The sequence below is a fragment of the Magnolia sinica genome, chromosome 4, assembly GCF_029962835.1.
Source record: "Magnolia sinica isolate HGM2019 chromosome 4, MsV1, whole genome shotgun sequence".
Taxonomy (NCBI): Eukaryota; Viridiplantae; Streptophyta; class Magnoliopsida; order Magnoliales; family Magnoliaceae; genus Magnolia; species Magnolia sinica.
In genome coordinates this window covers 61,891,796-61,963,884 of record NC_080576.1, presented here as the reverse complement: position 1 = coordinate 61,963,884, position 72,089 = coordinate 61,891,796, and the positions used below count along the sequence as shown (strand labels likewise).

The window sequence follows — 72,089 nt, the reverse complement described above, 5'->3', positions numbered from 1 at the left end:
CACTTTGTCGTGGTCGGTTGTGAAGGGGTGATGGCCTTACCTGCCCGAGGGTAGTGGGCATAGATAGGCTGAGTTTGACTAGCTCGTGATTGGGTCCGCTATCGATGTGCCAGGTAGATATTGGCTGACTACTGGCCAGGGGGATAGTAAGGTCTCTTCCACTTATAGGGTTGCGCGCCCAGTGGGCAGCAATTGCATATAAAGTATACTAGACCCCGGTGATGATCCTAGAGATATACGGTACTGATATGAGGACTTATTGAGTAGGAGTTGCATACTCATTCATTCATTCATTCACTATCCACTCGGGCTTGTGGTGTGCAACTATTTGTTACCTGTACCTTCTCAATGGCCAGGATTTCGATTGGGGTGCGCGACTAACCTGAGATCAGGAGTTTACCACATTGAGTCTGACTATCCAAATAGGTATGGAACTAGTTTGGATAGAAGTCCCTTGTGATGAACCCCATAGCTTGCGTATTACGTACTATCATCCCGACTTCACACTCTAACATGGTCATTCCATTCGCACTGCATATTGCATTACATCCACAGCATATGACATTTTAGGTTACTATGTTTCTACATTTATATGGCCTAGATACGGCTGACGGTATTCGTGAACTCATCAGGAATTGTATATTACATTGCATCCTCGGCATTTGATATTGTATGACTCATGGACTTGTCAGTATTTCCGCTTACTCTGATATCGTATAATTCATGATCTTGCCAATATTTTCAATATTGTATGTTATGGCATTGTATTGAATACATGGCACTTATCTTGTGCACACACTTACACCACCCTCTAAACTTTCTATAAGCTTATGCACGATAGATGCGTGCAGGTGATGTTAGGTTGCAGCAGCATTGAGCTTGAAGCGTACAATAGTCTTCTGGAGCTTTGATTTTTGATATATGTATTCCCTTTCAGCAATGTATTCAACTATTTATATTAGTGGATATGTGATTATGATGTTGCCTTTGTGATTTGGGTATACTTGTGGTTATGCTTCTTATAAGACAAATATACGTTGGAAAATCCTCCTTGTAGGATCTCAGGATCGGAATTTGGCGTATGGGCGCTCGGAGCTGAGAATGGGGTACTACAGAGGCTGTCAGCACTGGATTCGATGATTAAAAATTTTGTGAGCCCAGTTTCCGAGTTTAAAGCGTGACACTCAATATCGTTATATATATAACTGACTAAGGATACGGAAACATATATCAATGTTGTCGATATTATTGTTAATACTTGAAAATGTATCCTTGACTAAGGAAAACCTTAGAGAAACACTTAGAAATTGCGAAGTTTCTTACTGAAATTTTAAGAGATATTAAAATACATATATTTATATATTTAATAAATAAATAATTATAGAAAATATACATAATAGGTTTCTCTTTAATGGGAGTTTAAAATCATGTAACACTTACTCAAAGAAGCATTAGAGAAATATAAGAAAATTGATGTAATTTTTTAATAATACTTCGGGAGATGCTAAAATACACATATTTTCATAAGAATAAAATAATAGCAAAAAATATGTATATTTACATTTTTAGGAATAAAATAATAAGTTTCCCTTTAATGGGGCCTAAAAAAATGTATCATTTGACTTAAGAAACATTAAGAAAACATGGAAAAAATAGTGGATTCATTCATCCATATAACCATCCATCCATGCATGGACATACACACATAAAATACACATGCATGATTCATCCATCCAAACATTCATAGATGCATATATTGAGGTTATAACAGATGACAACTCCCAGTGGGAGATGTCTCCCGTTTCCTTGTCTCTCTCTAGCTCCCCTCTCTCACTCTCTTATGCGTACGCCCATAAGTATGGCTACCTATGGTGGAGCCTAGTTTCCATTTAGATTTCTTTATATGTTCTCTCTTGTAGCTTTGCCTATATAAGGAGATGCACATGTAGAGAGGGGTATTCTAATAATTCATCTTATATGGTATTTTTTAGCGTGTGATTTCTTATACGGGTGGGAGAGACATAAACTTTGTATTTCTATTTCTCTTGTTTCTAGTAAAGAAAAAAAAACTTTATATTGTTGCCCCATAGAGTAGGCATATTGCCGAACCATGTAAATCATTGTATTTCTTGTCTCTTGTTTTAGTTTGGCATTTGGCTTTTGTTTGGACCTTTTCTTTTGTGTTTTGGTCTCGCTTACATTGATCATGTGCGGACGTTTTTTTACAACAATTACTATCAGAATCAAACGTTGAGAAACCTTTTTACCACAATATTGATGTTGGCATTTGTTTTTTAATTGTGTTTTAGATGGCTGGATCGAGTTCTATCAGATTTAAGGTATCGAACTTTGACGGATCTAATTACGCATTATGAAAACTAAAAATGAACGCATTGTTAGTGAAGGAAGGATGTGCAATATAATTCAAGGAAAATAAAAGAAGCATGTAGAGATAAAAGACGAGGTATTTGAGGAGAAAAATCAACTAGTCATAACGGACATTCTTCTTGTGCTGGATGATTCGATTTTTTTCAACGTGTCTGATCAAAATATTGAAAAGATTTATAGGACAAATTGGGAAGCCTATATGAAGGGAAATTGATGTCAAACAAGATATTTATCCGATGACAACCATACAACTTAAATATGAAGGAAGGGTTCTCTTTGTGAGAACACTTTAATGGGTTTAATACCCTGATTAGTAGATTGGTGACGATCGATGTGAAAATTAACAATGAAGAAAATGTCGCACTTCTGCTTTGTTCAATGCCAAATTCGTGAGATGGTTTTATCGTTAATCTCAGCAACAGTCCAAATCTTACTATGGAGTCAGTTGTGTCCACATTACTTACTAAAGAGTTTTATAGAAAAATGTATGAAGAATCTACTAGTGATGCAATGATGGTTAGAGGAAGATCTACTGAGAATGATATCGGTGGGTGAGATCCAACAAGATCCAAATCGAAAGAGAACAAATAGATAAGTGTTGGAATTGTGAAAATAAGGTCCACTTGCATTTTAAAAAAAAAAATCGTAGACTCAAGAAAAAAAAAAATAAGGAAAATTATAAACCTTCGCATGATCAATCATCATATTTAAAGGATTTTCAAGAAAATCTTGTCGAGAAAAAGAATTCATCTAAGGACGGTAAAGTGTTGTTTGTGATAATTCCACGAGAGAATCTGAAGCATCAATGATCTTAAAATCAGGTGTTTCATTCTATATAACTCCACGCAGAAATTGTTTCTAAACATATTAGTCATGTGATGGTGTTACAGTTTACATGAGTGATGATAGTACATGTAAAATTATAGGGATTGAAGATGTCAAAATTATTATGTTTGATGGCATCATACGTACAATTTATAGTGTGCGGCATATATCGAACTTGTATAAAAGTCTTATGTTATTGAAAAAGTTCAATGAAGATGGCTATAATTTTTTTAGTGAAAATAGTCGATTGAAAATTATAGTGAGGGCGATGGTCATGGTGAAAGGAGAGATAATGGGCAGTTTATATAATTTGATTAGAGATACCATGGTTGACAATGTTATTGTTGTTAATATCGTGACAAACTCTGCTAAAATTTGGAACAGGCGATTGGGCTATATAAGCAAGTAAGGACAAAATGTACTTTTTATCAAAATTTACTTCTTGGTTTAAATTTTATTAACTTAGATTTTTTGAGGATTGTCTGTTTGAAAAGTTCTATATAGCTTGTTTTCCTTTATCCACTATCAAAAGTAAGGATGTTTTAAATTTAATTCATTCTGATACTTTGAAAGCTTCAATCAAATCCTTTGGAGGTTTGAAGTACTTTGTTTCCTTTATTGATGATTTCTCTTGAAAGGTATAAGTTTACATGTAAAAAAATAATGCTTTTAGTTGTTTTATCAAATTTAAAGTATTAGTTGAAAATCAAAAGGGAAAGAAAATTAAATGTCTAAAAACTAATAATGGAGAAGAATATACTTCGAAAGAATTTAAGAATTTTTATAGTAAGCATGGCATTGAGAGGACTATATGATCCCTGATACTCAATATTAGAATGGAGTTATAGAATGTATGAACCGTACACTAATGTATCATGCTAGGAGCATGCTAAGTTCAGTTAGGCTCGAATAGTCTTTTTGGGTGGAAGTTATTAATACGACTTGTTACTTAGTAAATCATTTTCCTACAACTGTACTATATTGCAAGATCCTTAAAAATGAGTGGTCTGAAAAATCTATTAGTTATTCATTTTTTCATAGTTTTTGGTTGTAATGCTTATGAATTCTCAAAAAGCACATGACTAAGTTGGATGCGAAGTCTAGGAAGTGTATTTTTCTTATCTATGCAGATGAAACAAAGGGATACAAATTATGGGACCCTACTACTCATAAGTTAGTGACTAATCGAGATGTTGTTTTTAATGAAGATTCGTTGCAGAAAGACAGAACTTCTGAGCTCAGAGTCACAAGAGATAATTGAACTGAAATCTTTAAATGATGTTGAAAATCAACTTGATGATTTAGAAGATCAACAAATTGATGATATCGCTAAAGATGAAGCTAATGAAGAGCATGCAGATGAGATATTAGGTAATGAAACTCAAAGTGATCAAGGTCGGCCAAAGAGAGCTACAAAGCCTTCTGTTTGGCTCAAAGATTATGTTATAATTTACACTTGCATGACAGAAGAGCACGAGCCTTGTTTATACTGAGAGGTATGTGAATCTGTGGATGTTAACCAATAGAGAGTGTCTATGGATAAGGAGATGGAAGCTCTGTATAAGAAGAAGACCTGAGAATTGGTTGAATTACCCAAAGCTTAGAAGGCAATTGGTTGCAGATGAGTTTACAAACTAAAAAAAGATACTAATGGAAATGTTAAAAAATACAAAACTTGATTAGTAGTAAAATGCTATGCTCATAAATCAAATATTAACTTTAATAAAAGTTTTTCTCCAGTTATCCGTTTGAGTATTATTCATACTATATTGAGTATGGAAGTGATGCCTGACTTGGAGCTAGAGCAGCTAGATGTAAAAATTGCTTTTCTGCATGAGAATCTTAATGAAAAAGCTTATATGATTCAACATGAATGTTTTATAGTGTTGACTTTATTATATTCTTATTATATGTGAATGACATGCTAGCTGCAAGTACTAGTAAAGATACTATTGCAACATTAAAAGCTTGTTTGATTATAAAACTTGATATGAAGAATTTATATGCCGTTAATTAGATTTCTTGAGATGATTGTACTTAGAGACAATGAATAGTAAAGCCTAGATAACCCAAAAATGTTATGTTGAAAGAGTTTTATGCCACTTTAATATGTAGAATTCTAATTCAACCAGTACTCTATTTTCTGTTAGTTGCAAATTGTCTTCAAATCAATGTCCTAGCATATAAGTGAAAAATATAGATATGTCTCGAGTACCATATTCATCGACGGTAGGGAGCCTTTGTTTTCCATGGTATGCATCAGACCAGACATTGCACAAATAGTGAGAGTAACTAATAAATACATGGCAAACCCAGGGATAGATCATAAAACTACTATGAAGCGGATCCTTCATTACTTAAAGGGTATTTCTAAGGCAGTTATTTGTCATAGCGGCCAAAATTTAGAATTAGTTGGGTTTGTATATACAGATTATGAAGGATATCATGATAAAAAGAAATCTACTATAGGTTATATTTTCTCTTTGGCTAGCGGTGTAGTTAATTGGATGTTGAGACTGTAGTTAGTGGTGGCCTTGTTTACTATAAAGATAAGGTAGATGTCAGCTACATAAGCATACAAGAAAGCTATTTGGTTGAAGATGTGGGTAGAAGAATTAAAATTCAAGCAAAAAGTTATGGTAATTCATTGTGACAGTCAAAACACATTTTACTTTGTTAAAAATATAGTACTTCATGCCTAAACCAAGCACATCGATGTTCAATATCACTTTGTTCATGAAGTAGTGAAAGACGGATATGTCTTATTACAAAAAATTCACATCGACAACAATATAGTAGGCATATTGACAAAACCTATTGCAAGGGAGAAGTTTGTTTGGTATAGGACTTCTCTTGGGCTTGTTGTAACGTAACGAATTGTGACGTTTGGGCAGGTGTTATCAAGAGTGTTTTTCACATTATTAAAAAAATCAGTCTTCAAGTGGGAGAATATTGAGGTTATAACAAATGATGTCTCTCGTTTTCCTCATGTCTTTTCAACTCCCATCTCTCTCTCTCTCTCTCTCTCTCTCTCTCTCTCTCTCTCTCTCGGGTGTACGTTTATATATACGGCTGCCTACGATGAAGTCTAGTTTTCCATTAGGTTTCTTTATATGTTCTCTCTTGTGGCTTTGTTTATGTAAGGAAGTGCATATGTAGAGAATGGTATTTTATTGGTATGAGATTCCTTATATGGGTGGGAGAGAGATAGACCTTATATTTCTTTTTCTCTTGTTTCTAGTGAAGAAAAAAGTTGTGTTGCTACCCAATAAAATATACATATTACCAAACCACGTAAATCCTTGTACCTCTTGTTTTTTTTTTTGTTTGACCTTTTTAACTTTTATTTAACCATTTTCTTTTGTGTTTTGACCTTACTTACATTGATCACATATGGACTTTTTTCTGTGACAGTATACAAAAAATAAATACAATGACATACACATACATACATGATACATCCATCCATGCATGCATTCATACACACATCAACTTGAGCATATAAATACATATATACGGATAAACACCAATCCATCCTACCAACCATCCATGCATGCATCCGTCCATTCATCCATGCACGTACACACACATGCGCGCGCGCATGCACGCACGCACGCACACATGCAAACATGCATTTCTTTGTACAACCATGCGCCTATAAAAAATTGAAATGATATTTTTTTAAATAAACATTTTTTTTTTTGTAATATAATACGTTGACAATATTAGTGAAATGTTACTAATAATTTAGCAATACAAACGACACTCAAAATTTACACGGTTGAAAATATCGGTGATACATCAACAATATAGACACAAGTAGCATATGAAAATTTCATAGTAAAAGTTATTGATGATACATTAGCAACGTCCATACATTGGCGATACTCAGTGATATATTGTTGGTACTTGGATTTTTTTTATACCACAGTGTTTTCCGTATCATCAAGCTGGAGATATTGAAATGGAAATAGCAATTTTCTTAATTTTTAGGCCAGCTGGCCCGGTTGGGTCAGGCCAAGACTCAGTCAAAGTATTTTAATATCCGGCTTGGGCACTGGACCTCAAGTATCGAACTGGCCAGGGCCGTTACTAGCCCTTGATTAAATTAGCGCACGTGCCTATATTGAACGTACCCAAGTGTGTCCCACTTGAAGAAACCGGCATGTCTTTTGGGACAGTACTTGTGTGCGTAGAATCCCACACCGGGATGTTTAACACGTGCGCCAAGTTGGCATGTGTTGCCCAGTTGATCAGCAATTAAGAAAGAAGCATGAATTCCACAGGCATGGGCCGCACTGAGAGCTGGCGCGCACTCCATTTTCAATCAATGGGGAGCAGATTAGCCGTTATTCAGATAACACGTGAGTAGATGTTACCCTGACCGTATGAGACCCAACTTGATGAATGTGTCGTACATCCACACCGTCCATCCGTTTTTCCAAATAATTTTAGGATGTAGTTCAAAAACTTAAGCATATCCAAATCTCAAGTGGACACACCACAGGAAACAGTGGTAATTGAATGTCCACCGTTAAAAATACCTACGGCCCACCGTAATGTTTATTTTCTATCCAACCTGATGATAAAGGTCAAATAGATCTCGATGAAGGAAAAATATAAAAACTATTATGGCCCCCAATAAGTTTTTAACGGTCAATTACGACAGTTTCCAGTGGTGTGGTCCACGTGATATTTGGATCTGCTTAAGTTTTGAGATCAAGCCCTAAAATGGGATAGAAAAACGGGTGGACAACGTGGATACACAACCAATTCATCGAGGTGGGCCCCATTCAGTCAGGGTAACACCTAATCCGCCCCTCAATCATTCAAAGGCAGCTGCCGCAATTCTCGGTTAAGCATTCCAGAATTATGAAATTTAAAATGCAACTTTGAAATGGGCTTGAGATGCTGCCCACCAGTACTGGACGGTGGGAGATGCGTGTCCACCCACTCCTGGATCAGACCCTGCGGACAATCTCTTCCCGAAAAAGACAGCCACTGCGAGGGCTTCCGGATTAGTAGATCTGGTCAGACATGTGGGTCCCAACTTCATGTGATCTAGGCCCAAAATCAGGTCGATCTAATTATATCGCTGTAACATTCATCGTACAAGTGGGTCCATCAAATAAGTGGGCGAGCTAGGTCATAGATTACGGCATCCTTGAAACCGTAAATGCCCTGATTCAATGAAATTGATATATATAGTTCAATGACCCTTCATAAGCTTTTTGAGTAATGCACAATAACAAGCATTTTCAAGGGTAGATACAAAATTTACAGAGTAGAAAAGAGAATTAGAGAAATATAATAATAGGTAAAAAGAGTAGTAGATATTAATTGCATAATATAACTCTGGGACCCATAATATATAGAATATAGATGAGTAGTAAGCCAAGGGCACTCTAGTGTGACCCTACAATACAGCCCATTCACCATTCATCTTTGTCTCTGAGTAGTAGATTTTTTATTTTTTTATTTTTATTTTTTCAGTGCTCCTATTTGCATTGGGGACATTAAGACGAACCAATACATTTATCTAGATTGTTCATCATGTCCAACACACAAAAACATGACGCTGCTTTAACTAATGTTTTCAACACCAGGTCAAAGGTTGAGTACCCATCAGTGGCGAAATTCCACTATGATGTGGGTGTGGGTGTGTGGACAAAAAAATTTAAAAAAAAAAAAAAATCATCAAATCTATTTGGTAGGAGGGAGTACCATGAACTGCTTATCATTTTAAAGAACCACTTTTATTAGCCAATTAAAACAATCTCATACATGGCTTTGGAAAATGATGGCTACAGAAAATAAGGCAATATCAAAGATAAATTAAATCACATTCTACTGGTGTAATTTTTCTAGCCCATAAAATGTGTTTGAACATAATAAACAGTTGAGATCGATCAATTGAACTGTCCAGGCGAACCAATGCAAGCATTGTGAAACTAGTTTATTTGTCTTTTGACCAAAAAGTGAATTTTCAAACTACAAAAGATAGTTTTTGGACTAAGTATGAGAGGGAAATCTAACTTTTCATTCAAAGCAATAATCTTTAACATATTTAAAAAGCCAACCCCTAACTTTGAAAAAATACCACCAATTTATTTTCCATTTTGAATATTTTTGCACCATAGGGCCTACTCACTAAAATGGCATTTTGGTAATTTTAACGCTTAGAAGAGGACACAAAAGGGAGGACGCGGATTGCGTCCTACCCCCGCCCGGACGGTAATCCGTCAACCGTCCGGGCAGGGCTCTGTGGGGCCCACCGTGATGTAAGTATTTTATCCACGCCGTCCAACGATTTTCTCGGATAATTTTGAACTATGAGCCAAAAAATGAGGCAGCTACAAGGATTAAGTGTACCACACCAAAGGAAGCTGCACTGATAATGACACCCACCGTTGAAACCTTTCTAAGGGCCAACGTGATGTTTTTTTACCATACAACCTATTATAATGTCACGTAGACGTGGATGAAGTGAAAACAGAAATATCAGCTTGATCCGAAACTTCTCCAGTGAGTTTTTAATGGTGGACATTCAATCCCTACTTTGTGGTCCACCTAAGCCTTGGACCTGCTTCATTTTTTGGTTCACATATTAAAATTATCGGAAAAAAGCGTTGAACGGCGTGGATAAAACACTTACAACATAGCAGACCCCACAGAGCCCTGTCCGTCCGGGCGGGGTTGGACGCAATCCGCGTCCCAAAAAGGGGAAAAAGTCGTGACGGTGGAAAAGGTTACAGAATCTAAAAAGTCGCGACTGCATGTGCACGGTTTTCTTTTCGTGCCCACGCTCTGGATGCATGAGCTTCCCTCCTACTGGTAACTATTGCTCGGCGCGCATCCGTCTTATCCATGTTCCGCATCCGATTTTGAATTCTGAAACTGAGGCATATGGTCAGCTAATCCAGACCATTGGTCGTGTGCTGACTACCGTTTCCAGATAGACAGTAAAGAAGAGATACAACAATTATCCAATTCAACTGTGTTTTTTTTTTTTTAATCTAATATTGATCAATAGAAACATCTAATCTGAGATATTTTCTTCCGCAGTTCTCCATCCTATGTATGTGGTACACAGATGATAAACGATCTAGATTATCAAACCATAGGTCCTACTTATGACAGTTGAAGACACGCAGATATTCATATATTCGAACGGATGCAGCCCACTAATCTTATAGTTACTTGTTGTATTTTAAATTATTTTAAAATAATTTAGTGTTTCAAAATATCCGTTGGGACGGCCATGGTCGTGGCCATAAGTGTGCACGTGCCCTACGGATGTGTCTTTTCACTTAAGTTTGAAAGGTTGCATCCTTTCAATTTTTGTTTTGAAAAGTTGTGTCTTTTGAAGCCTAAGGGTCGTACCAATTGGGTTTAAACCCAATAGTCACAACTCTTTGTGAAAGGGTGTCTCTACACATTTAAGGGTGTCTTCACAAAATGTATAAATAGACTTCTGATTTTAAATTTTGGAATGAATTAGAAAATCAGGTTTCCTCTTTAAAATGTGTTCAAGTATTTTCTAGTTTGGGTTAAGACTATAAGTGGTTTGAGCCTGTTTACAATGAGTGCACCGCTGGGACCGAGTCATAGTCGTTGTATCCTGGAGGTCGATTGCTCTGGAAACCTGTTATACTTGGGACACTGACCAATGGGAGCATATTCAATTTCAAGCCGAGTGACTCAAGTCACACCTCGACTTCTATAAACTGATAAGTTTTCTATTTTCTTATTTTAATTTTAATTTTAATTTATTTAAATAGTTTTTCAAATTTTATATCCTAACAATCTTGAAATCGAATATGTATGAAAAATTATTTAAGAATTATAGTTGCATGTATTTGGTTGGAATAGCCCAAAATGAAACCACACTAACCCGATTTGTGAGTCATGGCCCATATAATCTAGAGTTATCATATCCCACCTAATGGTTAAGATCTTATAGATACTTGTTATGTAAGCTCTTTGGACCACATGTACAAAAGTAAACGTATGCACCGACTGGGAATGATTAGAGTACTTTAGATCTTGATATCTATAAATGAGAATGGTTGGACTATGATCAAACATATGAGAGGTCTGGATTCCTGAATAATTAGTCGGGTTCGTTGTAACCCCCGTTAGCACAGAGTATGATCCTAAAGTTATCAGATGTGTCGGGCTAAGGCTCTCTTGGGTACTAGAGCTATAACCTACATATGGTCTTTATGTCCTAAACACATGTCATTCTATCACACACATGTAAAATTCAAGAAATCTATAGTGCACCTCTTGGATAATGTCAGGCCCTGTTCACTCATAAAAAAGCCTATATTTAGTAGATTTTCTCAAAATCATGATATGACATTAAGGAGCATTTTTTTTTAGATCTCAAAATTTGCAATTTATTTTCTCATAGCTTAAGCCAAACGTAACCTTCATATGAAAATAAATCAAACTGTTGAACCATACTGAGTAGGATATACACTAATCTCAACGTCCATGTACAATAAAGATCAACCCAAAATGCATTTCAAAATGGAATTTTGTATTGGGATTCTCATCATATTAGGAATTCTTTTTTGTAGACCACCATACATGGTTAAAAAGAAAACTTTAGAAAGAAAAATATGAAAGAAACTTAGAAATGCAACTTCTAAAGTATCTTCTAAAATGGGCTTGATATGTCAATGGTGTGGTCACTATCTCATAAGTCTATTAGTTGCTCACATGTGGATGGGTAATATCCATTATACAATCAATTGGATGAAGGATCTAAATCTATCATGTATGTGCTAGAAATAGAATTCTTGGTATTGGGAAATATAGTTGCTAATTATGTGCATTCTCATCATTTTCAAGTTGGTGCAACCCTTAAGAAGGGTTTTGACAAGGAGTATCTGGTGGTTATAACCATTCTATCTGAACTTGACATGTTACATGAGAGCAAACAACATTCCAATTACCCTTGATCTAATCCACTGATCTGACGGACCTCACATGAGAACAAAATCATCAAATATATAAGAACTCGAATGTCCTAATAATGAGATTTCTTGGGCAATTTATTAAATAAATAAATAAAAATGTGAAGATGACTCAAATCCAAAGGGGTGTAAATGAAAAAAGAAAAAAAGAAGGCAATAATAAAGCGATAATCTAACCACTTGTTCAATGGGAATGAAGTGGACAGTTAGAATCATTTCTCCTAGGCAACTTTTTAATACTTTAACAGAGCATCATGGTTCATACACATACAATCTATAATTTTATATGTTATACGTCTTTGGATAGTCTAATCCAGATCCAATTTTGATGATCAAGACTATTCAGTTAATGTGCCAGACCATGTATAATGTGTCACCAAAATATTCTTCCATTGGACAATCTTACATGTCCAACTTATCTACTTTATGATAGGAGATTTTAGGAAGACATTTGATGACGACTAATGGTGGGTGGTATAAGAGTGCATGGTTTGAATCGTGAAAAAATGGGGTCTACTATATTGTTGGTGCTAGAACAAATATAACATGTCATTTTGATCAAGTGCATGTTAAGGAGTTGATTTTTGTGTGAATGATGTAAATAGAATGAATAGTTATATTGATGTTAATATTTAGAAATGCAGTAGAATGTACGGTTATACATTAAAGCGTTACTGCACACATGTTTGTAACATAAGTAATTTATTAGTGGGTCCTTTGTATTTATAGTGACCTAAAAATTAAATTATAACGTGGATCAACCATTGGTGTGAAAACCTTTATGATAATGAGTGCACACAAGGAATAAATGAGTATACTATATTGAACTTGATCAAATCAATGACCAAATCTATCAAACCATGGGCCCACTTATTACTATATATCTATAGACAACGCACATTATTCATTTTGTATCATTACATGTATCTTGTGACCTTTGATCTATTATATGTGGGTTGATGATTGATATATTCAAGTCTTGTATTCATGTGTTACATGTACAAAATATATTATTCTCATTATAATATGAAACATTAAACAATATATGACTCTTGATACATAGACACTCAGAAATTGTACATATATGGAAAAGATCTCATTTATAAAGATTTTAAATTATGGGGGTTATGTACTTAGATGTACTATAATGTTATAAAGTTATAAATCCATACAAATATTATATTGGCCCATGTGGGATGATTGCGTTGGTGTATTTTTAAAATATTACCTTTTATGAGTCCAATAGATGAAAGGTCTAGATCTTGCATGTGTGTTACTTTTATAAATATTAAGTACTTGATAACTCATATTATATGAATATTTGTCTCTCTGGAGTTTCACTTACCATAAAGCAAATGGTGACTTAAGTTTCTCAAGTTGACTAGTAGTGAATGTGGCTTAATTCAATATTAATTCTGACTTACATTTTATTATGTAGAAAATAATATAGAATATTGGGTCCAATAACAAATGGACCGTCAACATATATTACTTAACTGTTTGACACACTTATCGCTGCTTTTTTATAAACGGTTCATATTATTGCTCTTAAACATAAAGTTGTTGATAAGGTAACGAGTGCACATGCTTAATTTATGAGACGAATTACATTCACTATTGGCATCGTTTACCATACTTTCTAGACAAAATGTTATTTTCATCTGACACGTGTTAGATCCAGTCAATTCATATGATAGTTCCTACGAAAAATTTTCTTAATTCTTTATTAATAGATTTATCAGGTAGGTCATAGATATATCTATCAAAGCTAAATCTAAAATTATGGGGGTGCACTCGGATGCATAAACCACTTAACGCATGGGATCTAAGTTTAGTCAATATATATTTGATAAATAAGTTGACATATATAAAATTGAAGAATTGCACTAAGAAAATTATATATTAAATGTTATGGATTAATATGTACATGTTTTATGTTGACATGTAGATCTTTGAGATAGTGTCTGGAATTAAACATATTGCATATTTCAATGATCAAATTGGTAGCCATCAAATGAATGATTAGAAAGAATATTGTTAGCAGTCTGAATTCATAAGATGATTGTTGGATTAATGAGATTTTTAGAATATATTTTATTCTCATTAGAGGCTAGATTTGAACATTTGAGATTGGTATTCATATGAGAATATAAGTTCATTTGATGAACTATATTGTTTTACCATCAACAAATGTATCTAATGGGCAAACTTATGCACCTATGGAGCCCATTGTTCAATCTGTAGATCAAGATATTTGATAATGAACTTGGACATTTCTCTTTCATATTTAGTTGCCAAATATCCATTGATTGTATTAAACTCTAATCATTAATTGATAAAATTGGCTAACATTTCATGTATTAGGGAACATGTGATAACATGATAATATTGCAATATGATTACATGAAAGTTATATTCTATTTTAGTTGTCATATGTCTATGCATGACAGATTACTCCAACCTCTTTGTACTGCAGATACAATAAGTTCGATTAACTTTACCACCAGTTAGTTGAATAGTAGGTTAGTGAAGTTGGTTGAATGGTAAAAGTACATTTAGGGATAAGAAAGTTGGTTGTATTCAGAGTCGGTGATACGACTACTATCATAATAAGAGTGATGCTCAGTATCTGTTGCTATATGAAGTCGTAATTATTGACTCTGTGAGGTTAGAAATGAGTTTGGTATGCTTTGGCTGGAAATATGAATAGTCAAAGAGGTTGTAACTGACTGTCAAAGACTTGACTGAGAAGCAAAAGGAGGAATCCACCTAAGTAGAAGCTTGTTTCTAAGTAGCTACTTGGAGAGGCAATAGCTTGCCAATACGATAATCCATGGCTGATTTGAAAGGATTATTAGCCATATTGGGACTAAGACATCACTAAACTCCTATAGGATGTAACAAAGGTGAATTTTTCATAATAGGCGAAAGCTTGATGGAGTAATGACTGGTGGAGGTAAAAGGCCTATAGGTCATAAATCCTCAAACCGAATAACTATTTAGAAGATTAGTTAATGATACATCGAAGGGAATGGGGCTGAGCCTAATATATGAGCTACCAGTGTTGGCAACCCAACCTATACAAGTAGAGATCCTATGCGATAGGTTCAATAAATAAACAACAAGACACGAGGTAGAGATTGCACTGATATAAATGAGCCCCTTCTATGGTGTGTAGTGCGAGCAGTAATGAAGAATGATGAGTTTTTGAACTCTTAATGAATCCATAGCCATATATTTAGTGGTGTACCAAATTGCTGTGTACACTTGATGGAATTCACTTATATGGGTGTGGAGGTAGAGGCCGCTTCCTATGAGAATCTAGGCGAATTCTCTAGAGCACTCATGAAATCCAGGTAATGGTGCATGACCGAAATGCACCGAACCACAGAATCACTTGTAGCAAAAAATTTGTGTGAGTGACATGTACTTGCGATCTACATCAAAAGAAATCAGGTTCAAGACTATGGTGTCACCTAATTCCTATAGACCTGTCATGCTTACTGTAATGTCGGTTCAAGTCTATAGTGACACCGGCACTATTGCAAAACTCTTCCATCTTAACCCGAAATGTCAAAAATCTTAAAACATGCGGGGGATGTATTTTAAATTATTTTAAAATAATTTAGTGTTTCAAAATATCCATTGGGACGGGCCATGGCCGTGGCCATAGGTGCACGTGCCCTACGAATGTGTCTTTTCACTTAAGTCTGAAAGGTTGCATCCTTTCAATTTTTGTTTTGAAAAGTTGTGTCTTTTGAAGCCTAAAGGTCGCACCAATTGAGTTTAAACCCAATAGTCACAACCCTTTGTCAAAGGGTATCTCTACACCCTTAAGGGTGTCTTTACAAAATATATCAATAGACTTCTGATTTTAAATTTTGGAATCAATTAGAAAATCAGGTTTCCTCTTAAAAATGTTTTTAAGTATTTTCTAGTTCGGGTTAAGACTATAAGTGGTTCGAGCCCGTGTACGTGAGTGCACCGTTGGGACCGGGTCATAGTCGTTGTATCCTAGAGGTCGATTGCTCTGGAAACTTGTTGCACTTGGGACGCTGTCCAAGGGGAGCAAATTCGATTTCAAGCCAAGTGACTCAAGTCACACCTCGACTTTTATAAAACTATAAGTATTCTATTTTCTTATTTTAATTTTAATTTTATTTTATTTAAATAGTTTTTCAAACTCCATATCCCAACATTACTCTGTAGTGAATTTTTCAAACTGAGGTATGGCTTTTGAATGACATGTGGGACACCCAATTATTACTGAGAATAGTTCATTCAGAGGAAAATGTCATGGTGCAAGAATCATGCTGATCAGACAATACTTACCTTTGTACGTGAGGCCAAGTTATTACAAATATTAGTTGTTTTCTTCTTTTTCTTTTCTTTTTAAAATTAAGTGATAGATTGCAAGTTAGAATTGAAACAAAGTTCTAATGTAAAAATTGTTGTAGTCTATTGATAAACATTAATACACCATCACATGGCAGTACGATTTTTTAGAGAAATCAGTTGTTTGACATGGTATCAAGAGGAAGGTTAAGTATTCAAATTCGAATGTAGCAAATATGCCACCCTAATATATTCTCCCACACATAAGCAAAACAAAATGATCCGTTGGATAGATGGTTCAAGATGGTTATTGAACTTTTTTTAATTTATTTATTTTTAACTACTTATTTTTCATGTTATTGACATGATTTTTGTATCATAGCTTGTTCATATTGTCTGAAATGATGAACGTTGTTGGTCCTTGCATTTGGCCATGTGGAATACCTACGAAGGTTGTAGGTGTGCCAGAATTGATTGGGTCTGATTCAAATCGTGAGCACCAACCCCTGTCGTCGAGATAGAGCGAAGCTCAGTCGTGGCTTAACTGTTCATCTATTCAGCTAATTGTCATGCGCTCGTTACTCAAACGATTGGTAGATGTTGGGGCTCTTCCTCCAAATGAGCTTTTTTTTAAACCTTGAAAATCCAAAGACTTGTGAAGGTACAATAGTTGTATGGTCAAAATGAACAAGGAGAAAAGATGGACTCAGTTAACGAAAATGCGAATGAATTACTACTATGGGGAATCACCTGCCTTGCTAAGAGCATCAGGGTGCTTCCGAGAGCAACATGCTGATGAGCGAAGTAGAGGCAATATCGGAAATTACAACTACAATCAGCCTAACATATAAGCATAGGTGAACGGGTTCCTAAACTACTGTCTTCCTTCAGATCCAACACAGAGGCGCAGATGGAAACGAATTACAACTATTGACTATGACCTAAGTCGATTCGGCGCGTGCACAAGGATAGACTGAACCTAAATCTACACTAAGGTCCACTACTACTGAGTAAGGAGAGAATGAGCCTATATACACAGCGTTGCGCTGGATTAATGTTTGTATTTGTTATTAGGTTCGGCTAGTTCCTCTTCTCAAATTTGCTTTTAATATTTATAGGCTTCAATATAAGAGATGAGAACATAACTGTTCATCCACGTGGATTTATTGTGTGTAACTAGTTGGGAAGAGCGATTACACTTTACTAACCATGATTTTTGACAATGAGGATGCACTTTCACGCCCTAAATCCGGAAAGATTTTTTTTTTTTTACTGATTTTTTTTTTTTTACCTTAGTATGACGATCCATTGTCACAATACCAAGCAAAATCTTCATTATAAATCTGGACAATTACAAGTACCATGCTTTCGAAAAGATATGCATCCAAAAAGCTAAGTCCTCCAAGCTACTCCTTGTTCACAACCCCAAGTGTAGGGTCGCGATGTAGTAATAACTCAGCGAGACCAACAAGGACTAAACTTGTACGTATTCTGAAAATAAGTAGAAGTAGAACTAGAACAAGATCTAAATCTAAATCTAAATAATTGAGAGTAATGATGAATAATTTTGATTAAAACTTATGAATTTAAAGGTGGGAACTAGGGTGTCAAGGATCCACTTGTAACTATTAAGATGCTACCTTGCTTGATTCAATAAACACAATTGGAATTGGAGTCTTACCCTATCCAATTGGAAGATAAAACAATTTAAATCAAATCTAAACTTTTCATTGACCTAATTCTCAATGGAGGAGAATTGTGAATATTGGAAGGGATTCCATCACCCTACCATGCCTAGGAGATGATGGTGAACAATGGAATTTACCAATCTCACAATATCAAAATATGAAAAGAAGATATCGAAAGCTATCATGAATTTACCAATCTCACAATATCAAAACAGAAAAAGAAGATATCCAAAGCTATCACAACATCTATTGTAATTTAAGTCACAATAAATCATAAAAAATTGAAAATATTCCCTTAATATCAAACTAGAAATTAATAAAGTTCAATAAGAACAAGAATCAAAGTAAAATAAACATCCCAACACGCTACAAGCTTCACCTCTTAGTCGTAGCTAAGAGGTTTAGCCAACCATAGACATGATTGAAACTAAATCTCTTAAAAAAAGCATAAAAAATAAACTAGGGAAGAAGAAAAACTCTTTGATGGTTGCTTTACCCTTGTGATATGCTCCTTGAGACCTTTCCAAACCCTAGAAGATGCTTTGGAGCATCCTATGGAGTCCTATTTATAGTTTTGGAACTCCAACTTTCGCACCGAGTTGGAAAATCTAGAAACCGCCTTAAATATATGCATTATGCGCAGTTTCCTAAAATAGACTTCATTCTACACAGTTTCTCAAAATAGACTTCACTCTGTGCAGTTTCCCAAAAGGACTCGGAGTTTCAGAATATGCTTTTTAAGATAATTTTAGGATTCCTTTTCCTCACTTAAAATCTTTAATTCTCTTCATTCCTCACTTGGTTTTCTTAGATCTTTGGCATATGAATTATTCATTAATGACTTCTAAATCTTCATTTAGTAATCTTTTGATCATAAATCTTCCTTTTGGCATCAATTTTACTTTAAGCTCTCGAAATCACCTCACACATGAAAATATGCATAATTAAATCAATTAAGCACTATCATGTTTATAAAACTAAGGTATAAAAATAGGAGAAATATGTAATATTTCACACTCAACACACCCCCCAACTAGCATTTTGCTAGTCCCAAGCAAAACATGCGTAAAATGATCTTCAAATCTCAATGTTCGAAGTTCTTCAAGAAAACAATCTTTTATGTAAACAAGTATGAATGAGTATAGTCCAAAGAAGCGAAAGTGAAAATTTGAAAACCTAGAGCCGAATCAAACGAGCAATCAATCAAATAGGTTTTTCATCAATCAATTAAGAGCATAAGTTCATATATCAAGTTTTTCCAATGTGCTTAGTGAATTTCAACTTACTTTCTATAAAAGCACTATTATTTCATAATGTTAGCCATGCTCATCACCTCAGGATTACTCGAATAATCAAGCGCTGATTCCGAACTTATCTCATTTTCCTTCTTTTTCCAGTTTTTGATTTTATATCAATAATCTCTTTTTTTTCATTCTTTTTAGACTTTACATTCTTTTCCAGTCTTTTCAGTATATATGACCTTTTTTGTCGATTTCACTGTTTTTTAATTGGTTCTTTTTATCTTTTAAGGTGGATAAAATTCTCCATACTTAATTCTCACTATCTTTCAATGATATACATACTAAAAATTAGAAATTCCAGTATTAATCATAGAAAGCAAATTGAACATGTCTTGTGACTTAGATTAACATGATATTCAAACTTCCTCTTAATCAATTAAATGCGAGAATTTAGACAATAGTCTACTCGGTTGATCAAACTCCAACAATTCAAAGTTCAATCTCTATCTTATCATCATACTCAAAGCATTCTTAATTCCATAAATTATCATTTCTGAAACATGTTTTTAACTTGAAAATTTAAAATTTTTCACAAATTTTGCTCAAAACTAAAAAAATACTGATTAGTTTATCTAATCCACACCTCCCAACCTAAAACCTACATTGTCCTCAATGTAATGACCCAGAATTTTGGTACACGTGCGTACACATACATGTATGTACAATTGCCTTCATTGGAGTATACACACATAGACCTATGCATACATCCACGCACCCATGCATACATGCATTTATCGGCTCATGTAAATTGTGACCGTTGATGTGTGATCGTTTTGCTTGGTACGAACTATTAATTAATGTCATTAATGATTGCATGATTTTGGTAGAATATATATAAGTTTATTTATAATGCACTTTCTCAACTCATATATTAAGACCTCGTGTTTAACTATTAACTAATCCAAATCCAGCTAACATCAACTACTGACTATGCACTGAGATTGATCTGATCTTAACCACTAGATTGTTGTTAAAATAAAAAAATAAAAAATCAAGAACAACCATTTTTTTGTGGGAACCAACCCCACCGTCCGCTTGTGTGTGGCTCACCTGAGTTTCGGATCAGTCTCATTTTTTGCCTTATATCTTCTCTTGGCCAGGCCGAGATGATGGACGGATTAGATTTAAATTATTATTAGTGGGACCCACTATATCTTAAAAAATAAAAAAAATAAAAAAATGAAAGTTATATCTTCCGCACGGCTAAACCACTTTCTCTACTTTCCTTCCTTTTTGTGCGGTAATGGCCGCCGAACCTCCCACTAAATGAAACCGTCCCAAAATTCTCAATCCTCCATTCCATTACGCATCCATTTATAAAAAGAAAAAAAAAGAGAAAGAATCGAAGGAATCAATCAAATTAAAAAAAAATTTAGAGTGGAAGAGAGAGAGAGCGCTGTAAATCAAGAGAGAGATATTAAAGCGAGGCCGGATCGTCAGACTCTAAGGTAGGTGATCTTAACATGAAATTTATCATTTTCAGTTATGATTATGTTTATTTAATCTAAATTTTTGTAGAAATATTATTGTCAGTTAAATTATTTTTTTGTAGGAAATATACTTATTTAAGAATTTCTATTTTATTCTTTTTTAAATATTTAATACTGAAATAATTTATATACAAATAAAATAAAATAAATTTACAAAATTAAATAAATAGTTTATTTAAAATTATTTTATTAATTCTTAAATGTTTTGTTAAAAAAAAATTTAAATTAAATTTCAAATAAATTATAATATCTTACAATATTTTACAGTACAAACAGAACATATAATTAATTATTTAAAGTATTGATGTTTCATTATGCAGAATTGTGAATATAAGTGATGTAAGATTGATAAGTATATATAAGCAAATATGATTATAAAAATAAAATAAAAATATATAATAATAATAACAAATTATAAATTATATAATTGTAATACGTAATCAGTATTAATATGATATAAAATAAGATATATAATAAAATAAAATAAAATAAAAAGGCTTATAAGATCATTAAGGTATAGTATAATATAAATATTATGTTTCATAATAATATAGTAGTAATACAATATAATTGTATGTTAAAAAAAAATAATGAAAAAATATATAACATAATTAAAGTAAACATGTGTAAGATAATATTATATTACATAATTAATACATAAGTATTTAATATTATTTATATGATTTTGTTATATGTAAAAAAGTTTTATCAGATAATATATATAAGTTGTAATTAATATAATTTATTATTTTAAAAAAATATATATGTAAATTATGATATTAACAATTTAACATAAAAGTAATATAATAATTATATTAAATGTATCAAACAAAAGTAAATTTATTAATTTAGATAGTCAATTATAAAACAAGGTTAATCATACTGATATAATGTTGTAACAAATAATTTATATAATAATAATAGTATTTAAAGTCCAAATTAATATATTTCTTAACCTTATTTAATTTAGATTTAAAAATAAATAATAATAAAATTTTAAATTTAGATTTAAATAGTTAGATAAAATAATAATAATAATAATAAATTTTAAATTATCAAATAATAATTTAATTACATTATTAATGTTATATTATATAAATCAGTGTGATAATTTTTGTTATGTAAAGATTAAAATTCAAATTTTAATTCTAAAATTTGAAGAGTTAATTAAATTAAATTTAAATGAACCTAAGTTTAAGAAAATTTTTAAAATTTTGGAATTGAAACTAAATTGATTAGATTTCTATATTTTGAAATTCTAGTGATTAATGTATTTTTAAAAATTTATTAAATTAAAATTTTAATAAAATATAATATTAGATTTTCAGCTTAAAAAAAAAAAAAAAAATCTTTTCCTTGTAGTTCAAAATTTTTGTTTAAATTAAAATTTAAATAATTTATCGATTAAACCTAAATATACATTCTCAATGAATTATCAAAGAGAAATTAAAATTTGTTATAAAATAATCAAGTTATTTCAATATATGTGTGTGTGTGTGTGTGTGTGTGTGTGTGTGTGTGTGTGTGTGTATTTGTTAAGTTTATGTGATAAATAAAATAAAAATTTTACTTTGAGAATTTAGTGAATAAAAATAATAAATATTTTTATGTTAATATTTAACATTATTTAAGTAAAAAAAATTAATTTAATTAAAGTTAGAATTTAAATAAAATTTCTTATACATTATTTCATTGTAATTCCTAAATTAAATAATAGTAAAAATAATATTTTATTTAAGTATTTGAATTATTAAAGTTTTAACAAAAAGATATCTAGAATTATTAATTTGAAATAAAAATTTATATTGTTGATATTTTCGATTGTAAAACGGTGATTCATCTTACATACCATATCAGCCCAACAACACGAACAGTAGAAAACCTTAATTGGAAACAGCCATGGTTAAATAGACTAACCTGAAATCCAAACCATTCATCAAATAGACCACTTAGGTGTTATTTTCTTTTGGTAGATGGTGTCCTCAACTTCTCACGCATCCAGCAAGTGTACACAGCAAGTTAATGCTATGTGTTATGTCAGTGGGAGAAACTCGTTGAGAGCGTAAGCATGGGTCAGGTCTAGCATGCGACGCTAAGTAGGTCGTGGGTGTATGGTTTAGTCCAGAAATCGAGGGTCCAAATATCAGGTGGGTGATTCTCCTCCATTTATGAACTTTCTGATTTTATGTATTTTAGAAAATTTATTTATTTGACATAATGACTTCAAATTTATATTGTCAAATTCCTTTATACCTAATATTTACCTTTTTAAATTTTAGCATTTACTGAATCTGATTAACTTGTAGAGTTAGATTTTAATCTAACTTTTATTTATGAAATTTGGTGTTAAGATTTAGACCTTAAATTTGTATTAAAGTAATTGATTTAAATTAATTGGTTTAAAATAATATTAATTAATTTGATTTTAGCTTGATGTTTCAGTAAATTTTAGGAATTGAATTTTTACGGCATCGAATTTCTGCACATTTGTATAGAACTTGCATTGTTGTATCGGGATTTAAATAATTAAATTATTTCACTACTGATTTTGGAATAATTCATGACATGCATTCATCTCTACTGATTACGGAATTATGGAAAAAGAAAGAAAAATGAGGAAATGATTGTGGTATTAGCAAGTAGGGCAATCGTGTCCCTTGGGTGAAAGACCCTAAAGCCAGCAAGTAGGGCAATCGTGTCCCTTGGGTGAGAGACCCTAAAGCTAGCAAGTAGGGCAATCGTGTCCCTTGGGTGAAAGACCCTAGAACCCGTTGGATCCTTCGGAGTCTCCTTTGTGTACGACGTATGAGTACAATTGTGTGCGCGGACATACGTCAGAGGTACAACTGGAGCAGTAGTCTGACTAGCTAACGTATAAATGAGTCCCTCACCATGAGGTACTGGTGTGTGGGCGTTAATGCAACGTGGTCATACACCTAAGTACGGTGTTGTAAGATGTGATAATTATTTAATTTTATTCTTGAATTCATGATAGTGTGGCATTCAGTACGTCTTTATGATTCCAGCATCGCATTCATGTCATATGAAATATTTAATATTTTGATTCATGTTTTGAAATTTCAGAAAGTACTTTTATTATTTATTCGTTTGATATAAATTTAGAAATTTCATATTTGGTTGGATAAGATCCCACGAGCGGTTGTGCTCATACCCAAAATAACAGTGTTTCAGGTCTTGGAGTTTAGTCGAGGCGAAGCAGAGTGATGATCTAACCATCGGCTTAGTGGTAGCCATATCTGTATTTGTATTTAAAAAAATAATAATAATAAATTGTATAGCAGGAACTTAGAAGTGAGTTTAGGCTGTAATAGTTAAAGATTGTATTTGATGAATATTGTTTATTATAATGAGTTTTAATTAAGTGTGGTTGTGAATGTTTAAAATTGAATCATGTCCTGAGATTCGGAGTCGGGTCTGGTCAACTCGGGTAAGTGATGGGAAGATAATACCTAAAGAAGGATAATTGAAGCTTTTCCAAAGTTTTTAACATGTAAATGGGTTAGCATGAAAACTAAACAAACTGAAATCAAACTATCATAATCTCAAATTCTATGAAAGCAATAAACCTAACTATACCTCAATCAGACTAGGAGGTCAATCTTGGTACACAGGATCAGTCAGAGGCATGAACATATCCTCTGAATCAAACTTCTCAACAAATGGCTTGAGACGATGTCCATTCACTTTGAAAACATTGTCATTTATCAGATTCTTTATCTCGATGGCCCTATGAGGATAGACATTAGTAACAGTGAAAGGGCCGGTCCAATAAAATCAAAGTTTTTCCAGAAAAGATGTAACCGAGAATTATACAGAAGGACTTTTTGACTGGTTATGAATGATTTCCGAAGAATGTTCCTGTCATGGAACACCTTCATCCTGTCCAAGTTGAATGAGTCCACTGTTTGAAAGACACATTCTCTTGCTTGAATGGATCGATTGTTTGAAAGGTTTATTCTCTTATTTGGGACGAGCAGACTGTTTGAAAGGTACATTCTCTTATGTGGGATGAGTCGACTATTTGAAAGGCCCATCCCCATGCATAAATGAGCCAACTGTTTGAAAGACTCATTCCTTTGCAAGTTGAATGAGTCAACTGTTTGAAAACCCTATTCTCTTGCTTGATGGACCGAATGTTTAAAAGATATATCCTCTTACTAGAATGAGCCAACTATTTGAAAGGCTCATTCTTATGTATGAATGAGCCGACTGTTTAAAAGGCCCATTCTCTTGCATGAATGGATTGACTGTTTGAAAGGTCCATTCATTTAACCAACTGGATGTGCATCCCTAGTTGATGTGTAGTTACACATCCATGCATTTAAATAAGATCATATCATGGACTGTCTTGTATATACTCTTGTTAAACTATACTTAACTAATGTAGTGGTGTGTAATCTTGAGGGGAATTCACACTGAGCTGGCTACTCATCATTTGAATATGTAACCATATAGGTAGTGTAGGTGGTTTTAAATGATGTACATATTCAGGTGAATGAGGAGTAGAGTACAAAGTCTACCCCAAGAGCTGCTGCGCGATCTTACAATTTAAGATTAGTTAAAACATTACTTTGTTTCATGTATCAAGTTGTTTCTTTACTTAATTGTAGCATTGAGACATTGGGTTGTATAAGCCTTCGGGCAACCACTTCAGTATTTGGATGTTATAAGTGGATTTCCTTTATGCTTGATTGTCCCTCTTCTGCTAAACTGTGAACTTTGAGAAAAGAAAAAAATGAATATATATATATATATATATATATATATATATATATATATATATATATATATATATATATATATATATATATATATATATATATGGCTATGTTTAAAGGTTAACATTCAGGTTTTTGGAAAATGAGCCGTATACTCAGATTTCAAAAATTAGGGCATCACAGTACCGACTTAGGACACACCGATCTAGGACATCCCAACCTATCTCCTTAGTCGAGCAGTTGAGTTCCTTTCATTAAGGTTTGTGGTCCCTCCAGCTTACTGGTGGGATGTCGAGCTCAACCTTATCTCCTTTTAGACTTCGATGCTAAAGGTTGGATCTGGGGTTTTTGTTATTGCATGGCTCGGTCGAGCGCGTAAGGTTCCAACCTAACCTTTTTCTATTGGTCGGTCTGCTCCCCCATAACAGTGCCTACACATGGACCTATAGATGGGCTACGAGCATCAACACATACATGTAGGGTGGATTCTTTGCCAACGGGCAGCATGGATAAGATGGATCTCGCGGTCCACTAGACATCAATGGTACATTTTTACCACAAGGTGGCCCAAAAGTTTGGGTGGTCAAATACGTAACTGTGGGTCTTATACTGCCCAAAAAATCGGGATGGACAGTGTGGTTAAATACATATGTCATGTGGGCCACACGGTCCAGTGGCCCACCACTCAGGTAGGATGACAAATAAACATCATGGTAAGCACTAGGAAGGCTTTAACATTAGGTGCAACCCATTGCTTGCAATGGTGGGACCCACCAGGATGGACAGACGGTGGACGAAGTGGCTTAACACCTACATCAAAGTGGACCATAGGATGATTTCAGCTGAAAAATTCAATCCTCAATGTTTTCTATAGTGTGTAGCTCACCGAGATGGGGAAAGTGGATAGATGAGATAGATATACAATACATGCAAGAGGTGGGCCCACATTGGTCAGATCAGATGGTCAGCAGGGATAAAACACATACACCACTTGGGTCCCACCCGCCAGTGTGGGTGTAAGCCTTACACATATGGTGGGGGCCACAAACATGTCTCACATGTGACTTGTGAGATGGAGCCCATGTGAAATAACCCTGCAACCCAAATAGGGGCTGGGAAAATCAGAGGACGATGCCAATTTTGGTGAGCCAGGAAGGTTCAAATGGTGGACATTTCAGTCCTCACTAGTTCCTTGGTGTGGTCCACTTGTGATGGGCCCCACACAATTTAGATCAAGCTGATGTTTGTGCTTTCCCTTTAGCTACTTCTGTGTAACCTTATCAACATAACAAATAAACTGACGGTGGGCCCTAAAACAATCTCAATGGTGGACATCATTTCCCCATTTCCCCACATATTTCTGTTGTGGGGCCCACTTGCTAGACCCCTAGTTTTGTGCGATTTTGGGCTTACACCCACTACACCAAAAACGTCATTTAGGAACGGTTTTAAACCGTTCTTAAAAGAGGCGTCGCAAAAAATGAACGGTTCAATACTGTATCTAGTACCATTTCAAAGTTTAGGAACAGACTCCTAGGAAAGGTTTTGGCAAATGGTAAATTTTGAATCTTAGGAACTAAATTTTAGGAACGGTTTTAAACCGTTCTTAATGTTGCCAACGTGTTCAGATTAAATTTTAGGAATGGTATTTTTCATTATTTCCGAATGGCTAATAAAAGTTGTACATTTGTTTTTATGTTTAAAATCCAAAAAATATTATATACAATTTAAAATTAATACTGAACAAATATGGTACAACTTTCTAATAAAAATTATATATATTTACAACAATAAGTTTACAATTGCCCGAATACATTAAAAATAAATAAAAACTCCTCTATGATGTGCTCCACTCCTATAGAAAACACAAGGGGACCTGCAATGACACTGAAAGATGCACCAGTTCATCAAAGTTTAGAGCTCTAGATAAAGATGCAACCATGAATAAATTACTAGAAAAAATACCAAATTATTTTTTGATTCTGCAGAAGTAGTGGATTATCGCATTCTCACAAATAGTTCTTGGATGAAAGTAGTATCATCCTCCAATGAAGGAACAACCTGACTTAAAATAGCATATTAAAAATTCAAACTAGAAGAAACCACCTTATCTTGGAATGCATAAGAATGGAAGTCGAGGATCTCACTTCCACTGTTCCACATTATTTGCATGAATGATGGAATTGAGAAATGAAGCTGCAGCTTCATTTGGTAGTCTTGGAAAAATTACATCAAAAAATTAGAGTGAATATGATAAGAATACCACTACTAGTACAAACAAGTAAATGATCATGCAGCCCAAAGCTTCAAGTAAAAGCTCCCAAACCTTTATACATCCGACTCCAAGTATTGATGAATCTTCGACAATACAATTGTGTCTTTAATGAGATGGCCTATAAAAGACAGAGAGAGAGAGAGAGAGATAAAATTATAGTAGAAGATTGAAAGAGATTATATGCTCCCTGATGGTATTCATCTCTCAATAGAAGGGAAATTTTATGACGCACTACCTCCTTAAAAATCACATGATCTTTTAGAAAAGCACGGTGTTGTTGGACTTGAGGAACATCAGGACAATCTATAAAACATAGAAATGGAAACCGAATGTTGCGATCACATAGAAAAAAACCAAAAACATTAAAGATTAAATATTTGATGTTAAATACTCATATTTATAAATATTTATCTCTAGGAGGAATCTAGAGTCCTAAGTTGATGGTATTACAAGAATGCCATCATATAAATCATCTCTTAACAACTAGAAAATTACAAGAACACCAAAATGAAAAACGGACAAATAAAAAGCCATTTTCAAAAACTTCTCAAAAAAAAAAAAAAAAAAACACTTTAGTTTCTTGTACTGTATATAGCAGTTGTTTGCATGTATTTAATTTGGATCCTGCTAGGGTTCATCATATCAAGGTTGCCCACAATCTTATTCACTTTCGATTCTTGATGTCTTTCTTCTGCATATGTACAAGAAGTTTAAATTGCCTTTGTTTTATAATCCAGGTTATGCATACACACGACTCGTATCCCATGCTATGGAGAAGGCTTTGAAGGTATGCTTAGCTTCATCTTAGTTCTAAGATGTGGTTTCTTTCTTGTTTTCTTTGGAAGAAAATAGATTTAATTTTAGAACTGATCACCTCTACCCAGTTGTACATTAAAAATACAACCCTTTCACAGTGATATTTTCAAGGACAGCTAGAAACCAAAATTCAAAAGACAAAAGAAGAAGAAGAAGAAGAAGAAGACTTATAGCATGCTTACATATAGTAGGTGATTTGTCATCATTAGGTATATAGAACTAAAGAAGAATGATCACCTGCAACCTGTTGTATGTTACAACAACTTCGCTTGCCTTCTGAATTTGAATTTTTCACCCACCTTTGAAAATACAAGGTACTTACAATGGCTAAATCTTTTTAGAGAAGGGTTTTAGGTTAAGTTAACATACAACCAATTGTCTAAAACTAGACACGGGAATTCAATGTATGGTCTATCATCCACCGTTAATGTTCTGAAGGGGTCTGGATACAATCCACCATAGCATGTCTAAATCAAAATCTCACAAAAATGGACGGTTATGCTGGATAATGTACTGTACCGAGTAGTATGAATAAAGAGCCTCACCTGAGATCGAGCCCTTTGAAGCTCCTGTTCGATCTAAGTTAGCTTAATCCTACTAGACTCTAGCCGCTGAACATAAGCCTGTTGAAGATGAAAATAATAATAAAGAGAATTTAGACCACTCAATTTCAGATTTTGATTTTTCTAGAGTAGATTAAGGAGAATTGAAGTTGGAAAATTGACTTTTTTTTCTTTTTTGATTTGCTTGGTTGACCTTTTTCCTTAGCCAGCTTTTCTGAGCTGCCTCTCTATTATGAGCAAGTCTTATCAATGTCTGCACAAATACAAAATCAACATATATGTATGAAATTCTTTCCAAAGAGAACAGACAATTACACCTTGCAAAGAAATAGGAAAAAAAAGGAAGTAAAAGAAAGGTCATTTACCTTGGGATCTGGTGTTTTGGGTCCATGCTTCGAACTAGATGTTGGGCCCTTTCTGCGTACTTCACGCCGCTAAAGAACAAAGAACAAAGAAAAAGACAACATGTGCACGGTTGCAGCCTTGTTCGGGCAAGGAGATTTTATGGTTATTATTCCACAGAGGAGCTATTTGTAAAGATCTACCTGTATCCACATCCTTAGTCTGGTTTGAGGCTAGTCACCTCAATACATGATTGCACTGAAGGTTTACAATTCAATTCACTTGTAAATCCAAACGTAACTTAGTTTATATTTGTATGGATACTTGCAATTCAGATAATGTAGCTGATGCAATTGCCAATCACAATTTATAGGTCCCGTTTTGGACGACAGAGTCGAGTGTGAATTTTATCTGCCATGTGGTTGGTTGGTATGATTTATCATCTTTCTTCCTGCAATGTATGCATAAAATCATGGTTATAACTACATTCACATTATCCAAAATCACAAATGCAATAAGTTCATCATAACATCATGCATATGGATCAGCAATTTATAGCACAACCTTCTAGTACATTTTGGAATGTCCGTCTTTCTGCAATTTTCACATGCTAATTATTTGATGCCCTACCTTATGAGGAAAACCTCAGCTTCAATGGTGTTTGCCAGACCTAGCGGCCTTACATAAGATACCTTCAAGGCACCCTAGAAGACATGAAAATCCATATATTGGAATAAATACACTACCATTTTATCTCCTTGCATTCAAAGCATTTCAAAAATTTAACCAAAAACAGATCAGTAAATATTCATTTCCATAGCCTATGAAAACTACCCAAAAACCGTATCAACATGGAACTATGAAGATGCATATACAAAAGGCAGTTGCAAAGCATTAAACCGCACACATAAAGATCTGAATGACATGAATATCAGGCAATACACCTTGCAATCACATACTATACTCTTTTTCTTTGTACCCTACCAAACAAACATGCATAAAATGGTAGTTAAAGACCTATGGCTACGTTTTAGTCCGTAGCATGACCGTAGTCCTGGGTGCCATAGCAATAGGTCTAAAACCTATGGCTACGGTTTTAATCCGTAGCGATAGATTACAATAGCTACATACATAATCCGTAGAGAGCATTTCTGTAGCTAAAAATACCTACACCTACCGATAGTATTTGTAGTTAAAAGTAGTGTTGGATTCGTAGTAATATGCCGAATTTAATAACAGCTATGGTTATCAGATTCTAGCAACAGCCAATATCCGTAACCATTGCCTACATTTAAAAATATATATATAATCATTCATTCATTCAATTACCACCTACATAATCTTCATTCATTCATTCATTAATGAATTAATTACAATCCTTCATTCAATCAATTACAATTACAATTACAATAATGCTGAAAATACAAATCTTGGTGAGTCTGTGTGCACTTGCATATGGCCAAGTGCATCCTTCATCCACCATAGATAGAAAATGGATGCGAGTATTAGTAGTCCACTTGCACATCCTACAGCTATACCGATAACTTCTCTTGTGAAGAATTGAAATGCAGAAAATTTGTAAATTGAAGGGAAATTCTTTCCTTTCGAAAATTTTGAAACCTATTATCACTCCAATATTATTTACTTTTTCAATCCAATTCAATATATCAATTCAAATGCAGAAATTTTCCAAGAAAGGAAAAACATAAAGTTGAAAACTCGGAAAGAAATTCCACTGTTGTTCATGTCTTACCTTTCTTCTCCCCAAATCACATCACTTGTAAGATTGGAACAATGAGGGAAGTGCCTAGAATCCTGGCAATGACAACGGCATCACAAAAGTATTAATTTAAGGGCCCACAATAGATTTATCTATCACCACAGGAATTGTAGCCAGTGGCACCATATCCTATCAAAACCTGCCACATAAAACAACTTTAACCTGACTTCATTCATGTCAGCTGTAATGGAAAGTGAACATTGGGTTAATATTTCAGAGATAGAGGTCCAACAAACCGATCAAACCTTGAAGTTATGCCATAGAAGAGACATCATATCCTATCTCACTATTTTCCACATATAATATTTCTGCTGGTTCAAGATCAGGGACCACAGTTGCCAAATCCTGCACAATAATATTGAGAACAGACAAATTCTTATAAGACCCTCAGCATCAATCCAATATAATATTCCTGACACAACCTTCAAACCATAATCACTTTTTTTATAAAAAAAATAAAAATAAATAGATGGCTGATGGTCTTCTTTTTTTCTTTTTTTTTTTTTTCAAGGAAAGGTGGATAATTCCACCTGAATTTTATTTATGTGAAACTGGAATGAACAAATATAATCACCTATAACATCAAAGGATCAAGTATTTTAAAACAATTCCAAGATTAACTTTTCATTTCTTCGACGCAACAAAAAGGAATGGTTACCATATGGGTACCTTGCAACATGTATGTATCTTGGAGTTAAGCAAGCTACGAACATAGATGTTGAATAGTCTGAAAAAGAGAAGAAAAGATATGAAAACCATCATCTTGAATAAAATTCTGTTAGCAATATAAAGATGGAAATGGGCATGGAGCTTCAAAACATTTTGTTGATTCTCCCTTGCTAATGGAAAATCAGTAACTGCATTGCTAGAAAAACATGAAAGAACAACACCAAGAAATCCCTTTGAGAAAGAAGAAGAAAATGCATGCACGCATGCAACTAGCTCGAGCAAGTAGTTAGTATATGGCAGACCATTCCTTCCATCTACAAAGTAAGTTGGCCACCCCATTGTTGCTTCAACTTAGTTAAAAGGCTTCGTTCATGGTCAACATTCGTGCTCCTGTCAAACAACAGCCTACAAGAAAGCTTTTTCCTGCAATGAAACCATCATGATTATCTAGTTTGATAAGAATTATTTATAGACAAGCAAATTTGATAACTTACAATCCCATCGTTATGGTTTGTTTGGTTGCTTAAATAAAATGAATTGCAATATCTCAAATCATTTTTCAGTGAAATGAACTACGTGGAATGAGCCCCAATGCACTCAAAACAAGAGATTAGCCCCTAAATTGCCTTCGGAGCTAGGTTGCCTGCAACATCCTTATTGCAGAAGACTTCAAAAGATTCTTTGAGTGCCTTCAAAATGACCCATAATATGTAAGTAAACAGAAAAAGAAAAAGTAGAGAGAGAGAGAGAGAGAGAGAGAGAGAGAACTCTCTTAGAAATAATATTAGCAAATTGGTTTCTAATTTTTGTGTTGAGAATCTCCCACTGACCTTTTTCCTTGACTGCTCTCCACAGAGAATAGATGAATAGGCCCAAGCAAAAACCCCCTATAACGGTGATTAGTGTGACCATTGAATGCAAGCTTCTCTTCTTATCCATAGAACGTAGGCCATCCGTGGAACCTTGGCTATCTGATGGAGAATAGATCAAACTTATGGTTAAGAAAAGAAAATAGCAGTTCTTAACTTCATATTCAGCACCAAAAATTGTTAAAGATTGGATAACTTGAATCTTCCAATCAAGAAAAGTGGTCGAGGCATAGTCCATTTGCTTTTGAGACCATGAGATACGAGACAACCTTTTCTTGGGTGGAGTAGTATCAAAATATACCCATTCCATGCAAGTGGGGTGTAATGTTCCCTCGTTCAGATTGTTGGCATGATGGTTGTAGATGTGAAATTTTTACATCGGTCAAAAACATACAAAAACCCATGGAAAGTGAACAAAACATATTCCATATGGGCCTTTTCCTTGCGATATTTTCTCCTAATGGTTTATTGAATGGCCAGTAGTTGAAGATCAGTCAGGATATTCCTCTCTGGAGTATATTTGGGTCTTTTGAAGTTCTCCTAAGTAAATTCAATTTGTGGTCTCTTCCTTTCTTTGTCTATATCTTTAGTCCATTCTTTATTTGGTTAACCAAGGTCTTTGGGCTTGAATGACTATGATTTGAGAGAACATAGATTCTATGATCATCAGACAGGAAAACAGATTACCCAAGTTTCTCCACATATCAGCTATCATTGAAATGTAAAAAATAAATTAGTGTTACTATGAGATTGAGATGCTCTTTAATGTCAACACAACCAAATGGGGGGATTGCGATATCCATGTTAGGAAGTGAAGACAACAGAAGAAATGTCAATATCGGAGTGATAAGAGTCAATAGACCATTGGCAAGCCATTTTCTAAGGCAAGGCCGTTTACTACCATTTCCAAATGGCAGTGACTCATCCAGCACAAATGTTGCCTATTATGAAAACCAGGCAACAGAATGAAAGCAGCAGAATAAATGTCAACATTGATGTGGAAGCAGTCGACCCCAAAAAGAATGCTTCACATGTACAGAATATTGAAAGCAACAACAGTTTGCTTATTGTGATATCCATGCAAGGAAGTGAAAACAACAGAAGAATGTCAATAAAAACTGATAAGAGTCAATAGACCATTGGCAAGCCATTTTCTAAGGCCAGGACATTTACTACCATTTCCAAGTGGTGGTGACTCATCCATCACAACTGCCGCCTATTGTGAAAACCAGGCAACAGGATGAAAACAACGGAGTAAATGTTAACATTGATGTGGATGCAGTCAACCATGAACAAGTCAATTTTTGAGACAAGATGGTTCCCCACCATATGTTAAACAGTGGTGACTCAGCCACCATCCAGATTGCCTGTCCCGTTGTGGATGGAACATAATCTGAAAATTATAAAGACAATCCTCACAACCCAATTGGTGGCACCATCTAATTAATAGCTAAAATAAGTTGGTCAGGGTTCCAAATACAATGGCAAACTTACATGGTTAAGATCTCATCCAATGAGTGTGATTTTTGGACTGTACTCTATCCCTAATAAGGCATGTGATGTGGATGATTGTCACAGACGTGTGTCCCCATGTGTGGTGATGAATCACCACCACTTACAAATGGTGGTGATATGTAAACTGTACGTACAGCCCATTGTTTATTGATTCCATCCAGCTTAAGGAAATATTTAGAAGGGTTATGTTTTGTACATTATCCAGCAATAACTACCACAACCAAATCAAAATCTAACGCAAAGTTTTGAACAACCTTATGCTGTATGCACTAAGCATTAAAGGTTCCTTGTACGTCAGTAAGCTTTTTCAAAAGTATCTAAGAAAGAATTTGAGTAATATGACTTACCTGAAGGATACGTAGAAACATTCTGCTTTGGGTCATAGCTCCCGAACAGGAGCAAGTCATGAGAAGACCACCTCTTTTCATAATTTGCATTGCTAAAGAGTTCAAACTTCTGAACATACCAGATGCACTTTGTAGAACCTGAAAGGAACATTTGACGCAATAAGTACCAAAAAATTAATTAAATTTGTCCTTTGAAATATATTGACGAAAAAGTTGATATTTTTTAAGTTCCTTTGTTTATAAAAAGTCTTTTAAGGCTTTCTCAAACTCCAAATTCTGCACTTCGGGAAAAATCAAAGTTCTATTTCTGAGAAGGCCAAAACTAGAATTAATAAAAGAAAATCCTCATAAGGTACCTTATACACAATACAACCCAATTCCTAGATCTGTTTCTTTCATTATTTGAGTCCATAAGCATACACAGGCTCTAGAAGCAAGCATGGGAATTTAAGGTAGGAAATGTGCATGTATTTGAGTTGATCCGGTGCCTCTAGAGGCACGGGATTCACTGCACCTCCACATTGTTATATACACATGACATAAGTCAACGAGATCCACACATATATTCAATGGGTTCAATAGTGAATGGGCCAAAATCAAAGAGGTCATTATATATATATATAAACTTATAACTGGAAATTTAACTTGTTGATTGTAGTCAATGTTGATTGTAATTAACCCACAAGTTGATTACAATCAACCTAAGTACTAGAAGGGTCCCTACTCCCTACTCATGGCTCAGTGGTAAACTCACAAGAGTTTCAATACCGAGGTCATAGTCTATTACATTGTGCATGTGGGATCGTTGGTTACATGATGGAGCAATGAGCAGAAATTTTTTCATCACCTGTGCACATAATACACCTATTGGGAATGGCCAACCTCAGCCCTTCACTCTGTCTAATGTCAGAATTTTTCGACATATTGTTAGCCATATAAATGCTGATACTCTTGGCAGAGATGGGGATTTCCACAAGAGCTTTGCAAACCTTGATGTGGGATCGTTGGTTGCATGATAGATGAAAGATTTTGCCGAAAAATTGTAGGATTTCTCCCATCTCCAGACCCTTTCATCTTCTTCCAACAGCGATAGACGAACATTCTGCAATAGGGTCAAAAGAGAAGCAGAGCAATAATTTCCTCATTCCATCATATTTATTCTCAACACAATGTCCTTAAGAGCTGATAATATCCTGACTGATCAGTATCCTCATTCCATCAGTCAGGGAATGAGTTAATTAATCAGTATACTAACCATGACCTGATGTATCAAGAGCCGATAATTTGTGTGCAGGGAAGAATTGCATCATCCTCAAGTCTTTAAGTTTGAGAAGTGGGACCTGTATGATCCAGACATGACCGGATGGATCCTACTATTGACTAGAGATTCCTCAAAACATCTTCCCAATCAAACTTATAAGACCATTCTAACATTGTCCAGACAATAGATTGATAAGAATCAAATCCAAAAATGGACCATATTCAAGTATAAGAGAAGGGATGAAAGATTTGATATAGCTTCTAATCTGGGAGATTTTAGGGGCATGATCTATCCACATTGAAGCCAAACAAGTCAACCAAATCCATATCATAGCTATTTCACTTGAGGATCATACAATATTTCTCCTGTGTGGGTGTAAGTAATGTTAGCTGTAGACTAAAAAAACTCACCAGGGGTGTAATTTCCAATCAATGAATCCCCGGTAAAATTCACATTGTAAATGCACCTGTCCCATCCAATCACTGACTTATCAGATGAACATGTTGAATTTGAGAGTTAGCATAACATAAGGAAGAACTCCGCCATCTGAACCCTAGCAAATGTACAGTTCACTGAGTCACTAGATTCCATAGATGTTGAGCCCAAGGCTCAGTGATCTAACATCCAAACCATGGAGCTCACCATGGATGGTGGCAGAGGCCCCATGAATCAGCCAAGTAAGAAGATCCTACTTGCAACAATGCCTTAACAGGTAGTTGAGAAAAGAAAAATAAAAATGTAGAGTCTACATTTGCCAGAATATAAGCCAAGGATCAAACAGTTGAGATCTTTCCATACAGGATATCAGAGAATCACCCACAATGGTAATGCCACTAAATTTTCCATTTGAATTCCCCAAACCGTGGGCCCCACATCAACAGAATCATGCACCCTAGCTAAATCATGACAAACAACCTCATGCAAAACTCCATTCTTCTTTTATTTCCCCATTTCACATCCTTAAAATTCAAAAATAAATGCTAAATACTATCAATTCATTCTCATATATAGATATTGTAATATAGAGCAATGATCCTGTATGAATTATTCTTGCCTTTTCTCTGTGGGGCCAGGTGGACCGAAGCACGATCATGGGGGAACATTTGATAGAAGGGCCCACCTTGGATTGCTCATAACTTAGTATTACCCTGATTGTTTATCAAAGACATCCAATTACAGAACATTTTTACTCTCCACATCCATTTCACATCCCCTTTATCAGACGGCATTGATCACCCCATCATGGTGATTTCAGGGCACTTGCAGACCAAGATGGACCCCATTACAGACCATAACTGGGACCCACAAAGGAACTTTTCTACTGAATTATTGCAGTCGTCAAATAATGAAGTTGGATTACATTTCTCCCTTTCTTACCACTGCAACAAACACCTGGCCTTCATGGCCCAAGTACAATGTGTCAGACAATGCTCGACTCAAATTACCATCATTTTCCATTTGGGTGGGCCCCAAATTTCAGTAATCGAAACCACTGATCAGGTGGGCCACATTGTGGGTGTGAGCAAGACAGAAAATCTCGTCCAGCACACAATTTCTAACCATTCAATTGCCAACTTATTTTCTCGCTGTATACCGACTGTTAGGTGTATTTTCTTTCCGATCATCCATTTGCTAGCTGATTATAGGTGGCTAGGATCATCTGAAATGTGGGGATTTCCTGCTGAATTGAAGGTGGGTCCCACAGAAGTGCTGGTACTGAGGATTGTACAAAAAAAAAGATCCAACAACAGAATGGAACGTTGGAATTCAGAAGCCTGAACTGCCATCTCATACTCCTGCTGTTGGCGACCTCCCACTGCCTTCCCCGATCAAGCCTGCAGCACCATCAACATTATCATTCCACTCTACTTCCTTCTCCTTCTTTTCTCAGCAATACCCAAAGACATCCAGTAGGAGGTCTCAAATTATCCGATTGGTTTAGTTCTGGAAAGCTATTTCCTATCCAAAATGAAGCCCTTGTATGAAGGGTCAGAATCTTGGACGCGTGCATTTTCCTTCCAAACCAAAGTTGAGGTATGATTCTGCACAGCAAAATGAATATAGTGCCTCCCGAACCAAGTCCACGTGAGCAGCATCATTGGTTCGGTGATCCAGGCTGCCCATCCGATGGATCCCACTATGAATCTGGGAAATCCTAACGGCTGAGATTAATCAAGATTATGGGCTGATATTAGTTATTGGTTTTTCCCATTCTTCGATCTTTTTGCTATATGTAAACATACTACACAAAAGAGTCTATTCTTTTTGCTGAAATGTTTCATGGTTTTTCGACATTCTACTACGAGTCAAAATCCAATTCAATTCAATGGCGCATCCAAACGCAACAGATTTCAGAAATAGAGAGAGAGAGAGAGAGAGAGAGAGAGAGAGAGAGAGAGAGGTTCGGAAACAGAGAGAGGGGTGTTGAAGTGATAAATGTCCCTTGATATACATTGATACACCACACTCTGACAGCTTGAGCTTTTGGAGTGAATGGTTGTTTGACATGGAATCAAAGCGGAAGGTCCTATGTTCAAATCTCGAGAGCAGTAAATATGCCTCGCTAATATATTATTCTCCCATGGGGGGTCAGGAAAAATCAGGTCCGGCCCAGGGACCGGGAAATTAAGCCCGGCCTATTTATGGTGTGAGTTTCCCTCCACCTTCGTCAATATGTTCCCATGCGGAGTTCCCACCTTGCACGTGCGAGGGGGTGTTGAAGTGATAAATGTCCCTTGATATACATTGATACACCACACTCTGACAGCTTGAGCTTTTGGAGTGAATGGTTGTTTGACAAGGGGAATGTGGACAAGAGACAGGGAGAGGGTGAGGGAGAGAGGGTGATTGAGAGAGGGCGAGGGAAAGGGAGAGGCTGAGTGAGAGAGAGAGAGAGAGAGAGGGTGAGGGAGCTTGGGAGATAGAGAGAGGGCAATGGAAATGGGGTTTTGGGAGCTCTACGCGCAGGAGAAAAGGGTGGGCAGATTTGGATTTCATTTTGGGGGAGGGGCGCATGACAGATGGCCCAAGCCGTGGATTTTAGGACCGTGGGGTCCACCATGATGTATGTTATTTATCCACTCTGTCCATTAATTTTAAAGTATTATTTCAAGGGTTGATGCAAAAAATGAGTCAGATCGAAGCTGTAAGAAGACCACACAACATATTAACAATAGAAATTTAATTTTTATTATTTCTTATGGTGTGGTCCACTTAGACCTTTAATCTACATAATTTTTGGGCTTGTCCACTGAAATTATATATTATAATTGATGGACAGCTTAGATCAAACACATATATTCCAATGGGCCCCATAGAGCCCCTTAAGCACCATCAATATCTAATAAGGATCTGGTGAGGATGTAGGTTTTAGCTACGGATCAATTAGGTTTTAGCGACGGATTAAATATGCAGCATAATTACTACAGATTTAATCTGTAGCCAAAAACTTTCAAAGTCCGTAGACTTTGCTCAATTTTTTGGTAGTGTTAAGAACACTCTTACAAACAGTAAATTTTTAGAAACAAACTTTTAGGAACAGTTTTAGACCGTTCTTAATGTTGCCAACGGTCAAAACGATATTTTTCATTATTTCCGAATGGCTAATAAAAGCTGTACATTAGTTTTTATATTTAAAAACCAAAGAAATTGTATACATTTTAAAATTAATATTGAACAAATATGGTACAACTTTATAATAAAAATTATATATATTTACAATAATAAGTTTACAATTGCTCGAATACATTAAAAAATAAATAAATAATCCTCCATGATGTGCTCCACTCCTACAGAAAACACAAGGGGACCTGCAATGACACTCTGAAAGATGCACCCGTTCATCGAAGTTTAGAGCCCTAGATAAAGATGCAACCATGAATAAATTACTAGAAAAAATACCAAATTATTTTTCAATTCTGCAGAAGTAGCGGATTATCGCATTCTCACAAATAGTTCTTGGATGAAAGTAGTATCATCCTCCAATGAAGGAACAACCTGACTTAAAATAGCATATTAAAAATTCAAACTAGAAGAAACCACCTTATCTTGGAATGCAAAAGAATGAAAGTCGAGGATCTCACTTCCACTGTTCCACATTATTTGCATGAATGATGGAATTGAGAAATGAAGCTGCAGCTTCATTTGGTAGTCTTAACAAAATTACATCAAAAAATTAGAGTGAATATGATAAGAATACCACTACAAGTACAAACAAGTAAATGATCATGCAGCCTAAATCTTCAAGTAAAAGCTCCCAAACCTTTATACATCCAACTCCAAGTATTGATGAATCTTCAACAATACAATTGTGTCTTTAATGAGATGGCCTATAAAAGATAGAGAGAGATAAAATTATAGTAGAAGATTGAAAGAGATTATATGCTCCCTGATGGTATTCATCTCTCAATAGAAGGGAAATTTTATGACACACTACCTCCTTAAAAATCACATGATCTTTTAGAAAAGCACGGTGTTGTTGGACTTGAGGAACATCAGGACAATCTATAAAACATAGAAATGGAAACCGAATGTTGCGATCACATAGAAAAAAACCAAAAACATTAAAAATTAAATATTTGATATTAAATACTCATATTTATAAATATTTATCTCTAGGAGGAATCTAGAGTCCTAAGTTGATGGTATTACAAGAATGCCATCATATATAAATCATCCTTTAACAACTAGAAAATTACAAGAACACCAAAATGAAAAACGGACAAATAAAATGCCATTTTCAGAAACTTCTCAAAAAAAAAAAAAAAAAACACTTTAGTTTCTCGTACTGTATATAGCAGTTGTTTGCATGTATTTAATTTGGATTCTGCTAGGGTTCATCATATCAAGGTTGCCCACAATCTTATTCACTTTCTATTCTTGATGTATTTCTTCTGCATATGTACAAGAAGTTTAAATTGCCTTTGTTTTATAATCCAGGTTATGCATACACACGACTCATATCTCATGTTATGGAGAAGGCTTTGAAGGTATGCTTAGCTTCATCTTTAGTTCTAAGATGTGGTTTCTTTCTTGTTTTCTTTGGAAGAAAATAGATTTAATTTCAGAACTGATCACCTCTACCCAGTTGTACATTAAAAATACAGCCCCTTCACAGTGATATTTTCAAGGACAGCTAGAAACCAAAATTCAGAAGACAAAAGAAGAAGAAGAAGAAGACATGTAGCATGCTTACATATAGTAGGTGATCCATCATCATTTGGTATATAGAACTAAAGAGGAATGATCACCTGCAACCTGTTGTATGTTACAACAACTTTGTTTGCCTTCTGAATTTGAATTTTTCGCCTACCTTTGAAAATACAAGGTACTTACAATGGCTAAATCTTTTTAGAGAAGGGTTTTAGGTTAAGTTAACATACAACCAATTGTCTAAAACTAGACACGGGAATTCAATGTATGGTCTATCATCCACCGTCAATGTTCTGAAGGGATCTGGATACAATCCACTATAGCATGTTTAAATTAGAATCTCACGAAAATGGACGGTTATGCCGGATAATGTATTGTACCAAGTAGTATGAATAAAGAGCCTCACCTGAGATCAAGCCCTTTGAAGCTCCTATTCGATCTGAGTTAGCTTAATCCTACTAGACTCTAGCTGCTAAACATAAGCCTGTTGAAGATGAAAATAATAACAAAGAGAATTTGGACCACTCAATTTCAGATTTTAATTTTTCTAGAGTAGATTAAGGAGAATTGAAGTTGGAAAATTGACTTTTTTTTTCTTTTTTGATTTGCTTGATTGACCTTTTTCCTCAGCCAGCTTTTTCGAGCTGCCTCTCTATTCTGAGCAAGTCTTCTCAATGTCTGCACAAATACAAAATCAACATATATGTATGAAATTCTTTCCAAAGAGAACAGATGATTACACCCTTGCAAAGAAATAGGAAAAAAAAGGAAGAAAAAGAAAGGTCATTTACCTTGGGATCTGGTGTTTTGGGTCCTTCATGCTCCGAACTAGATGTTGGGTCCTTTTTGTGTACTTCACGCTGCCAAAGAACAAAGAACAAAGAAAAAGACAGCATGTGCACGGTTGCAGCCTTGTTCGGGCAAGGAGATTTTATGGTTATTATTCCACAGAGGAGCTATTTGTAAAGATATTCCTGTATCCACATCCGTAGTCTGGTTTGAGGCTAGTCACCTCAATACATGATTACACTGAAGGTTTACAATTCAATTCACTTGTAAATCCAAACGCACCTTAGTTTATATTTATATGCATACTTGCAATTCAGATAATGTAGCTGATGCAATCACCAATCGCAAGTTATAGGTCCCGCTTTGGACGACAGAGTCGAGTGTGAATTTTATCTGCCATGTGGTTGGTTGATATGATTTATCATCTTTCTTCCTGCAATGTAAGCATAAAATCATGGTTATAACTACATTCACATTATCCAAAATCACAAATGCAATAAGTTCATGATAACATCATGCATATGGATCTGCAATTTATAGCACAACCTTCTAGTACATTTTGGAATGTCCATCTTTCTGCAATTTTCACATGCTAATTATCTGATGCTCTACCTTACGAGGAAAACCCCAGCTTCAATGGTGTTTGCCAGACCTAGCAGCCTTACATAAGATACCTTCAAGGCACCCTAGGAGACATGAAAATCCATATATTGGAATAAATACACTGCCATTTTATCTCCTTGCATTCAAAGCATTTCAGAAATTTAACCAAAAACAGATCAGTAAATATTCATTTCCATAGCCTATGAAAAACTACCCAAAAACTATATCAGCATGGAACTATGAAGATGCATATACAAAAGGCAGATGCAAAGCATTAAACCGCACACATAAAGATCTGAATGGCATATCAGGCAATACACGTTGCAATCACATACTATACTCTTTTTCTTTATACCCTACCAAACAAACAGGCATAAAACCTGAAAGCGATTGTGAAGAAAAAGAAAAAGAGGGGGAAAAAAGCACAACTTGTAGACAGGTCGGTTCACTGTAGGAGAAATCGGGCCTTCAACCCATTCACCAGGAAGCACCAACTGAAGTATAGCTTCAAAAAATAGAGAGAGAGAGAGAGAGAGAGAGAGAGAGAGAGAGAGAGAGCAGGAGCAAATGTTTAATGTGGTTAACTGCTCAATGTGTGTTTAATGTGTGGTTAACTGCAGCAAGGAGAAGCCAACTTACCTTTTAGTGCCAAGGCGAGATGAGCAGCAAGTTTCAGAAAGGGCTTAAGCTCATTACGTCCTTCTCCGTCCTCCTTTACCCGGGCTTGGGACCGGCAATGCAAGAAGTTGCATTGGCAGAGTTAAAAAGGGCTTAAGCTCTATTTGGTTTGAGAAAAAAAATTATATTCATAAAGATTGATGTGATGACCAAATGGAGCCTAAGACTTATAACACTAAAAGGTATGATAAGAACTTTTACACTACGAATATGATGACCAAGTGAACACATTTATACCAATTTGTAGTTCAATCATAACCATCTTGTTTGAGGGAGAAGAAGACTCCTAAAGAGTACCGGATGACAACAACACCAGCAGAGAGTTTTGCTATTCTTTCATTGGGAAATCTGATAGAAGCATAAGATGGGCAGGAACTGACCGACGCAATGAGCGGCATAAGATTTTCGGAGGATGGCAGCCAGGCCAAGATCCCCGATCTTGACCTCACCTTGATTACCATTGACAAAGACGTTGTCACACTTGAGATCTCTATGGATCACAGGTGGGTCATGGCTATGCAAATAGAGAAGCCCTTTCAAGATCTGCCTACACCAATGCTTCATTGCCCTTATGTTCACCCTCTTGTGCTTTTGCCTATACCTACCACCACCCAAAACCAATCCAAACGAACCCAACCTAAAAAATAAATAAATAAAATAAAAACTAAAATCAACAACAGCAGTAACAACAACAACAACAAGAAAACTTACTGGCTGAGGGTGCTTGAGGTGAACATCTCAGTGATGAAATTGATGTTTCTGTTAGCAGTATCAACCCAAGAGGTGTAGAACTTCATGATGTTCTTGTGTTTTAAGGTCTCGAGGAGATGGATTTCATAGTAAAGCTTCTCTAGATCTTCAGGGCTCTGTAAGAAGTCATACAGCTTCACCTGGTTCCATGCCACCTCAATTCCTTCATATTCATCAAAGGCTCTGTACCTGCATCAAAACCCACCAACATTAGAGAAAATCGAAAAGTACCCACATGAGAAAAAATAGAAAAATGAAAAAGGTAGGCTGGTGATCTGAGAATAAGAGCATACACTGTCTTGGAAGCTCCTTTTCCAAGGATTTCATTGTACTGTGGCAAGAAAGAAATTCAACCCAATATTCAAAACTCCACCCCAAAAATAAATAAATAAACAAAAAGAAAGAAAGAAAGAAAAAAAATAACAACAACAACAACCACCACAACAAGAAGAGGGAATGAGAATATTGTATACCCTTCCATATCTACCAGTGGGATCAACTTCAACAAAATCAGAATCAAGTTCAGGAGATTTTAGATCCATCATTCTAATATCTCTTTGTCAGGAAATCATGAAAAGATGAAAGAGAAAATGCAGGTCTTCTTGTTTTAATTTCAGAGAGAAAGAAAGAGAGAGGCCTCGATGTGTTCATCAAAGGCCAAGCATTTCCAAGTCATATACAAAGCATCACATGGGTCTTTCTAAAATAAATTGAATGCAGACCTGTTGTTTCATAAAAATCAGCATATATTGCATAATCCACATGAACCAGGTTCTTCTGCGCATACCTTAATAAAATCACAAGACTTGAGAAATTCTCCGTATTCCATCAGCAACTAGTTCAGAAAGAACAAAAAACTCTCATATAACTCCAGACCTTGCTTTCCACAAAATAAATCAAGAAATGGAAGAAACAGAAAAAATAGCAGAATGTTAACCTCTGGTTTTGCTTCCTGATGCCTTCCACGTAAGTTTGAGAGCTGCCTCTCGAGTCTTCCTGACCATGTTGTCCTTAGGCCGATTATTCTTCAAATGCATCTGCTGTTGTTCCAAAGGTCTAATGATCTCTTTGTAAAACCTTTAGTTCAATGAGATCACCAAAAAACCAAAATACATAAAAATACAACAGCAAGATTTTCCAATGTCAGCACATGAGACAAAGAAATACACACAGAATATTACCAACTTACTGTGCGAAACTGCAAACAGATTCTCGTAACAGATACAACAGTAAAACCCATAACACTCAGATAAATAGGAACTATAAAACTCTATATTTATTTGAGTGTTTCTTTCGGTTTACAAATCCATAGGAGCTCAGAAAACAGAAATCAGAAATATATGTATATATATAAAATCAGTCTAGCAGTAAATGGAAACTGAAGAATTTGTATGTATTCATCAGGAATATTTGTATAAAATGGGTAACTCTATCAGGCTGATGGCCATTTTCCCCATCGTTTCAGTTGTGTCTGCGACTCCCCTTGAAGTTTTTCCTGAATAAACAAAAGCCGCTGCCCATTAAAGTATCAGTGGCAAAACACCCGTGTCAGTTGTTGAATGATAATACAGTGAGAGAAAACATAAAAAGAAAACATAATGTGCATACCTGAGCTGTTTCTTGCTGGTGGTTGCTGCCTCGGCTGTTTGGTAGAGCTCTTCAGTGACTTCTCTTTTTTACTGGCAGCCTGTTTTTGATTTAGAGAATAAGTAGTGAGATCATGAGGTCAATGTAAGACCCATATCCAAATGATTATATTAGTGGATATGTGATGATGATGCTCCCTTTGTGATTTGGGTATACTTGCAGTTATGCTTCTTATGAGACAAATGTACATTGGAAAATCCTCCTTGTAAGATCCTAGGATCGGAACCTGGCGTATGGGCGCTGGGAGCTGAGAATGGGGCACTACGGAGGCTGTCGGGACCGGATTCGGCAATCAGGAATTTTGTGAGCCCGATTTCCAGGTTTGGGGCATGACAGAAGTTGGTATTAGAGCATAACTTGGGGATACCTGAAGATAACATCACATATCTGCTGATAACTACCCTTCACTCTATGATTGTTGAGAACTTAGAATGATTAGATCCCTGAGTTTCAATAACTTAGAGATTTTCTGATATAGCTCCTTACCATTGAGATTGTGAGGATGCATAGTATCCCTGTTTCGATCGTTTCTGATCCAGGATCCGATGTTCAGTGAGGTCATCGTAGTATTGATGAGGCATCTTGGGAGTAAGAGGCTGAGATTTGTAGGCGTTGTCCCCATCTCTTAGGTATTTGATTATGTTGTATGTTGTGTTCTGATAGAATTTCCCTCCTTTGGTGAGCTCTGTATTGGTGGTATTATGGTTTAAATTTTGAGGATGAAATTTTTATTAGGAGGGGAGAGTTGTAAGACCCGTATTCAAATAATTATATTAGTGGATATGTGATGATGATGTTGCCTTTGTGATTTGGGTATATTTGTAGTTATGCTTCTTATGAGACAAATCTACGTAAGAAAATCCTCCTTGTAGGATCCTAGAATCGGAACCTGGCGTATGGGCGCTGGGAGCCGAGAATGGGGTACTATGGAGGCTGTCAGCAGCGGATTCGGCAATTGGGAATTTTGTGAGCCCGATTTCCGGGTTTGGGGCGTGACAGTCAACATGACACCAAACTGTAACAAGAACTGTAACACAAGTTACCTTGCACACCTGATAATCCATTTTCAGTTTTCTTTGAACCCCTGTGTTAGAATAAGAACCAACTGTAGAAACAACTAATCAAGCTATACAAGTTGTACTTGGGACGCAATCCACAAATACAATCAAAACATACAGTCCAAAAAAGTGAATTGTCCAAAAAAGTGTTAGACTATTGTCCCTAATCGGTGAACTCAGTAAAGCAAGAATGCCATGCAATAAATGAGCCAATTCCAACTTCGCCTAAAGTTGAATGATATCCGTCTGGCTCGAGCAATTCGACGTCTCCTTTAATAATGATATCAATGGCAACCTTGTAAAACTCTTTCCGAAGAGGTTTGCCATGAATCATTTGGGGCCCATCTGCCAAAAGAACTCGTCCTTGAGCAACGAGCTCTTTACACCAAGAGTACAACTTGCACGGCCGCATTCTCTCTACACGAGAATCTAAGAAAAAATACAGAAGAGTAATTAAGTACTTTTAAGTAAAAGTCCGATCTTTTCATCTCCCCTATGTCTCTCTTCAGCAACTCATGAAAAGCAGAAAAGCTAATATATTTAACTAAAGTAATTAAGTACTTTTAAGTAAAAAAGCTACTTATAACTAATCATAAACTAAACTTATATTAGTTATTATCAATTGCTATAAGTAGAAAAAGTAAATTATTTGGTGGTACCCAAAGGAGCCCTTATTGTGCGGCTAAAACTGGAAACAATCCACATATTCAAGTTAATACCTACCATTTCTGAGTGCCCGCATATCAACTATCAACACAACCAGGGTATCAAATATCTGCCCCAACTTGAACATAACAATGTGGAAGTGAGACTGGTTGTGGTTCTTCCGGCGAGACTGTCTATTAATGTACACTAGTCTAATGATAGGCCATTCTGCTTATGTAGTCACACTTGTGAGATCTTTGCTAAGACCACACTCATGTAGAAGGCATGATAGCACATTAGTACAAGATCCAAGACGTCTAGAATCAGACCAGTCTGTTTGACATGCCAACTCTAAGAATCAGAACCTAACCTAATCATAGAGTCTTTTTATTCAAACTATACAATTGGTACAATCATGCTTTCCTCTTTTGGTACCATAATAGTGCTTTTTTGGTCTGCAGTAACTAAACTACATCGGGTGTAAATAACGTAGCCATTAATATATATATATATATATATATATATATATATATCAGAAGTCACCACCTTCCAGTCTAGTTATTTGATTTTTATCATGAGTCTAAAATCATGGTTGATTATAATAAAGATTTTTATTATGTTGGTTTAAAAGAAAGGCACCAACATGCTGAAAGTTCTTTTTTTTTTTTTTTTTTTTTTTTTTTTTTTTATGTTTCTAGAAGTGAAATTTTCTTAAAATTCATACATTGTGCACTGATGGATTTTTAAGCTTGGTATGTGTGTTGTGTACCAACCAACAATGAACTAATAAGCATAACACTACACAATTTTTTCCTGAGAAATAAAATGTAGTATTAAAGTTGATATGCAGAGTCATCAACAAAAAGAAAAAGAAAAAAAGAAAGAAAGAAAGAAGGAAAGAAACAAAAGGATGGCTAGAAACAATAAGGGAATGCCTTTTAGGTCATCAGCCTGTTTCTAACACTGTGGCCCAACTGAAGAATGGAATAGCCTGATTTTAGGCCAGATCATCTACATGATCAGGCCCATCTGACGGGCAGTTTGGATCTTATGAATCCAGTGCGCCACATTATGAATCTGTGATGGCCCCAAAAGTAGGCCAATCCATAAATCATAGAGGCAACGGTCAAGGATTGAACATGGAGAATAACAGAGAATCACAACAACATATATTCAACATGCGCAATCTATCCACCTGTGGGAACCGACCCACAAGAGTTTTATCGAGGGGTCATTTCCGTTCACATGCCACCAAATTGAGAGAGACTTGGCATGCTAGTACACTTATTGGGTCCCTTTCGCAACTGTACCACCGCATGATGATCCAAAGATTAAGGCCATCCATCAGGTGGGCCTCAGACACTGAGAGAAGTGCACTGATTGCGATATCATAATAACAAAAATAGTAGAGTTCTGCCTATTCACCATTGACTATAGACCAATCTAGTTAACTATCCATCTGCAGGCTACCAATGGATCAAAATCAGTGGGACCCACTTTGTACGTCCTCTCCTCAACCAACGGACCATCATGTGGCGTTTACAGTGGTTGCAGGCACTAATCTCTTTTGTCAAAACAAGATATCAACCACATCATTTCAATTTCATGGAGTAAGTAGAGGTCACAATACCTTCCTCCACAGATTCAAATGCACGACTGCATCTTTCATATGAGAGGAAATGCAGGGAGAGGGAGATCGAGAGAGGGAGGGAGAGTAAGAGGGACATTGAGGGAGAGGGAGATCGAGAGAGAGAGAGGGTCGAGATCGTAAGAGGGAGATCGAGAGAGAGGGATGGAGAGTGAGAGGGAGATCGAGAGAGAGGGTTGAGATCGGGAGAGGGAGATCGAAAGAGAGGGAGAGGGAGAGGGAGATTGGGAGAGGGAGACGGAGACGGTGGAAATGAGCGTTTTAGGGCTTTGGGGGTAAGAAAATGGTAAAAATTAATCGGTAGTCTGTGGCATATATAGAGAAATGTGCTTCTTGGACCTTATGGGGTCCACTTAGAGGTTTCTAACTGAATCCATTCCATCCATATGTTTTAAAATAAAATAATAAAAACTAAGAAGATCCAACACTCAATTGGGACACCAAAAAAAAATGGAAATAATGATGCAGAGAAGCAAACAGTTGGAGTACAGTTCATAACCGTTTCCAATCGGCAACGGCTTAAACCCGTTTCTACACCAAGCTCTTACACGTTCCAGTTTGCCCATATTGGTGTATTGCCTAGAAAGAAGCCCAAAGGTGGATGGACGGTTTGGATGAAACTCATGCAACAGGGTGGGCTCGCAAAATTTCCAACAGTTTGTTTTCAATTCCTACCATTTCCTATTGTGTATGGCCCACCCATGCCTTGGACCTGCCTAAAATTTGAGACCATGCTATAAGATGGGCTAGCATAATGGATGAATGGTGTAGATCTAACATAAACATCATGATGAGTCCCACGAGGTGGGCCACCCTCCTAGCCGAATCAAGAAGCATCATTGACGCTGGTAGAGCTGGGCATGGAGTCGGGTCAGACCGGATTAGGTCTAACTCGACTCGGTTCGAAATTTCTATGGACTAACCCAAACTCGATTCGATCCGGAATCGAGTTCAGGTCATCTGACTCGATCCGATCCGGTGCACTGCTGGCCTGATCTAATCTGAGTCCGACTCAGTCAAGGAAATTGAGTCGGATCAGATTGGGTACGGTTTGGATCGGTCTTGCTATTTTTTTTTTTAATAAAAAATTTCAAAAAATTGTAAAACAATAATAAAAATAATTTAAAAAAAGGTAACTTTCCTAAGTGATTAAATAACTAAGTGAGACTTTTTTTTTTTTGGTTATTTCAATGTAGTATTAAATATTCGAATGTACTTTTATACATGTAAATGAATAAATATACCTTCTAAAAGTTCAAGGGTATGAAAGTCTTTGATGAAGTGGGCTCTTTGATCACTTATTCCAATGGTAGGTTCTAGACTCTCGTGTTTGTTTTGCATTATTTAAAAAATGGTGGTGATTCTTAAATCATACACAAGGTATAGTTTCATGGAAATCTAAGCCGTCAAAGTTACCGACCTAACTATTGATAGAGCATGGCCTAAAGGTTTTACTAAGACGATGATACTAATTATCTGATTTTTCCATTTGAATCTTAATCACTCCATCCATTTGATAGCTATTGATAATATGGCTAACATATTTATTATTTAAGAGAGATGCTTCATCCATAGTGTGACTCATAATAAGAAATTAAGGGTAACTTTTCTAAGTGATTAAATAACTAATTTTACATATATTTAAAATCTATTTGAGAGAAATAAAATCAATTAAAAGAGAGATTAAGAGATATTAAGACCACTTGGAATATAAATCAATCGCATTTTGTGCTAGATCGCATATTCACATATATTATTACATTAGACCATTTAGCTAGGTCATTCTAATTCAACTGTTAAAAACTTAAAATATCACAGATCCAACTTCCAAAGTAAATAAAATACGTCCATAAAACAAACATAATAAAGAAACCCTATCCAAAATGAAAAGTAAATAAACCTAACATGCACATATTGACATACGGATTAGGTAAAACTTTCATACATTCAATAACATATGTATGATAAATGCCTTTGTGGCATGTAACTAGATGAACCTTGTCCGTAACCGTAATAGTAACCCCCTCCACCTCCACCTTCATCGCCAGAATCATCATTTGGTTCTCCTTTTACGGCTTCAACTGCAAGAGAACTTTGGGCCGACTCCGAGCTGAAGGCATCCAAAAGATGGTCGTTCACCTTTGCTAAATCAGATGGTGGAGATGTCTTCCCATCGTCCTCATTTATAGACGCAACAAGTTTTTTGAGCCACTTTTTATGATCTGATTTGTACGGATTCTCAACGGCCTATAAAATGTTGCGAGACTTTTAAGAAACTTTAATGATTTACTCGTGCCTGCTTCAGCATCATGTTGTCTCGGAGGTGGATGTTGTTATCTGGTACTCCTTGATCTGGATGCCATTTTCAAGCTTTCTTTAACAGCCTCTTTATAATCATGTTCTTCTTGTTTCCTTAAAATTTTCTCTTATTCTTCTTCTCTACTAATTGTCGAAAACCTGAAACCGGAGGCAGTTCCTCTGCTTAACCCTTCTTCATTTATAATAGGCCTATTTCTACATATATTTTGTGGCTGGTTGTATTGGTTGTATTTGTAGGGGGAAGGGTGTAGGAAGTCTTTATATTTCAGTCGAGAATGGCTCGAAATAAATCTCAGACTTCCTGAGGAGCTTTGTTACATGGTGCGGCGTCTCCTCCTCGATAAGCCAAATGTAATTTCAACTGATTTGTTTTGTTTATAAATTGTTTTCCACACTACTTACATTGTAACTTTATCTTTCCATCTTGGGAATATACTTGGACTCCATAATCCTAAATATTTATCGATGCATTATCTTCTGATGACATATCTACAGGTGTATATCTGGTTAGGTTAAGACAACATAAAAAAAATAAGTTATAGTGACGAATAAACGCAATTACCCAACAATATAATAAGAGATTTAAGCAACATTAACTAATTGAATAATACAAATGAAAAGAGAGAAATATCCATCCACCCATAATATTACAATTTAAGCCATCAAAAAATAATTACAAATATCTTGATATAACTTGTAAGCAAATGCAAGAGAAATAAAAGGCAATGTCTTATCCTGCAGTAGCTGGTACTATCTCATTTTGCTTGTCACTCTCCACTTCGTCGAACTCCTCATCAACAGAGTTCCTTTCCCCCATATCGGACACAACCAATCCTTTGTACAAATGAGCGCTTCAACCGATTCATGTGTAAGTGAGCTTTTATACTTGTTCATGACCCTACTTCGCGTACTAAAAGCAGATTCTGAAGCCATAGTTGAAATTGGAATAGATAGTATGTCTCGTGCCATTAATGAGAGCATAGGGTATTGTGAATTACGAGATTTTATCTTCCACCAGTCCAAAACATTAAATTCATCACCTCTGAATTTTACAAGTGGCTCCTTGAGATAATTTTCAAGTTTTGATACATGTGTCTGCATTTGAGTCTCATTCTGCTGTACCACGAAAGACATGAAATCATCCACTGTTTCTTCTTGCGGTTCATCATCAGCAGAACTAGAACCCACGTGAGGAGATTTGTCTTTTACAGTGCACACATAGAAATTGTACAGATCATTGACTGCATTACGAATCTCATCAATCTTAGGGGCACTCATCGCACCATATAGCTTACTACATATGAATTCAACCATTATCATCTTGTATCGAGGATCAAGAACGATTGCAACAGCCGTTACCAGACTACACTCAGACCAATACTTATCAAACTTTACCTGCATACCCATGGTCATTAATTGTAAATGATCTAGTCCACTACTGCTTTTGCGCAAGGCATCTTTTACCTTCCAAAGTTCTGGCAGAAATATAGTTGTAATTGGATGCTTGCTTCTCAAAAGTTTCTTCATATTGTTGTAAAAAACTGATAGGAACTTGCAAACTGATTCAGCTCTTGACCAAGCATCTTCAGAAGGCAACCAAAGATACGTACTATTACGCTCCGCATGGTGAGGGAATACATGTCTGAAGGCTATCGCTGAATCTAATATTTCAAAAGTTGAATTCCAATGTATCATGACATCCAGCTTTATCGTTCCTTGAGTTGACAAATTCAACCGCTTTCCGATCTCATTCCATGTATGTAATCGTGAAGGTGACCCACATATGTACTTCACACTCTCTCTTATATTCTTGATCGTTGGTTCAATTGTTTTAAGGTCATCTTGTACAATTAAATTTAGGATGTGGACACAACACCTAACAGAAAATATCTTTCCACCAAAATACAAGTCACCAATGGCCCTAAATTGGTTTCGCAAATTTGTTATCACGCTATCATTTGCAGAGGCATCATCTAGAGTTATTGAGGAGATTTTCTTCTTAATTCTCCACTCCACAAGACATGCAGTCTAAAATCATCAATCCACTATGAGGAGGCATAAGATAACGAAAGTTTATGATTTTCTTACAGAGCCTCCATTCAACATCAACGTAGTGAGCAGTTAGTGACATATACTGTAATGCCCCAAATTTTGAGGGTCGAGTAAATACTCGACTCCCGAGATTCCGAGCATCATTTATACTTTGTGGAAGCTGGTTTCTCGGTTACTTCTACATTATGCAATTAAGCATGTATAGGATTATATTAACAGTGTATCATACTCTGGAATAAACACAATTAAAGCAGAAAATTAAATTGAAACACAAGTAGTATGATTATCCAAATTATGTGTCCAACTGAGTGCAATATACAATTCTAAAATCAATAAAAATGTGGAAATGTGGTGTCTAGTTAAGCCCAATCGCTCGACTCTCCCAGTTGAGAAGTGCGCAGCCTTCATCTGCCCATCAGAAAGCTGGAAGTAAGAGAACTCCTCATCCATGCCTAGTCCAATGCATCGGCCTTGGTGGTCCCTGCATATATATCAGCGCTTGGTTGGTATTTTAAAATACCGTCCCAGAATGGAAGTGAATGATCAACTCAGTGGTTCCATAAAGCATAGGTTACACATGTTATCAAGTCTATCAGTACAGGAATGATGAAGCAACGTAAAACAAGCATTTCCTAATTACTCTTCTTAATGCGAATAATGAAGTTTATGAAATGATGTATGCCCTCACCGTACAACACTTCCTCAATATGTGGCTCCGATCACCTATTTCACAAATGACAACACTTCCTCATTATGCGACAACCACGCCTGTTTCACCACATTCTAAGGTAATGCAATGCGGTGAATGATTATGTTAGCTGAGTGATTAATTATACCTATTCATTCAGCAGTTTGGGGAAGCCAGGGTATCTCCCTTTTAGTCATTGGTCTCAACTGAATTACTAGATGCGGGGCGACCACAGCAGTCCTACACCTATAATCCCTGATCTGTCTGGGTTCGTCACTCCCAGTTGAATACATACGAGAGGCAAGTTGTAAAAGTAATGCTCGCGATCACTATAGGGAGGCTCGTCACCCCAGCATAGGCCGACAGTACAAACACGGTGTCCCACACCACCATGGCCAGCTCACGAGTCTTGAGGATCGCAATGGTAATGACTAATAGTAAACCTTTACAATTGGTAAGGGGGGTGTCTCAGATTCAAACAGTTGTAATCATACATGGTGAGCATATATAGAGTTAACCTGTTCTTTGGACAATGTTGGTTGATACGGGCGAACACCGGCGTAACCAGCATGGAGTGTGTAAGCACTCCGCGTGGCCCATCCATTGTCGGTCGTCCGTGTTTGATTTGAATCGATCGAACTTGCCCAGGGTGGCCAAACTAATTTGGTCAACTCATATTCGGGAATTTGTCGACTAATCAGACTACTCTTGTAGTCCTACTTCTTAATCTAATCAAGTCAACGAACATTAAAGATGATTGGATTCACATTCAATCATCAAAATCAATAATCTACTCATTCAAGCATTTCATCGAATACGTATGTGTCACTATCTTAAGATTTGTAAATCATGTATTGAAATTGAAATTCACATAGGTTATCATGCAATTTCTAAGTTGGCAATCATAAATCATTCAATAAATAGTAGGATTGATAAATGACAACCTAAACATTTATGGTCTGCACCTTGTGACGTTTCGCCCAATTCATGGTGCTCCTTGGGTTAGAGTTTTGAGAAAAATTATTGAAATACCTAAACGGCATACAAGCTTGTGAGAATAGGGATAAATAAGTATTGAAATCCTAAATTACAAGTGGAATTCAACACTTACCTCCATTTATTGTCGGGAAAACTCCGGCGATGACTCTTGTTACGGTGAGGCGGTTAGAGATGGGATGTGAGGGCAGAGGTGCACCAACACCCACACCCCAAGCTCTCTCTCTCTCTCTTCTCCTTTCTCCTCTTTCTCTTCTCCCTTTCTCCCTTTTTTTCTCTTGACCTAGGGCATGAAATTCGAATGGGAGGAGGGGGTGCCCAAATAAGGCCTTTATATAGTACTAGATTTGGTATAAATGGCCCTAAGGGTTGGATTTTTACTATACTAGCCCTGGGGGAATATTTTTCTACCATTTGGGGGCTACTACAGGGCATAGGAGTCGACACCCACCGTTGGATAGTTGGCCCTAGCAGTGATCTACTCATAGACACAATCGGCCTGTCATTTGGATGTGTCGATCGACGATTATGATTAGAAGTCTGTTCGACGGTCACCGACTATCGATCAGGCCTGCAACTATATGGATCTGTGTAGGACATTACTCTAGGTTGTTGCCCCAAATTTGGTCGTGATCTAACTGTCTGTAAGCTATAACTTGGGCAAAGACCGAACGTAGATAAGTGACTTAAGTTCATAGTAAATTTCAAGAATTTCGCACAACTCATGCACCGACCTTGTAAGTCCAAGTTGAGCTATTTGAGACACGATCTCGACTGGATGTCTCATGATAGACATCAAGCCCAGTAAGATGGACATTATTCTATAGTTTCGAAACCAGTGACCCATTAACGAGCTGTCCAGAGTTCGTTTGGAAAATCAAGGCATTTCTGAAATGAATTAGGTAGCAAGATTTCTTATGCGCAATGATTAGGGTTTGAATTAACTATGTTCATAGTGTGACCTATTCGCAATTAGTGAAAATGATGATTTAGTCATAATCACTCTAAACTGTTGGTTCGTAGGTTATATAGATAATTGAGTCACTTTGATTTGTTAATTACGATCCAACCCCTAGTTATCTCGGCTTTAGGTAGATCTTTAATTTGGTTGTGGTCGTTCTGATTAGTCAGTGATAGGTCGGCTAGATTTGGGCCCTATGTGAACAAATCAGGATGGTTATACTCAGTGCTTAAGTGAGTGGGCGGATTCGTTAGCTCTCTACGGTTGATTAATCAAATTTGTGCGGTTCTTTACCGGTATCACCCGCGCATAGGCTCACTTCGAGTGTCAAGAGCTAATAAACGACAGCATAAGTTAGTCAAATCGAAAGTTTTTAAGGGTTTTTGAAAATTCAAAATAATGAAAATCTAGGACGTTACATATACCCCTTTCGTTGATTGGATGTCATCTACAAATCTGATGTCAGGCTAATTCAGAAACTCAATTCCAACTCTCCTTTCAACTTGAACTTCTCGCTTTCATAAATCTTCATGCATACTCTCTTTATTATTGTATGAGAGACCTTCTCGTAAATATAATAACTTAAATTAATGTAAGCCTAAAGGATAAAACCCTCACCTTAATTTGTTGACATTCTGGGATGTTCTTTATGGTCAGGTTCTATTCTAATTCGCCTAGTTGAAGTTAGATTTCAATTAGGTTTAATAAATATGAGGATACTTAGTTTATATTATACTTAAACAAGTATGGATTTTAATTTACCATCTTTAGGTCCCTTTCACCACCGAGTTGACTCGGCATGGTGTGATGGAATCCTATTGCATGGAGAGAGTTGAATTTGGAAAGAGAAGGAAAGAAAGGAAAGAAAAGAGGGGAGTTAGGGGAGGTCAGATCTGACCATACTCTGGTGGCGACTCAAGATCGTTACCGCCAATACTTCTTCCTTCTTCTTCTTTGCTCGATGACTGATTGGACTCGGACCGATCTATTCTCTTTCTTCTTTCCTCTCCCGCACCTATCTCTCTCTTTCTTATTTTGTATCTTCCTGGCTAGGTAGTAGGGCTTTTTATAGCCAACTGGTGTAACGCCCCGAAAATCGAGGGTTGAGCAAAGCTCAACTCCCGAGTTTCAAAGCATCACTTATGCAACATATATAATGATGATTAAATATTGTCCATATTAGTGCATTAAACATGAGTGGGATTACACCAAATCAACATATCATACTCCAAAGATATTTAAATTTAAGCAAGTGGAAGACTGAGGTAGGTATATAAAGTATAAAAATGTTTCTCAAATCCCCAGAGTATGAGTATGTTACCAGGCTAAATAAATACATATATGATTCCAAAATTTACAAAATATCAGGCTGTAAATGTTCAACTAATTCAATATCCCTGCAATCCCCGCGACGCAGCTCTAGGTCTACATAGACCTGCCTGAGAGCTGAATGTAGGAGAACTCATCCATATTGAAGAAGTCCGGCTCCATCGCAGAAGCCTCGCCATAATCTGTATCTAAAACAGAGTCTGGTTGGTGTTTTAAAACACTGTCCTAGAGTGGGAGTGAGTGATCAACTTAGTGGTACTATAAGGCAAAGGTTAACATGTTATCAATTTAGTCAAGCAGTAATGATAAAGCAGTACAAAAATCATGTCCTAATTACTCTTGTTAATGCAGGAATGATATGCGTAATGATGCATGCCCTCGCCTACACTACCTCAGTGACATCATCTCACGATCGCGCATGGAAAACTCCCTAAACGTGTGCTTCCTCGCCAAAGCACATGCAATGTAGTGTATGGTCGTGTTAGCCAAGTAATTTATTAGGCTAATTCATATAGCAAATTCGGGAAGTTAAGGTACTTCCCTGTATATCACTTACCCAAACAATGATCCATCTAGGGTCGCCAATCCTAGTTAATCACATACGATAAGCAAGTTGTAAGGCATCACCCCTGATGAAAGCAGTGAATAGGTAAGTTCACGAGTTTACACTCAAGGTCAATACGGAGAGGCTTGTCACCTCAGGCCTAGTTTATACTCGAGGTCACTACGAGAAGGCTCGTCACCTCAGCGCAGGCCGATAGCTCGAATACAGTGTCCCATACCACCGTATTCGGTTCACGAGTTTGGGTTGCTCACTGGTCACTAAGGGGAGATTCGTCACCCCAGCGTAGGCCGACAGCTCGACCACGGTGTCCCATACCACTATGCCCAGCTCATGAGTCTTAGCGGATCATGGTACCATGGTTGAGACGGGTTTACATTGGTAGGCGATACCTTAGATTCAAGCAGTAGCGTTCATACATGGTAAACATACAATAGGCCAATCGAGTTATTTGATAAGTTCGATTGGTATGAGCGTACGCTGAAGTAATCAACATGGAGCGCATAAGCACTCCACATGGCCCGACCACTATCAACAATCACCATATGACTCGGATTCCTCGAACGTATCTAACATGGCGAAACTAGTTCGGCCACTCAAATAGGAACCGTTACCGATTGCCTAGACTACGAAGTAGTACCAATTATACCCAAATGCAATAAGGAATCACATACGCTACTCATATTAGCATTTAACAAATAATATAAACATAAATCTCATTTGAGCATTTTATCAAACACATTAGACAAGTTGACATACATATGCATTTCATCCACAAGTCATATAGTGACAATTTTCCATACATGAAGAAAAACTATTCATATGACTAAGGAAACTAAGAATCCTGTCTTAATACACTTACTAAGTACAATCTATCAACAAAATCTCATTCAGACATTTTTACAAACACTTAGACTACACATTTCCAAATATATAGACTAGACTTATTACGACATGAATTATAGCAATTCATTTCACAACATCAGTTATAAAGTATATAACATACATGCATCTAAGATTAGAACTTACTATAAGTACAGATCAAGATTTCACATTCATTTATACATTTCAACAAACACCTAGGATGCATGTTATATGTATATATTTCACACATGTGTAGTTTATCAAAAAAAGTCATAACTAATATCATACGACAGCAATCAAGTCAGACATAAATCATTGCTCACATTGAAAGCCTTAAAAACCATAACCTAAATGTTTATAGTCCGCACCTTTCATCGGTATGCCTGCTACGAACTCGGTTCATACACTACGCTTCCGCCTATAGTACAACGGTTACTTAAATTACGAAATAGGTTAGCTATTACGTTGATTCCTCTATTTGGATTCCTAAAACGATATTAGGGTTAGGATTTCTTATCCAAATCATATATGAAATCGACAGTGTAGCGATGGTGGGGAGGTGATTCAGTACGTGGAGTAGCGAGAGTAAATCCCAGCAACAATCTCCCCCCCCCCCTCTCTCTCTCTTCTCCTCATTCTTTCCTCCTCTTTTCTCTCTTCTCTCTCCTAGGGTTAGATAATTCGTATGGAATGAGAGAGAGGTGGTTTAAGGTCCTTAAATAGGCCCAGAATTGGTTCAGATGGCCCCATGGCCATGGTATACTTGGGTTATAGCTAAAGGGTGTATGTTTCGAGCAAACGGGACTCGTCTGGAGGCCCATTACTCACCTACGTCATGGAGTTTGTTCCCTGACCATGGATCTAAGCCAGGTTAAGGTTTCGGTCCGATTGGATTTGTGGATCGACTATGGAGGACCTGTATCAGTTCAACGGTCATCGTCACTCGATCGGGGCCACCAGTATACTGACCTGTGCAGGGAAATTTCCCTGATCCATAGGTGTATTTGGGTTAGAATCTGACAGTCATAAGTCTTTAATTTTGCATTTATTTTATAAAGATATTCGTGTTTCTGACCCAAATACACCTATGGATTAGGGAAAGCCCAAATGGTCCAATTCACTTAAGCTTGAGTTTATTTTATAAAGATATTCGCGTTTCTCATACACTTCGCTCCAGGCTCAAGTTGTGTGTTTCTGGATACTATTTGGGCTTGATTCCTATGATGGTTGTCAAGCCCAATAAGGCGGTCATAACCTTATAGTTTCACGGTAATCAGACTTTCGACGCGTGGTCAAGGTCCGATATGGAGTTTCAATGTGCTCCCGAGAGTAACTAGGTTTTGGGATTTCTCCTACGTTTTTAAGTAATGTTGAGTCAGCGATTTTAATAGTTTTGGGTCTTGTAGTTCGTACAAATAGTGGTTCAAGCTAATTCCATTGGTTATTTAGTTTAATACTTAATTAATTTTCATCTAATTTCTACAAAATTCGATCCTTAGTAATTTCTGCCTGAGGTGATACTTAGGTCTTTGTACGGATTTTTTCGAGACGTTACAATCTACCCCCCTTAAAGAAAAATTTCATCCTCGAAATTAGTACCTTTTTGTACTCCTCGAGGATCTGAGGGTAGTTCTTACGGACTTCGGCTTCAGTTTCCCAGGTCGCCTCTTCCTCAGTGTGCTGAGTCCACAATTCTTTCACAAGAGGGATAACTTTGGTGCATAGCACTTGTTCCTTCCTATCCAGGATATATGTTGGTCAAAGTACGTATGTAACATCTTCACTCAGCTGCACCTGCTCCCACTTAATAATGTGAGTAGGATTAGGAACGTATTTCTTCAACATCGATACGTGAAATACGTTGTGCACGCCTGCGAGTAGTGTGGGCAAAGCAAGGCGGTATGCTACCACACCCACTTGATCTAGAATCTGAAATAGGCCAATGAATCTTGGCGTGAGTTTTCCTTTCGTGCCAAAGCGAAAGACTCCCTTCATGGGAAAAACCTTAAGAAACACGTGGTCCCCAACCTCGAATTCCAACTGACACCGTCTGGTATTGGCATATCTCTTCTGTCTGCTCTGTGCTACAAGAAGTCGACACCTGATAATGCCGATCTTCTCTGAGGTCGCCTATACTAATTCTGAGCCAATCAGACTCTTCTCACCCACTTCTGCCCAATAATACGGTGCTCGACACAGACGTCCATACAATACTTTGTAGGGAGCTATGCCAATGCTCGCTTGGAATGTTGTTATAAGCGAACTCAGTATAGGGAAAACAGTCATCCCAACTGTCCTTGAAATCGAGCACACATGCCCGCAACATATCTTCTAACACCTGATTTACGCCCATCAATCTGTGGTTGGAACGCGGTACTGAACTTCAGTTTTACCCCTATTACTTCCTGGATTCGAGTCCAGAAGATAGACGTGAATCGCCTGTCTCGATCCGACACAATCTCCATCGACACTCCATGCAGCTGTACAATCTCCTTGATGTACAGCTTGGCTAAATCATTTGCAGAGTTTGAAACTTTAATTGGGAGGAAATGATCCGATTTTGTCAATCGGTCCACCATCACCCAATTGAAGTCGTCTCCCTTCCTTGTCTTCGGTAACCCGGTAATGAAATCCATAGATATGAAATCCCACTTCCATTCAACTATGGGCATGGGCTGAAGCAATCCAGGAGGTCGGCGATGTTCGGCCTTGACCTGCTGGCACGTGAGACAACTGGATATATAATCTGCTATGTGGGCCTTCATGTTATCCCACCAGTACGAACGTTTCATATCTCGATACATCTTTGTATTACCAGGATGCATTGCCATCTTCGAATTGTGAGCAGCTTCGAGAACTTCCTTTCTCAAGTCATGAAGATTTGGGACGCATAGGCGGCCATGATAACGTAAACCCCCATCCAAACCAACTCTCCATTCAGAGTCTTCATCGTCAGTTGCTTGCTCTCTCATCTTCACCAACAGTTCGTCCTCTTTTCTGAGCCACAATGATTCGATCATCAACAAGTAGCTGCAAGCGGATGTGTGTGACGCTCTCGAACGGCTCCTCTACTGTAAGCTTTTGTTCGAAGTCTTGCACAAACTCGACCATATTCCATTCTTGTATCATCAATGGAGCTGTAAATGCTATCGTCTTCTTGCGGCTCAATGCATTTGCCATAAGGTTAGCCTTACCAGGATAGTAGGAGACCTTAAACTTAAAGTCTTTTAAGGTTTTTATCCATCGTCGTTGCTTCATATTCAGGTCTCTCTGCGTGAATATGTACTTGTGGTTCTTGTGGTCGCAAAAGATCTCGGACTCCTCTCCGTAAAAGTAATGCCTCTAGAGCTTTAATGCGAAGATAACTGCTGCCAATTTCAGGTCGTGCATAGGGTAGTTTTCTTCGTGCTTCCTCAACTATCGCGAGGCATAGGCGATTACTCTGTCCTTCTGCATAAGAACACAACCTAAACCAATAAGAGACGCGTCGGTGTATATCATATATCTGACGTCTTGCTCTGGCAATACTAGCATGGGTGTGGATGTCAACTTGTTCTTCAATTCCTGAAAGGCTGCTTCTGTCTTCTCATTCCAGGCAAACTTAAGATCCTTTCGAGTAAGCTGAGACAACGGTCTGGCTATCTTAAAAAAATCTTTAACTGAACCGAGCTGTCAACTTTTCCTTTCGAGTAGCAAGCAAGTCCCAGAAAACTCCTCACTTCTGTAACTGAACCGGGCTGCTCCCAGTCCTGAAGTGCGGCCACCTTGGCAAGGTCCACAGCAATACCTTCCTTGGATACAACATGTCCCAGGAACTTGACTTCTTCATTCTAGAAGTCGCATTTCTTGTATTGAGCAAATAACTAGTTCTTCCTGAGAGCATTGAAGACTGCTCGTAGGTGCTCTTAGTGATCCTTTCGGCTTTTGGAGGATATCAAAATGTCATCTATAAATACAATGACGAACTGACACAGGTACAACCGAAATACCCGGTTCATGAGGTCCATGAACACTGCCGGTGCATTTGTGAGTCTAAATGACATCACAAGGAATTCATAGTGCCCAAAACTAGTTCTGAATGTCGTCTTCTGCACGTCTTCATCCCTGACGCACAACTGATGGTACCCAGACTGTAAGTCGATCTTCGAGAAATACTGTGCCCCTTTCAACTGGTCAAACAGATCATCTATCCTGGGCAACGGATACTTGTTCTTAACTGTCACTTGGTTCAACCTGTGATAATCAATACACAATCGCCGTGATCCATCCTTCTTCTTCACAAACAACACAGGTGCTCCCCAAGGAGATACACTCGGTCATATGAAACCTGAATCCAATAAATCATCAATCTGTCTCCTCAATTCTTCCATTTCAATGGAGGCATGCGATATATAGGTAAGGAAATGGGTGTCGCACCAGGCACAAGGTCGATAGTAAAGTCGATCTCACGTCGAGGAGGTAATCCAAGGATCGTCTTAAACACTTTTCAGAAGTCCTGGACCACAGAGGTATTTCCAAGTGTCGGATCATTATGATCTTTCAACAGGGAAGCATAACAAAGAACCCGGAAGGGGCAACTGACCTAAATGGGGAAAGTGAAGGTCATGTTTTCAGGCCCGTGTGCCGTCATCAGTCGGCTCTCGCAGTCGATCTCGGCTTTCATTTCAGTAAGTCAATCCATGCTGAGGATGACGTCGTAATGCTATATCGTGGTGACGATCAGGTCAACAGACACCACCCTGCTTCCTAAGTCTATCAAGTAACCCTTACAAAGCTTAGTGGCATCAGTGAAGGTTCCTTCTACCACAATGACTCTCGCCCCAACCATAGGGGTAGTATTCACCCTTAAATGCTTGACCGTAGAGTATGATATCATCGAAATAGTGGACCCGGTGTCCACCAATAGAAAAACTGGTATACCTTGGATGTGGGCAGTGACTTCAAAATCTAAAGGCATTGTAGCTGCTGACTCAGATGCTTCAGCTGCAAGCGCATGCACAGGGGCTTGTTGAGGACGATTTGGTTGAGCTACTATAGGTCATTGAGGTGGCCTACTTCGAGGTACATTCGGTCTGTAAAAAGGCTGTGTTGGCGGTGCTGATCATAGAAGTGGAGCTGAAATGGCTTGTGGCAACTGATGGTTGATCTTCTAAGGTGGTGTAAAGCCGTTATCCCTCATCTTGGTAAAGCAATAAGTGTCCTTATGGCCCATCCTCTTACAGTAGGTGCACCATAGATCAGATCGCCTTTGTTGAATCGGTGGAGTAGTAAGCCTAGGAGGCGAATCGACACGTGGCCTCTTGCCGAGGAACGGTCGGTTCGACAAGTCCGGTCAAGGCCTCGGGTCCATGGGCACACGTGTACGGGACAGTCTATCCCCATCCTGCTTTGCTCGCAGGGACATGTTCACTAGCTCAGCATAATTGGGAATGCTAGCGCAACACATCTTCATACGGATATCAGGCCACAGGCCCTCTGAAAATCGCTACATCTTCATCAGCTCTTCTGCTAGTATCAAAGGAGCATATCTGGCTAGCTCCGTGAATCTATTCTCATACTCTGACACCGACATCTCTCCCTGTCGGAGGTGAAGGAACTCACCCTCCCTTTCTTTACGGTAAGTGAGGGAGAAGTATTTTTCATGGAAGTGGGCCTCAAACGCATCTCACGTCCATACATATCTTGGGGCAACTGTTCGTAGGACACTGTCCCACCAGACACTGGCCTCCTTCTCAAACATATAGGTAACCAACTCTTCCTGCTCTGCTTAAGTGTAGTGCAGAGGCTTCAGTATCTTAAAGATGCGGTTGAGCTAATATTCGGCCTCCTTGGGCCTATGAGTGCTTGCAAAGGTGGGAGGTCGAAAATGCTAAAAGCGTTCGAATAAACTGCAGGCATTCTGTAATGACCCTGAAAATTTTGTGCTTATCTTTCCTTAGTAGTTGTTTTTGGGGTAATTAGCGCTATACTCGATTGCTTGTGAAATCTGCATCAATCACTTTAAATTGTATCTGCATGACTCTAAACCTGTAGATTAGTTAGCGCTATGTTACTCTGAAATCTGGGATCCATCGCTATAGCCAGTTGCTTTTGGGAATTTTTGGAAGTTCTGGATCGGACCTGGACCGCGCGTCGAAAGTCCGATAGCGATGATCTTAGGCTGTTGCGGTCACCATGTTGGGCTTGACCATCACCTTGAAAATCAAGTCCAGAAGATGTTCTGGGTCGATTTGATTGAGTTTGGAGTGAAGAGTGTGAGAACGGTTGAAGATTTAATAAGATTTTGTGAAATCTGAGTCGTGTCGCTTGCGCGACTATTTTAAGTAGTCTGACCGTTGGATTCTGACCTAATTTCACCCTCTGATCAGGGAAGGTGGCCCAGGCATATCCTTGTGCTTGTGGACCTGATCGAGATTCAGTGACCGTTGAATTGAGTGTGGTCCGCCACGGCTAATCTGAAGATTCGGTCGGTACGAAAACTCAGCTTGACCTAGATCCATGGTCACTAAGCTTAAGTCCTACCTTTCGTGGTATTTGGCCCACCAGAAGTGCTTCGTTGGATCGAGAGAGGCCGGTTTTGGTTATACCTTAAGTATACCTTGGCCCTGGGGTTATTTTCATCAATAATAGGCCTATTTATAGTCCTTAAAACCCTAGCTCTCTTTTCCATACGAATTTTCTAACCCTTGCTTGGAAAGAGAAAGGAAAAGAGAGAGAAAGTGAGAGAGAAGTTGGTGAATCATCTTAGATTCTTTCCTGTTCTTCTTCATCCTTGAACCTTCACTTTGAATCGTTATTCTGACGATTCTGAGTTCATCTTTGGGTAAGTTAACCTAACCCTAATCTGTGTTAGAGCTTAGAATAGTCTTGGTGTTGTTGTATCTCATTTCTATCCTTGCTTTAGGTTATCTTGTCGCCGTTGACGAAGACATATCGTCTGAAATCAGTTCGGTGTTCTTTTCTGGCTTAAGGTGCGGACTTTAAGTGTATAGGTTATGGTTTTCAAGGCTTTCAACGCCAGTTAATGGTTTATTCTTGCTATGGATGAGATTTCACATGCCAAATGTTATGTTTGCTTTGCATTCCTGATATGCATGTTTTATATTGAGATTTGTGTATTCTATATGTATGTATAAAGTACCATATGCGTATAAAATATGCACTTGTGTTTGCCATGATTATTTGTCATGTATGTATGCTAGATGTATGTATGACAACTCCTTGGTAAAAGGAATTGTCCAAATGTATGTATTTCAACATACGTCATGTATGTTGAACTATGTATTCTAAGTGTTTGTAGAAATGTCTGAAAGATCTAAAGTGTGATATTTCAACCTAGTATGGGCGTTGAGAAGCGATTCTCAACTCTCCCACTAGTGTGTATGATTTCCTTCATGCAGTTACATTCCTTGTTGGTTAATTTCAAGTATTACTTATGCTTTCATTCATGTTAAGTTGAAAATTTTCAAATGCTTGAGTACCACATGATTTGAGTGTTGTTCCATTATTATTCTAAATTGTAGAGATGAATATCTGTTGTAGTGTAATGTGTGTGGGACTATGCGTTAGTCCAGGAAATCGGTAATCGGCCTTAAGATCGTGGTTGAGATTGCTTTCGCCACGTAGGACGTATTAGATGAACCCGAGTCGTATTAGAGTTGTCGGCAGTGGTTTGGCCATGCGGAGTGTTTGCGCACTCTATGTCGTTCAACCCAACGTGCGCTCGTGCTAGTCGAGTTTGTCAAGTAACCCGATTGTCCGATGTATGTTCACCATGTATGGACGCTACTGCTTGAATCTAGGGTACCAAACTTACCAATGAAATCCTATTAACCATGGTACCTTGATCCACTAAGACTCATGAGCCAGACATGATGGTATGGGATACCGTGGTCGAGCTATCGGCCTACGCTGGGGTGACGAGCCTCCCCGTAGTGACCAGTGAGCAACTAAACTCGTGAGCCGATTATGGTGGTATGGGACCTTATATTCGTGCTATCGGCCTACATTGATTAGTGACGAGCCCTTTGTAGTGACCTCGAGCATACCTGGATACCGTATTGAGGTGACGAGCCTTGGTGTAGTAAAGAAGGTGTGATAGGCGTGCATTGATTGGTGACGAGCCCTTTGCAACGACCCCAAACCATATGATTGTATGAGATGTCTAGGACTGATGACCCTAGAATGGATCACTGTTTAGATAGTGATATGAGGAAGGTATCTTAGCTTCCCAATCCTGCTGTATGAAAAGGACTAATAACAACTTGGTAATCATATTCATGCACCGCATTTGCATGTGCTTTGTAGACGTGGCGCACTTTGAGGTGGTGTCATGCGTAACGTAAGATGAAGACGCTGAGGGTGTACGCGTGAGGGCACGCATTATTCTGCATCCATCCTTGCATTAACAAGAGTACTTAGGACATGTTTAATTGTTCTGCTTTATCATTACTGCTTGATTGAACTGATAACATGTTAACTGTGCTTTATTGTTCCACTGAGTTGATCACTCACTCCCACGTTCTGGGGCGGTGTTAAACACCCACCAGACTCTGTCTTAGGTTCTAATGTTGCAGATATTGATGCGACTTCTAAGGCAGAGCGGGAGATGGATGATGATGAGGCTGCTTTCTCTTATATGCAGTTTTCAGATGGGTTCTAGTGAGCCTTGTTTTGATGCGCGGGATGCTGGGATTTCTTTTGAGAATTAAATGATGTAATCTATTACTTGTAATTTTGATAGTAACACTTTCAGAACGACCTGGTATGCATTTATACTTCAGGGATTCACACTTGTATACACATATTTCTAGAAGTCTTCCGCTTACTTTCTTCACTTATCCCTGAATTATATATGCTATTTGGCTTAATCTATCCCATGTTTTATGCACTAATACAGACAACATACATCCATCATTAAATATGTTGCATAAGTGATGTTTTGGAACTCGGGAGCTGAGTAATGCTCGACCCCCGAATTTCAGGGCGTTACACATTCATATTCCCAACAGGCTGCACAGGTGGTGCAGGCGGGACCATATTCATATTCTGGGCAAGGGCCCCCATGATCGTGGTCTAAACTTACTGTTGTTGCTGCATTAGGAGCATTATCTGCTCCAACCTATCAGTAGGAGGAGCCGCATGAGGCATGCGTGACGTCGAAGTAGATGTACGGTTCTATTCTAGAACCGGTGGTGCACTAGGTGTTGGCCAATTGGTGGGGCTAGTAGCCGGCTGTGAATCCGGCATGGTGTCACTATCAGGCCCCAAATTGGGGTCCGTGTGGTTATCGCTTAGGGGAGGTGCCTCGTCAAACGATCCGTCAAGTACGAGATGTGCAGTGCTCCGAGTGCTCTTAGGTGGCATTCCCTATATACAACATAGGGTGCAACCCGTGTAAGATTTGGCATAATAACGCACACTTATACAAACATCATTCACATTTCAAATCAAAAGAAGCTTCATGCATTTCATTTAACCAAAATCGTCACAATAAATGAGATGTAGTCTTACATGGATCATGATAGAAGATGCATGTGAGCTATTCTAACACAAGTTTTAAACACTAAAAACACTAACAACTGACCAAGCCTATCAAGGCTATTACAAAAGAAAAAAAAACAAAGCAAACTAAAAGACGACTGCATTATATGACCAGCCTTCTGAATCTGGTGATGGTAGAGGAGCACCCTTGTCCTGCATATAGCACAAGAGGGCCTTCAGAGTGCAGGACATCTTCTTAAATCTCTGCTTTATGTAAGCCTAACTCTCTTCAAGCTTTTGCTTAAGTTCGGCCTGGGTCTCCTTAACCTCTTATCTCAGGGTGGTTTGGTTTTCTTCAATCTGAGCCAGGCGGGCTTCCAGGGCAGCCTGATCATGGTGGTGCTTAGGTGTAGCAGTAGGAGGTCCCCGATGAGAGTCTTGGGCTTCCTCTTCTTCTTCCTCACATCCTTCTTTTGTTTCATTTTCTTCCTCTTCTTCATTACTTTCCTCCTCTATTTCATCTCCTTTTTCCTCTTCACTTTTTATCTCGCCCCCATACTCATCGAGTCGGGCTTGACATTGTCGAGGGCCAATTCCCATGTTGTTAAACGTAGTGTCATTTATGAAGTGAATTGGCACAAGCTCATCCATGTTAAGTCTGTAGCCGAACTCTCCAGCAATCTTGCACATGAGTCAGCCGAATGGGAGTGAAACATCCCTCCTAATAGAGCATGTCTGGATTATTTGTAGTAGGGAAAACGTAGGCAGACATAGCTTGTTTCCCTGCCCAGCTTTATACAGAAAGTCCACCATCAAATGAGTGCATTCGGTACGGCTGCCCCACCTAGGATATACATTATATGTGAATATGTGGTGGAGTAGGAGGAAATCGTTTGTCAATTTGGTCGATGGGAGGCAATTGCCTCACTTCCAGTGAACCAGTCGGCCGTAAAGAAACCGCGTGCGGCGATCTCTTTCTCACATACTCTTGAGATGAGATTCATTAGCATGCACTTCACCACGTGCAATTCCCATAATCCGGGCCATCACATCCACATTGACTATTGCTTCTCGCCTTCCCACGGGTATAGTAAACTGTAGAGGTTCCAGTAATGGATCCCATATGCGGGTATAGAAGGCTCGGATAGTGGTTTCACATGCATGAGACTTGCCTTCAAATATGAGACCCTACCCGGATTCCAACAGGAGGTCCATCACTGGATATAACCCGAATAGTCTTTCGTTAACATGTACTTCAAACACTACTTTACGGTCATGAAACTTACCATGTTCGATGCCCGGCAGTAGACATCTTTCGAGTGAAATCTGGGGATCAAGATCCCACTTTGTCCTTTACTCTCGTGCGGTGCTTTTACTTGCTTCTGCGCCCACTTTCTTCCTTGGACGCGTTGGGCGGCTATGCCCAACTTCATCTATGGATGCCCTTCTCTTTCCCATGAGACAAAGGAGTGTGGAGAGCGAGAATACGGCGGCCACTATCTCAAAGAGGGCCATATGGTTAGAAAAGCTTGAAAGGTGAGATAAGTTGGTAGGTTTTGGGGTTTATGAGATACAAGGAGGGATTTGTGTGCTCAAATGAGAGGAAATAGGGAGATAGAAGGTGCTACGTGATGGGTTTTGAGGAAAATGGTGGTGGATGTATGTGTATTAAAGAAGCAGAAGAAGATGGAGTATGGAATGAAGATTTGAGAGGGAAAATGAGGGTTTTGAGAGCTAGGAGGCTTGGAATGGGGGTGAAATGAGCAAAGGGAGCAAGAGGGGACCCAAATAGGGTGGTCCCACACGTGTACACCACATGAGTGGGTTAGGGTGGCGGGGCACCCGACCCGCAGGCCCGCCACAGCCCGCTGTGCGCTGCAGTTGGGGGGTGCTGTCGCGATCCGCTAGACCGTGGACAGTGCTGCCACCCTAGGGCAGTGGCCACCCCCTCCTGGGTGCCAGAAATGCGCGGGGGGCCCCCTGGGTCCCACCATATTTTGTGGTTCGGCCCCTATGGCCATACGATGTGTTTTCTCCCCCCATCTCGCACATATTCACACCTTTTGGCGTATTTTGAGTTTGAGATTCTTTAACTAATAGCTCTAACCCATCGTTTGACAGCCTAGGAAGGAGTTGAGATCATTTTACATGGTCTCAGTCACGTATGGGCTATATTCAACTGTCACTTTCACCCGTTGCTGAAACTTGGAATCCTATGACTGTTTCTACATTTCATCGCCCCCACCTATGTCAAAGTACATTAGTGTGCATCGTGTTACCATAATCCAGGTCTAGTTTAATCCAAATTATGCTCTAATACCAACTTATAACGCCCTGAAAATTGAGGGTCGAGCAAAGCTCAACTCCCGAGTTTCAACATAGATAATGATGATTAAATGTTATCCGTATTAGTGCATTAAACATGTGTGGGATTACACCAAATCAGCATATCATACTCCAGAGATATTTAAATTTAAGTAAGCGAAAGACTGAGGTAGGTATATAAAGTATAAAAATGTTTCTCAAATCCCCAGAGTATGAGTATGTTACTAGGCTAAATAAATACATATATGATTCTAAAATTTACAAAATATCAAGCTGTAAATGTTCAACTAATTCAATATCCCTGCAATCCCCGTGATGCAGTGCTAGGTCTACACAGACCTGCCTGAGAGCTGAGTGTAGGAGAACTACTCCTCGTCGAAGAAGTCCGACTCAATCGCAGAAGCCTCGCAAGAATGTGCATCTAAAACAGAGTCTGGTTAATGTTTTAAAACACCGTCCCAGAGTGGGAGTGAGTGATCAACTCAGTGGTATTATAAGGTAAAGGTTAACATGTTATCAATTCAGTCAAGCTGTAATGATAAAGTAGTACAACAATCATGTCCTAATTAATCTTGTTAATGCAAGAATGATATGCGTAATGATGCATGCCCTCGCCTACACTCCCTCAGTGACATCATCTCATGATCACGCATGGCAAACTCCCTAAACATGCGCTTCATTGCCAAAACACATGCAATGCGGTGCATGGTTGTGTTAGCCAAGTAATTGATTAAGCTTATTCATACAATAGATTTGGGAATCTAGGGTACTTCCTTGTATATCACTTACCTAGACAATGATCCATCTACGGTCGTTAATCCTAGTTAATCACAAACGATAGGCAAGTTATAGGGCATCACCCCTGATGAAAGTAGTGGATAGATAAATTCACGAGTTTACGCTCGAGGTCACTACGGAGAGGCTCGTCACCTCAGCGTAGGCCTAGTTTATACTCAAGGTCACTACGGGAAGACTCGTCACCTCAGCGTAGGCCGACAGCTCGAATACAGTGTCCCATACCACCGTATCCGGCTCACGAGTTTGGGTTGCCCACTGGTCACTATGGGGAGGCTCGTCACCCTAGCGTAGGCCGACAGTCCAACCACAGTGTCCCATACCACTATGCCTGGCTCATGAGTCTTAGTGGATCGTGGTACCATGGTTGAGACGGGTTTTACATTGGTAGGAGGTACCTTAGATTCAAGCAGTAGCGCCCATACATGGTAAACACACAATAGGCCAATCAGGTTATTTGACAAGTTCGATTGGTATGAGCATATGCTGAAGTAATCGACATGGAGCACATAAGCACTCCATGTAGCCTGACCACTGTCGATAATCACTGTACGACTCG

At 37.4% G+C, this 72,089-nt stretch overlaps 2 protein-coding genes and 2 long non-coding RNA genes across 6 annotated transcripts; all 4 read right to left on the bottom strand.

Moving 5' to 3' along the window:
• Positions 1-31,526: 31,526 nt before the first annotated feature.
• LOC131243154 (uncharacterized) lies at positions 31,527-35,744 on the bottom strand. Of its 3 annotated transcripts, XM_058242287.1 has the most exons (4): positions 34,927-35,744; positions 33,026-33,166; positions 32,185-32,253; positions 31,527-31,871 (listed from the first exon to the last, which is right to left on the bottom strand). In XM_058242287.1, the coding sequence occupies exons 1-4, from the start codon at positions 35,075-35,077 to the stop codon at positions 31,849-31,851; spliced, it is 384 nt and encodes a 127-aa protein (XP_058098270.1). In that variant the 5' UTR covers positions 35,078-35,744; the 3' UTR covers positions 31,527-31,848. The 3 variants fall into 3 exon arrangements, with proteins under 3 accessions (XP_058098270.1, XP_058098267.1, XP_058098269.1); XM_058242286.1 differs by lacking the exon at positions 31,527-31,871 and having other exon boundaries at positions 32,031-32,253; XM_058242284.1 differs by lacking the exons at positions 33,026-33,166; positions 34,927-35,744 and having other exon boundaries at positions 32,196-32,958.
• Positions 35,745-41,754: 6,010 nt separating this feature from the next.
• LOC131243155 (uncharacterized) lies at positions 41,755-42,232 on the bottom strand. The gene is made up of 3 exons (XR_009169904.1): positions 42,130-42,232; positions 41,957-42,016; positions 41,755-41,822 (listed from the first exon to the last, which is right to left on the bottom strand). It is a non-coding gene; the product is annotated as an uncharacterized LOC131243155 (long non-coding RNA).
• A 1,478-nt stretch (positions 42,233-43,710) lies between these two features.
• On the bottom strand, positions 43,711-44,835 carry LOC131244516 (serine/threonine-protein kinase WNK1-like). Its single transcript, XM_058244071.1, has 4 exons — positions 44,632-44,835; positions 44,452-44,489; positions 44,120-44,347; positions 43,711-44,009 (listed from the first exon to the last, which is right to left on the bottom strand). The coding sequence occupies exons 1-4, from the start codon at positions 44,701-44,703 to the stop codon at positions 43,745-43,747; spliced, it is 603 nt and encodes a 200-aa protein (XP_058100054.1). The 5' UTR covers positions 44,704-44,835; the 3' UTR covers positions 43,711-43,744.
• A 759-nt stretch (positions 44,836-45,594) lies between these two features.
• LOC131244515 (uncharacterized) lies at positions 45,595-46,913 on the bottom strand. Its single transcript, XR_009170348.1, has 3 exons — positions 46,858-46,913; positions 45,767-45,845; positions 45,595-45,671 (listed from the first exon to the last, which is right to left on the bottom strand). It is a non-coding gene; the product is annotated as an uncharacterized LOC131244515 (long non-coding RNA).
• Positions 46,914-72,089: the final 25,176 nt, after the last annotated feature.

Coding starts and splice junctions, on each gene's coding strand:
- LOC131244516 (XM_058244071.1), bottom strand. CDS start 44,703: ATGATGGATCTAAAATCTCCTGAACTTGATTCTGATTTTGTTGAAGTT. Junction 44,490..44,631: donor CCACTGGTAGATATGGAAGG/GTATACAATATT, acceptor TTCTTGCCACAG/TACAATGAAATCCTTGGAAA. Junction 44,348..44,451: donor AAAGGAGCTTCCAAGACAGT/GTATGCTCTTAT, acceptor GTTTTGATGCAG/GTACAGAGCCTTTGATGAAT.
- LOC131243154 (XM_058242284.1), bottom strand. CDS start 32,534: ATGGGGTGGCCAACTTACTTTGTAGATGGAAGGAATGGTCTGCCATAT. Junction 31,872..32,195: donor AGATACATACATGTTGCAAG/GTACCCATATGG, acceptor ATTATTGTGCAG/GATTTGGCAACTGTGGTCCC.